Below are 66,558 nucleotides of genomic sequence, written 5' to 3'. Positions count from 1 at the left end.
TTCATCAAGTCGATGGCTCCCACCGGTGCTGGAGGTTTGAATCGGTGGGTTCAGAAGATTTTGGACAACACAACGCCCGAAACTCGTTCGTGGAAAGAACTGGCCCTAAAGTACGGGTGGAAGGCCAAATATCATGGTAACTTCTAATTTACCTTACTTCCATTTTTGTATATGAAGAACATGGTGGAACCCTTTTGACTTTGTTCATGGAATTAAGTCTACTTGCGGGCTCTGTTACTGTCCCTAAGGAGGACGTTCTGGCTTATCCTGCTGATGCAGTGAGGCTATTTTAGGAAGCACTTACTCGAACAGGTATCTCCGGGCCTGTTTCGGGTGCAAATATTTCTTTACAGAGTCCCCGGTGGGAGGATAAACAAACAAAGAGAAGACGCTCCTTCGTGGCCGAAAAAAAAAATAAAAGGGCAAAGACGGATGCCCCCGAATCATCTCCGGTGGCGATGATAACTGGTCCTCCTTCTGGGCCGGTCGTAGACACCGTGATGATTAATGATGATGATGATGAAGTTGTTGATGAAGGAGCTTCTTTACATAGAAGGCAACGATCCTCATCATCTCAATAGGATGCTCAACTTGTTGAGATAGTTGCACCAACTGATATAGTAGAATATGCCAACTAACGCTTTTGGGCCCCAATTGCTGTAACCGGTGCTGCGAGGCTGAGTACCGGGTCCTTGCTATCTTTGGTTGGCGAGCATAAAACAACCAGCACTACACTGGATGCAACTGCTTCTCACTCTTCAACTCCATCAGCTTCATCTCCGCCTTCACCAACACCAACAAATGCTACATCATTTCCATCTTCGTCTACTCTTCCACCAACGGTTGCTACACCATCTCCATCGGCCGCACCTGACCATGAAGAAGGTGTTCCTCTTCCACAGTCCCCAGTTCATGGGTTTTTGGGACAAAATTATGCTTCTACTTCTGAAGATGCCCAAAGAAGAAGGAACATCACTCTTTCGGTCTCTAACGGTGCAACCTGCTATCACGGCCGGTGGAGCTTGCTAATTACCTGAAGCCTTTGGCTTCAGAAGAGACTGGGAAAAGATTCAGACACTCCCGGGAGAGTGTTGTTGAATAATGCTATGCATAATGCCGCAGCGGTACGTTCCTTCCTTCCTCTGTTATTTCTTTTACTTTGAACGAATGTATTCTAAATTTTACCTCTTCTTATTTTATAGGCCAACTTTCTTGCTTCTGAGGGCCTTTAGAGGTTGATTCGTGAGAAGGAAGAACTTACTTCTGAACGGGATCAGCTTTTGGCGGAACGGGACCAGACTGTTCTTCGCCTCTCGGAACTGGAAACTAGAGTTATTGAGGCCGTTGTTTTGGAGGCTCGTTTGCAGCAAAGTGACCAAGAAATGGTAACCCTTAGCCAAACAATTGGGCCGTTGAAGGTTAGATTTGATGAGGCCAAGGCCAAATGGGCAGAAGTCCAGAACGCCGTTCTTGCTGCAACCGACTGCGAGGTTGCCTCCGCTGAAAGAGTGATTAACTTGGAAGCTGCCTTGAACTCCAAGAGTGAAAAGTTTGCTGCCGTGGAGGCGAAATATGCCCAGCTAGAAGAGAAGTACAGGAAACTATCGAGCATAATAGGCTCTTTAGTTCAATTATCCGTGAGCTCGATATCAACCTCCAATCTGCTAGATCTGCCCGGGAAAACCTTTCCGCCGAGGTCACTCAACTCAAAGAAGAAATTAAGCGTCGAGCGTCTTCCCTCATTGTTGAAAAAACCTATTCCATATATAGTATGAGGAGAAAAAACTTGGAAGAGTCCAAAGTTGGTATCATCGATGTTGATGCCGAAAGTGCTAAGGCCCGAGAGCTTGAGTTGGGTGCAAAAAATGGACACCCGACGCAGTCTGATGCTCCAGGTTCTTCCAATTCCGGTTCCGAGTTTTCGAAAACTAAAGAAGGATCGGAAGGCGATGAGGCTGAAGGTCAAACTGGGGAAAATGCTGAGCCATCTGCGGAACCAACTACTCTTTCTGGCAATGTGGATACTTCTCTTCCTTCTGGTCCCGGAGGCACTGCAGTTTAGCTTTTCCTTTCTTTTCTCATTTTGTACTTGTAACTTTTTGGCCCGTTCTTGTGAATAAAGACATACTTTTTGTTCAAATATCGTTTGAGTCTTACTTTCGTTTGAATATCCAGCAAGCTTTTAACTTTTGCCTTTGCTCAAGTATTCCGCGCATGTTGTTCTATTCGCGTTTCACTATATAGTCTCGGATGCCTTTTCTTCGAAGCATTTCGGTTCCGAGTATTATCCCTTTTACGTGAGGGTTTTTATTAATCTTTGCGCAAGTTTCCCTTTTACGTGAGTGTTTCTATGAATATTTGCGCAAGTTTCCCTTTTACGTGAGAGTTTCTATGAATATTTGCGCAAATTTGCTTTTTGCGTCCTTTTCATATGCGACTTCGGGTGTATTTTTCTTCGATGGAATTTTGTATTTAGGGTATTGATTCTTCCGGAACTAACCCTTTAACGTGAGGTTTTTATAATAGAGGGCCCTCTTATGTTTACGGTGCTCTTGAAGAGGACGTCTCATGTTCATTACGGTACTAACATTTGAAGTACTTGTTTAACTTTCAAATGACAAAATCAGCTCATTGCTCAGGCAAGAAACAAGATAAAAGCAAAAGGATTTAATTTTATTCCTTCTATTTTCAGAAATTACATAAGCATTTTGCTCTGCAAAAAAGAAATTGCCATTGCTTGTAGCTATCTTGTACAACTTGTTTCTATGGGGCTGGCTGCGCAGTCCCCCGTCCCAATGATGCATTTGTTTTCCAGATTTTTGTTCCCGGTTGACGTGGCAGTCACTGTTGTTGTATCCTCATATCATCCCCCCCCCCTCCCCCTCCAGTGTTTGAATGCGAAGAATATGAATTGGAACACTGGAAATCTTTTATCTTCGAAGGTCCCACAATGAATTGCTAGGTAATCCTTCACTCGGCAACATATCTTGTTTCCCCTTAGGAATCTATGCTATCGAGCGAAATAATACCTAACAGTCCCCCGGTGGTTTGTGCTCGCGAATGGTCGGGTAACCTCTGTTCGGTAGCAAAATTAAATTCCCGGTGGGAATTTGTTATCAAACCAAAGATTACTAATCGTCCCTGAGTGGAAGCTTCTTCGTTTGCCTTACTATCAAAGGTCTTATTGCTGCTATCTTCGTAGTAAGCTTTCTGTCGCTGCCTCATTAAAAACCTTGCCAGAAAAACCCAATTGAGACAAAAACTGAACGAAGGGAAAAAGAGTGCAGCACATACTTTCAATTTGAGTGTTGTTCATCAGCAATAACATCTTTTGAGGTATGCCACGTTTCAGCTGTTAGGCAGCTTGTCCTTATTCTGGTTCTCCAACTCGTATGAACCTTTCCTAGTGGAAGCTGAAATCTGGTAGGGACCTCTCCACATTAGACCTAGCTTTCCCGCGTTGAGCTCTCGGGTATTTTGTGTTATTTTCCTTAGAACTAAGTCTCCTGCTTTGAAAAAATGGAAATTGGCTCTTCGATTGTAATATGCTCCATCCCCTGCTTTTTAGATGTCATTCTTACATGCGCCAAGTCCCTGCATCCCTCGAACAATTTCAAGTTGACTAGCATTGCTTCGTTATTCGATTCTTTATTTGTCTGAGAATATCTCAAAGTGGGTTCGCCCACTTCAACCGGGATTAAGGCTTCAGCACTGTATACGAGGGAAAAAGGAGTTTCTCCTGTACTTGATTTGGCCATTGTTCGGTAGGCCCATAGAACTCCGGGTAACTCTTAGGGCCATTTGCCTTTTGCTGCTTCCAACCTTTTCTTGAAGTTTTGAATGATCACTTTTTTTGTTGACTTCTCTTGACTATTTGCGCTCGGATGATAAGGCAAAGATGTGATTCTATTTATTTTCAAGTCTTCGAGGAACTTTGTAACTTTTGCACCGATAAACTGTGGCCCGTTGTCGCATGCTATCTCTTTTGGTATTCCGAACTTGTAAATTATTTTTTCCTACAGGAAATAGACCATTTCGTGTTCTCCAATCTTCTGATAAGAACCTGTTTCCACCCATTTAGAAAAATAATCAGTCAAAATTAAAAGAAACCTTACCTTTCCGGGAGTCGGTGGCAGCGATCCGACGATGTCCATCCCCTATTTCATGAACGACCATGGGGACAGAACCGAATGTAAGGGTTCTGTCGGTCGATGTATAAATGATGCTTAGTGTTAGCACTTGTCACATTTTAGTATGAAATCTTTGGCGTCTTGTTCCATGCGAGGCCAGTCATATCCTGCTTGTATCAATTTCAGCACCAAAGACTCTGCGCCTGAGTGATTGCCGCATATCCCTTTGTGAATTTTTCTCATGACATAGTCAGCTTTTGATGCTCCTAAACACCGGGCCAGCGGGCCTTGGAAATATATTCTATACAATTGGCCTTTCTTGAAGCTATAACATGCATCTTTGGTGTGTAACGCTCTAGACGCTTTGGGATCGTCGGATAACTTTCCATGCTCGAGGTAGTTGATTATTTCGTTTCTCCAATCCTAGACCAGACTAGCCGAATTCACTTCATAGTAACCATCTGTATCAAGGACTGAACTCATCAGATGTACCACTATTCCAGACTCTGATCCCTTTATTTCTCTCGATGAACCTAAGTTTGCTAATGCATCCGCTTCTGCGTTATCCTCTCTTGGGATATGAGTGATTGACCACTCACAGAATCGTGCCAAAAGAACCTGGACCTTTATCACGTAATGCTGCATACGTTCTTCTTTGGTATCAAAGATCCCGTAAACCTGATTTACCACCAGCTGTGAGTCACATTTGATTTCGATAACCTTAGAATCAAGTTCCGGGCCAATTCGAGCCCTGCAATCAAAGCTTCATGCTCTGCTTCATTTTTAGTTAAAGGAATTATTCTGATAGCTTACTTTAAGGTTTCCACATGATTAAAATTATTCTGAACCGGACCCTTTTACGTTCGAGGCTTCATCTGTAAATAAGGTCCAAACCCTGATGTCAATTCCGACACCATGACAGCCTCCTTGGTTGCCAAAGGTAGTAGCCCCGAACTAAAATTGGCCACGAAGTCAGCCAATATTTTTGACTTAATTGCAATCCTTGATTTATATTCTTTGTTGAATTCACTCATTTTGACGGGCCATTTGGCCAATCTGCCTAAGAGTTCGGGTTTATGAAGGATGTTCCGCAAAGGGAAAGTAGTCACCATAGCTATTGGGTGGCATTGGAAATAGGGCCTCAGCTTTTGAGTGACGACTATGAGAGCTAAGGCCAGTTTTTCCAAATGTGGGTAGTGAGTTTCTGCTCTCATTAAAATTTTGCTAACATAATAAATAGGAAACTACGTACCTTTATAATAGTAGCAAACTTGTTGTTGTATGTGAAAGAAAGAAAAGTAGACAAAATAAAAGAAAGAAAAATCAAAAAGGGGTGAACTTATGATGTAAGCGCTTACATCGACATTCTTATGATGTATGTGCTTACATCGGCATTCGTATGATATAAGCGCTTGCATCGGCATTCCTATGATGTAAGTGCTTGCCTCGGTATTCTTATGATGTTTGCGCTTACATCGACATTCCTATGATGTAAGCGCTTACCTCGACAGGGCATTCAAATGCCTATAAAAGGGGTATGCATTTTCATTTGTAAATCATCCCTCAACCTCTTCTTTCTCTCTTCAATTAATAAAGAGCTATTTTTTGTGTAACCGTGGAGTAGGCAAAATTGCCGAACCACGTAAATCTTGTCTTGTCTTATCTTGTGCAATTTATTACTTTTCTCTTTCAAATATGTTTCCCTTCTATTAGCCCGACACGTTTTCCAATAATTGGCATCAGATCACAGACAGTGTAATTCTGGTAGAAAAGTATTGTACTGGTGCAGGTACTATTCACAAGAATAGTGCGACAATATTGATCATTGTTACTATTCATAGGCACTATTCACATAAATGTTTTTTGTGAAAAATGGCATCGGAAAAAGGGAAGGTTAAGATTGACAAGTTCAATGGCAAAGATTTTAGATTCTGAAAATGCAAATAGAGGATTATTTGTACCAGAAAAAATTACACTTACCTCTGACCGAGGTAAAACCAGAGACTATGGCCAAAGCAGAATGGGATCTATTAGATCGCCAAGCTCTTGGTGTGATTCGTTTGACGCTAACACGAAATGTGGCGTTTAACATCATTAACGAGAAGACCACTGCAGGCCTGATGAAGGCGTTATCAAATATGAGTTTAATGTAATATTAACTCAGTTGAGTTCTGTTAATAGAACATTCGATGGCGAAGTCAGGGCATTGATTCTACTATCATCTCTACCGGAGAGTTGGTCTGAAAAGTAACTGCAGTTAGCAGTTCATCGGGAAGTACCAAACTCAAATTGGATGATATTAGAGACTTGGTTCTAAGCAAAGATATTCGCCGGAGAGAATCAAGTGATTCAGCGGGATCTTCTTTGAATACCGAAAGTAGGGGAGAGGCAGCCAAAAAGGACAAAGTCATGGTGTGGCAGATCAAAGTCAAGGAGAAGAGGGCAATCCAAAAATCGCAAAGACATTACGTGTTGAAATTGCAATAAAAAGGGTCACTACTGTAGTCAGTGTAGAGAGCCAAAGAAGAAGAAGAATAATCAATACAAGGATGATAATTCAGAAAATGCAATTGCTGAACAAGTCGGTGATGCATTAATTTGTTGTGCAGACAGTCCAGTCGAATCTTGGATCCTGGACTCAGGTGCATCCTTTCACTCTACATCATGCAAAGAATTATTGCATAATTATATTGCTAGAAAATTTGGGAATGTTTATCTAACAGACGGCGAACCTCTGGACATTGTCGGGAAAGGTGAAGCACATATAAAGACTTCACAAGGCACGCTATGGAAATTGCAACAGTGAAGGATATACAACAATATACGGTAACGGATCGTGGAAGATAACCAAAGAAAATTTGGTTATGGCACGAGGCTTCAAGAAGGGAACACTGTATGCAACTACAATATAGAGAGATACTATAACAACAGTTGATCATGGTCATGATACAACATTGTGGCACCGGAGGCTCGGGCATATGAGTGAGAAGGGAATGAAGTTGTTGGCATCCAAAGAAAAGTTGCCAAACCTAAATTATGTTGAATTAGGTTTGTGCGAAAATTGCATTTACGGAAAACAAAAGAGAGTTAGTTTCTCAAAGGTTGGAAGGACGCCAAAGAAAGGGAAGTTGGAACTAGTGCATACAGATGTGTGGAGACCAGCACCTGTAACTTCTCTGTGAGACTCACGCTATTACGTCACCTTAATTGATGATTCCACAAGAAAGGTATGGGTTTATTTTCTGAAAAATAAATCTAATGTGTTTGTTACCTTTAAAAGATGGAAAGCTAAAGTTGAAAATCAGAAAAGTCTAAAGTTAAAATGTCTGAAGTCTGACAATGGAGTAGAGTATGATAGTCAAGAGTTTAAACCATTCTGCTCTGAGAATGGGATCAGAATGATCAAGACAGTTCTTGGAATATCGGAACAAAATGGCGTTGCTGAGAGGATGAACAGAACCCTGAATGAACGAGCCAGAAGTATGAGAATACATTCTGGATTGCCAAAGTATTTTTGGGTTGAGGCTGTTAACACGGCAGCTTACCTCATAAACAGGGGACCCTCTGCACCACTGGATTTTGAAATTCTCGGGGAGGTATGGATAGGAAATGAGGTATACATCTTAAAATTTTTGGGTGTGTTGCTTATGTGCATGTAAACTCTAATGATAGAGATAAGCTTGATCCAAAGGCCAAGAAATATTTCTTTATTGGCTATGGTGATGATAATTTTGGTTATTGATTTTGGGATGATCAGAATAGAAAGATCCTAAGACACAAGAATGTCACATTTAATGAAAATATGATGTACAAAGACAAGCTTGAAGTAGAACCATCCAGCACCAGTAGACAGACATTTGAAATAGTTGAGTTAGAAGAAATCTCACAAAATGAAATGGCTAGAGAGACTACAACTGGATCTGAAATTGAAGATGCCGAACCAGAAGCTGAATCTGGATCAGAATCAGAACCAGAACCAGAGATAGAATTAGATGGAGAACCAGATCTGGAGTCAAGACTTGAATCAAATTCGGGATCAGTTAATCCTGAACCTACATTAAGGAGATCTAAAAGAGTCATGAATGCTCCAGATAGGTTAACTCTCTCTCTTCACTATTTACTTCTGAGTGATGCTGGAGAACTAGAGCATTTTGTTGAAGCAATGTAGGTGATAAGCTTCTGATAAGTGGAAGCTAGCCATGAAAGAAGAGATGAATTCTCTTCAAAATAATAAAACATGGATACTTACAGAGTTACCAAAAGGAAAGAAGGCATTGCAAAACAAGTGGGTGTACAGGGTCAAGAAAGTGCATGATGGTAAGAAGATATACAAAGCACGATTAGTAGTAAAATGCTTTCAGCAGAAGGAAGGAATTGACTACACCAAGATCTTCTCTCTTGTAGTCAAATTAACTACTATCAGGTTGGTGCTAAGTATCGTAGTTGCAGAAAATTTGCATTTGGAGTAGCTAGATGTTAAAACTACTTTCTTGCATGGTGACCTTGAAGAAGACATCTACATGAAGCAACCTAAAGGTTTTCAAGTTTCTTGTAAAGAAAACCTTGTGTGTAAGTTGCAGAAGAGTTTGTATGGTTTGAAACAAGCACCCCGATAATGGTATAGGACATTTAATGGATTCATGCATAATAATGGTTTCACACGATGTGAGATGGACCATTGCTGTTATATCAAAAATCTTGATAAATCCTATATCATTTTACTGTTGTACGTTGATGATATGCTAATTGCAGGATCTAGCATAAATGAGATCAATAGGGTTAAGCAACAACTGGCGGAGAAGTTTAAAATGAAAGACTTAGGACCAGCTAAGCAAATTCTTGGGATGAGGATTAGCAGAAACAGGTCTGAAAGAACCTTAAAATTGTCTCAAGAAAAGTACATACAGAAGGTATTAAGTAGGTTCAGTCTTCATGATGCAAAGACCAGAAGCACTCCACTCGGAAGCCATCTTAATCTGTCGAAGGACCAATCACCTAAGACAGATGAAGAAAGGAAGTACATGTCCAAAGTTCCATATGCTTCAGCAGTAGGAAGTTTGATGTATGCTATGGTTTGCACTAGACCTGACATAGCCCATTCAGTTGGAGTTGTCAGTAGATACATGTCAAATCCAGGAAAGGAGCATTGGGAAAGTGTAAAATGGATATTGCGATATCTCAAAGGCACCTCGGGTATAGCACTCTGTTTTAAAAGGAGCAATATTATCTTACAAGGTTTTGCTGATGCAAATTTAGACGGCGATCTGGATAGTCGAAAAAGTACCACAGGCTACGTGTTCACCTTGGGTGGTAATGCTGTTAGCTGGATGTCTAGACTTCAGAAAAGTGTTGCTCTATCTATCACTGAAGCAGAGTAGATGGCAATCTCAAAAGCTGGAAAAGAGATGATTTGGCTCAAGAATTTTCTTAAAGAGCTAGGTAAAGAGCAGGATAATTGTGAGCTTTTCAGCGATAGCCAGAGTGCAATTCATCTTGCCAAGAATCCAGCGTTTCATGCAAGATCGAAGCATATCCATTTGAGGTATCATCATATCCGAAAGTTGATAAGTGAAGAAACTCTTTCCCTGCAGAAGATACCAAGATCAAAAAATCCGTCAGACATGTTGACCAAAGTTGTCGGTGTTGACAAACTGAGGATGTGCACTGCCTCAGTTAGCCATCAAGACTGATAGCGTGAAGGCGCCACCAGAGAATAGCAAATATTTTTTTAATTTCTTTCTTGATGTAACATAGGTTTGAGGGGGAGATTGATAGTAGCAAACTTGTTGTTGTATGTGAAAGAAAGAAAAGTAGACAAAACAAAAGAAAGAAAAATCAAAAAGAGATGAACTTATGATGTAAGCGCATACATCGGCATTCTTATGATGTATGCGCTTACATCGGCATTCTTATGATGTATGCGCTTACATCGGCATTCGTATGATGTAAACGCTTACATCGACATTCCTATGATGTAAGCGCTTACCTCGGCAGGGCATTCAAATGCTTATAAAAGGGGTATGCATTTTCATTTGTAAATCATCCCTCAACTTCTTCTTTCTCTCTTTAATTAATAAAGAGTTATTCTCTGTATGGCCGTGGAGTAGGCAAAATTACCGAACCACGTAAATATTGTCTTGTCTTGTCTTGTGCAATTTATTTCTTTTCTCTTTCAAATATTTTTCCCTTCTATTAGCCTGACATGTTTCCCAATAACTTCGTCCTCTCGGACTAAAATCGCACTTACCGCAACTTCTAAAACTGTGAGGTAGACCAGTAATGTTTCGCCTTCTTTTGGTTTCGAGATTAATAGAGGGCTTGATAAGTACTTCTTCAGGTCCCTCAAAGCCTGCTGGCACTCCGACGTCTATTCGAAATTGCTCTTCTTTTTTAGCAATGTAAAGAACCGATGACACTTTTCCAACGACCAAGAAATGAACCTGCTCAAAGCTGCTAACCTTCCTGTGAGTCTTTGGACTTCCTTCATGTTTGATAATTGATTTGGGATATCGTCTATGGCCTTGATTTTGTCGGGGTTTATCTCAATTCCCCTTTGTGAGACCAGAAACCCCAAGAACTTACCGGAGCTGACCCTGAACGCGCATTTTTCAAGGTTAAGTTTCATGTTATGCTTCCTTAGGATATCGAATATTTCTTGCAAATGCTTAAGGTGGTCACCTGCATTCAAAGACTTAACGAGAATATCGTCTATATAAACTTCCATGGTTTTTCCTATTTGCTTTTCAAACATATTATTTACGAGCCGTTGATAAGTGGCTCTAGCGTTTTTCAACCCGAAAGGCATTACATTGTAACAATATGTACCAAAATTTGTTATAAATGAGTTTTTTCCTGATCTCTCAGGTTCATCTTTATTTGGTTGTACCCGGAATAAGCATCGAGGAAACTCATTAACTCGTGCCCGGCCGTAGAATCAATCATTTGATCGATATTTGGCAGCAAAAAAGAATCTTTCGGGCACGCCTTATTAAGATTTTTGTAGTCTACACACATACAAAATTTATTGTTCTTCTTAGGAACTACTACTACATTGGCTAGCCAGTCTAGATCTCTTACCTCACAGAATGAACTGATTTTAAGCAAGCATGTTACCTCTTCTTTGACGAATTTATTCCTGGCCTCGACAATAGGGCGTTTCTTCTACCTTGCCGGAGGTATGTTGGGATCCAAACTCAGCTTGTGCACGGCTATTTTCGTCGGGATACCTGTCATATCCTCGTGCGACCATGCAAAACAATTAGCGTTAATTTTAAAAAATTCAATAAAATCAAACCTGAGCTAGGGATCCAGTCATGTTTCCAGGTGAAATTTTCTTTCTAAAACTTCTTCGAACAATGACACTTGCTCTAGCTCCTCTACCGTGGATTTTGTTGCGTCCGTTTCTTTCGGAACTTGGAAATATTTAGGTACCTGATATTGTTCTGATGATTCTGCCCCTGGAATAACCTCTTCTAACTCGGGATTAGGCACTGGTTCCTGTAATTGCTATGTCGTGCGCTCCTTCCCTTTGCTGCTGAAAACTGAGATTGCATTCATCTCCCTTTCTGCCAGTTGGTCACCTCTTATCTGCTTGATTTCTTCGGGCATTGAAAACTTCAGTAATTGGTGATACGTCGAAGGTACGACTTTTATCTCGTGTAGCTATGGCCTTCCCAAGATGATATTGTATCCCATATCACCATCCACTACTTCGAAGAGAGTTGCTTTCATTACTCTTTTAGCGTTCGTGAGCAGCGAGATCTCTCCCCGGGTCGTCACGCTCGCAAGGTTGAATCCATCGAGGAGTTTTGTTGCCGGGATAATGCTTCCAGTGAGTTTAGCTTGTTCCAATTCCCTCAATTGTATGATATTAGCCGAACTTCCTGGATCCACTAGAACACGCTTAATTTTAAAATCTAATACATTTAAAGAGATTACCAGTGCGTCATTGTGTGGTAACAGTAATCCGTCTACGTCCTCCTACGTGCAAGTGATATCGTCCTCTTGGAGTCTTTTGCTGTGAGTTATCAATATTTATTCTTTGCCGCCGAAAAGGTGACCCCATTAATTTCGTTCCCCCCCCCCCCCAAAGATCATGTTGATCGTCTGGCGTGGGGCTTCTTATCCTGCTTTCGAAGATTCCGCGTTGTTGCGACCGTAATTGTTCTTAGCTCGATCACTCAAGAATTCTCATAGATGACCATTCTTTAATAGCATTGCCACCTCCTCCCGAAGATGTCGGCAGTCCCTTGTCCGGTGACCGTTCGTCCTGTGATATTCGCACCATAAATTCGGATCTCATAAGTCTCGAGAATCGTGCTTCTTTAATGTCTCTCATGGCTGGCACCAGTTCTACTACACTAATGTTGAAGTTATATTCTGATAACCTGGGGTAAGAAAGATCTCGAGACCCCGACGTTTGTTTATCTTGAAGTGATCTATTGTTTCGACCACGATTAGTCCCTCCGTCAATTGTGATCTTGTTTGCTGCTTGGAAATTTCTGCCACGGCCTTCGGTATGCTCGTCAGGCAAAAGCCGACCCCTCATAGTCCGCCTATCTGCGTCATAGTCATCCGTTAATTTTTCTCTATTCTTCTCCCATCCTTTGGCCGATAATGTAAAACCGACCTGGTCATCTTTGATCCTTATCTTCGACTCATACCGGTTGTGAACATTTTCCCAGGTTGTTGCTTGAAACTCTAGCAGTCTCTCCTTCAGCTTCCGAGAAGCGTCTGAATTTCTTGGATTCAATCCTTTGGTGAATGCTTCAGTTGCCCATTCATCCGGAATGGCCGGGAGCAACATTCTTTCTTTCTGGAATCAGGTGACAAACTCTCGTAACAATTCCGATTCTCCTTGTGCGATTTTGAATATGTCGGCCTTCCAGGCTTGCACCTTTTTGGCCCTGACGTGAGCTTTAATGAAAGAATCTGCGAGCATCTCAAAGGAATCTATGGAATGCTCGGGCAGTAATGAATACCACGTTAGGGCTCCCCTCGTTAGGGTTTCACCGAATTTATTTAGCAACACAGATTCAATTTCGTGAGGAGCTAGATTATTTTCTTTCACCGCAGTTGTGTAGGTGGTAATATGTTCCTGTGGGTCTGAAGTTCCATCATACTTTGGAACTTCAAGCATTTTGAAACGCTTCGGGATCAATACTGGTGCTGCACTTGTCTTGTAAGGTAATTGAACATACTTCTTCGAATTCGGGACTTTTAATACTAGTGGTGCACTCGGGATTTGATCCATGCGGGCGTTCACTTCCCTCATGAACCGTAAAAGCTCATATTTAAATGAATCGTTCTCGTTATTAAGACATAAACTGCTCCCCCCAGCCCCATCGGAGCCAACTTCACCCCTATGAGTGTTGTTATTGATTCTCTGTGTTGTTTGGTCTGCGGGAACAATGGGAGGAACCAGATAGCGTCTGTTTACATTATTCAAAGCACCTGATAGCGCCTGATTCATTTCTGTCATAACCTGATCCTACCGCGTGAGATGGCCTAGGATGATTGCATGTTGCTCTTGTAGGATCCTCACAGCATCCGCTACTTGCTCCTCATCAGCATCATCGGGAGTTCTTTCCCGAACCTGTAGAGGGTACCAATTGTCATGCACCAGCGTGGCAGCATTCCCCTCATTGCAGGTGTCACTGATTGAGTCCTCGAAATGAGGTTGATCCCCTCGAATTTCGGGGTTGTGTGCATCAATAACAGTGTTATCTGCCATTTTTTCTAAGACAAAAATAGTCAAAACACGTTAGTAAAAGAGGCAAGGATCAATTTAATTGCACGACTGTCTAGGCCCTACGGTAGGCACTAAACTGTTTACCCATAAAATGGTACAGTTGAATTTATACGTGATTTCTAGACAAGTGAACTAATTTGATCCTGAAATAATATAATAATTAAAGAAATACGCAATACTTAGCCTTAGAATGTAGATGAAATAGCAAAGATGATGATTCCGTGAACACGGTTCCCGAACACAATAATGATGAGATCTAAAAGTAAGAAAGTGAAATTGTATAAAGCTTTGTATAGAATATAGTATATGTATTTGCTAGGAAATTCGTGTCCTTTGCAATGGTAATTGAGCTCACTATTTATAGCTATGTCTAGGAAAAAAGGTCCTAGGATCATGCCCTCCTTTAATATCAATTATGAGGGTCATTGATGAAGATATAACGTTGAGTAATGAGTATAAATGTCAAATTCTCTGGAACGGATCGTCACTCTTAATGTTGTAGAATATTCTTTAGTAAATGCTACCTGGCGCAGAGCATTTAATACACTTTTATGAACGTTATCCATTCCGGTGACAAGCCCAGTAGTTGCGTTCGGTCCTCAACCATCTCATCTTGGATTCCACATTTCCTCCTTTTAGTTAGCCACTTGTCATATCATATTTTACCCTATACAATAGTATATATACATAAAAAATTATTTTTACCTAGCTACATAGTGTAATATTTCGACAAAGGAGTGTCAATTGACATCTTTGAATACATGTGACTTTGCCACTGCTTATCATAATTTTTGCTTTTCGGTTGATTAATATTCTATATTTTTTTCCCTTTTTTTTAAAATAGTGTTTAGGTGTTATGGGGTATTGTAAATAAAGAAAATTTAGGAAACAACAAGTAGAAAAATGTCAAATTGGCAGTTGGAAACTAAAAAAGAGGATCAATATGACCGTTGATTAATGTATATTATTTAAATAAATATATAATTCTGTACATATTCGTTGTATGTACTATGTATTTAATGTATAGTTTATGTATATATATTAATGAAATCCAAATATATTTTATGTATATTTGACATATAAAACATATATGTTGTATATGTGAGGAATATATTATTTACTATATATATTATATGTACAAATGGTAATAAAATTTAATATTTATATGCTTATATATACCATTATTATTCCTTATGTATAAATATACGATAAAATAAATTTTAAAACTTAATATTATATAAATAATAGTATTAATTATACAAAAAAACCGATAAACCGCATCAAACCGATAATCCGAGTCAAACCGGAAAAAAAATTCGTTGTGGTTTGGTTTGGTTTTAACTAAAAAAAGTCAAACCGAAACCAAACCAACCCGATAGTACATTTATACATTGTTTAAAAATATTTTATACATAAATATTTATTGTAATGTAATTTATAAGTATTTCTTAAACTTTTTCACAGTTTTATCTTTTAACGTATTATTTCAAGTTTGGATTTAACATTCTTGAATGGTAAATAAATTTTATAGCCCATAAATATAGTAACTCAAACAAGGTTCAATTAATACTAATGCTAACAAAAGAATTTCAATTCAACACTAGGAATGACGATAGTGTTGGATATCTATTTTTAGTTTTACATTGGTTTATAATAAAAATGCATAACTTAGTTTATCTTTTTCTTTAGTGCTTAGTTATGTAATTAATAGTACTTATTAGCTATATTTATTTTAGCAAGACCTATATAGTATTTTTAGATTATGTTAATTTTAATTATGGCTTATTAATAGCAATATTTGCTTTATGTAATTTTATTATCTTTGTAATTGAATATTTTAGTAAAATGCTATGACTTATCTCATATTATTATGTTATTTTCTTTGAAAATACATTATATAGTTGTATCTTACTAGAACTTAAGAAATATTTGGAGGACAAGTTCCATATTTTGTACTATGAAGACTTTACTAGGAAAAAACCCGAAAATCCGAAAAAAACCGAGATTGAAAAACCCGACTTTATTGGTTTGGTTTGGTATATAGATTTAAAAATCCGACACCATTGGTTTGGCTTGGTAATTAAAAAATTCGAACCAACCCGACCTATGCACACCCCTAATTATATGTGTATAATTGATGGTTTATACTTGGTATAATATAGTTGGTACCGTTTTCCATTAATTTGGTAATCCTTTTATATTATTAAAATAATTGGTATAATATGTATATAGAAACAAAATAGTATATAAACTATTTATATATATATATATATATATATATATATATATATATATATATATATATATATATATATATGGGATATGGAAAAAGGCATGATTTATAATGTATATATACCACACACACATTATATTTTTCACGAAATATATGTAGTTTATTTTTTGAACACACACAATTTATATGGTAAACAAATAAATATATAAATGCTATAATATATCCTACATAAGATAGAGAAAACAGAAGATTTTATACATAATAAGTATAGTTTTGCTAGGATTACATTGTATAAAAGAGTCCATGTATGAAAATAAAAAAATCTGTAATGGAATGGCATGGTTTAAACGAAAAAATAGGAAAATATTTTTATTTAAGTATGGAAGAATGGTTTACCACGAAAAAAGAGGAATAGGAAATATAGTAAATATGCTAGGACCGTTTCTCTTCACAAGAGCTTGATTCACACTGGATATAAATATTATACCATAATTGAATCGAAAAGAAATTGATATATGTATAAATACTTTACTGCTACTACTTAGAAATGGCTGCTAGTAATGAAAATCTCCCTATTTCGTGGGTCGGGTTGGTGAGTTTTGTGGGCCAAGCCAGCCCAGTTGCGGTTGTAGATGCAGTGGCGGGCCCAGAAGTATATAAATTTAGTCGTAAAATAGTAGTTGTCAAGTGGGTTCAAATAAAATATTTATGCAAAATTTAAACAGTTTTAATCCTAATTTATATATATACACAATATTATTTTTTTGTGAAGCGGGTTGAGTTGAACCCGCTAGCCACCACTTAGGTCCGCCAGCAGATGATCTTAGAATTATGAACACTTTTGTGTCCATGTCAACCGATAGCTAAAATTGATGGAGTGAGAATTGATGCTTTCATTCTTAACCAATAATCAACAACAACATAACTATGAATGAGACTGCTTTGGCGTCCAAATACAATCAACGGAAGCCGCACAAGACTTACGTTAGGAAAGTTGGGAACAAAAGTTGTCAAAGTTGAGGGTCCCCAATTATTCTGCCAAGGATCATTTATAGCATTTCAATAATTATTTCGTCACTGCTCTGCTCACGCCATACCTTGATCATGCTATAAAGGCTCCAATTTCCCTTCCCATTGATCATCTAATTTCACCCCCACATTTCTACCAGCAACTATATATGGCTACTTCGTAAGTTTATCAGCCTCTTTTAATATTCTTTTAGGCTTCTGTTATGTCGTCCCAATTGTATACATAGTACGTATACTAATACAAGTAGTTGTATGTGTACACATAAAAAGTTAGTAATTTTGCACTTCTTCTTTTGGTTGATGGGGTTTAATTGGTTTCTACAGAAGTGTACAAGAGGTTCTTCCTCCATTTCTTGATTCTACCTCTGAACCCCCGACTCTGTTTGACGGAACTACCAGGTTACCCTTTTTCTGACTATCTCTGTTCCTTCTTTTTTTTTTCGTTATTTGTTTTATTTGATAGATTGTGAATGGTAAAGTTGACATGGGAGCAGCCACTAATGCTTGCGTTGGTAGGCTGTCTATATCACACCCCTATGGGTGCGGCTCTTCCCGGGCCCTGTTTGTGAATGCAGGATACTTTGTGCATTGGGCTGACTCTTTTTTTTTTGATAGATTTTGAACTGTGGTTCTTCTTTTCTTTTGTTTTGAAGGTTGTATATCAATTATCAGTGCCCTTTTGCTCAGCGTGTATGGATCACCAGAAATGTCAAGGTTCGTTTAATGCTAAATTTCATATCCATATTAATATTTTTAAATTGTTAATTAGCTTGGTAATTGCTCTTATTTTCTTTTTTGGGTCTGACAATCCCTGTATTACTTAGAATCTTGAATTTATCTAAATGAATGTATGATTAACGAGTGAATGGAAGTAAATAAACTTTGACAATTGCAGGGATTGCAAGATAAGATCAAATTAGTTCCAATTGATCTTCAGAATAGGCCTGCTTGGTACAAAGAAAAAATTTACCCGCAAAATAAGGTAAATTCTCATGCTGCAACGTCGTTTGGTAGTGTGTATAAGAATAATATTGAATATGGTGTATTAGTAATGTTGTGATTAGTTAGGCTAGGATTAGTTTTGCTGAGATTATTTCTTATCGACTATTTGGTTTGGTGTATTAAAATCAGTTCTGTCTTTATACATGCTTATCCATGTATTAAAAACTTTGGTATTGCTAATGTCATAGTTTCCTATGTATAAGAATAGTACTGAATAATGTGTATAACTAATATAAGTATGAGTTATACAAGGTTGAAAAACGCTACCAAACAAGGGATTAATAATACTAAAGCTAATACATGTATTATTTTCCCTAATACATCCTACCAAACGACCCCTTGAAGCACAAAGTTCATTATTTCTACAGAGCTTAACTTCTTGCTAGCTGCAATGTTATATCAAAGTGTAAAGCCTTATGGAAAAATGGAAGTGGAATTGCCTAACGTGCGATATATGCCAGTTACAAATGCTAGAAATCTCCTGAATAAGATTAAGCATGCTTGTAACTCGCCAAAAAATAACTTTATTCCTTCAAATTCATGGTTTCTAATACATGAATGAGGGGCCTTTGCTTCTGATTATGTATTTTTGTTTTCTATTTTCCATAGGTGCCGTCTCTGGAGCACGACAACAAAGTGATTGGAGAGAGTCTTGATTTGATTAATTATGTTGACAGCAACTTTGAGGGGCCATCTCTTCTACCTGATGTAAGCTGCAAAATTCATTCTTGGCCTAAACTTGACTTGTTCTTATTTTACAACCCCCCACCCCCAATCCTCGTGGCTTGGCACCAAATAGAGAAGAAAAGGAAGCAGAACTTTTAAATTTGATACAACTTGTAAATTGGTTTAGGATCCCGAAAAACAGAAGTATGCTGAAGAGTTGATAACGTACAGTGATACATTCCTGAAAGAAGTATATACTTCGTTTAAAGGAGATGTTGAGAAGCAGGCTGGTAACATTCTTGAGCATTTGTATTTTGAAGCTTATTACTATTATGTACTATTTTGTAATTTTCTCATGAGAAGTTAACAATAGTTCACACTTACACCAGGACCACAATTTGACTACCTAGAAAAAGCTCTGGACAAATTTGATGATGGGCCTTTCTTCCTTGGACAGTTCAGTCAGGTCAGTAATCCCCCTTTGTTTAGGTGTTTTCCTCTCATAGTATGCAGTATAAGATGGTAGTTTTACTAAAATATGCTATATAAGCTATTCCCCTAAGCCGAGGGTCTATCTGAAACGGCCTCTCCACTTTCACAAGGTAGGAGTAAGGCTGCATACACACTATCCTCCCCAGACCCCGCTTATGAGATTACATTGGCTTTGTTGTTGTATGCTATATAAGCTATTACTACCTTTTAAGAATAACCTAGATGTATGTGTCCGGATTTTTAAATTTCATCACGCTAAACTTGAAACTGTGGTGCATTAGGTTGACATAGCGTATGCTCCCTTTGTTGAAAGGTTCCAAATCTTCTTGCAAGAGGTGTTTAAGTATGATATCACATCTGGGAGGCCAAAACTAGCAAAATGGATAGAGGTATGATTACTCTATTTATGCTAACTTTACTTGCCTTAGAATTGTGTCAGTAAAGGTACCTGGCTGTCCCATAAGCTGCTATATTTCAAGTGTTCAAGATATACACTAGTTAAAGCACGTACAAACTAAAGAAAGGAGAAAAACCAAGAAATGGGTGCTTATGAGGGGTGGGATTAAGGGATTTTCTTTTATGGGTAGAATTTCAATCTTTTTAATGCTGCACTAAATAGATAAGGTTTTGAAGCTCTATCCTGTGGTGGTTCTACTGTTGACTTGCCATTTTCATATATATAATTCTGCTCTATGGTCGCCGAACTAGTTTTGGATTGAGGCATAGTTAACTCATTATTGATTGATTGGTTATGATATGCATTATGATTTCCCTGCAGGAAATGAACAAGGTTGATGGTTACAAGCAGACAAAAGTTGATCCCCAGAAAGTGGTCGACTTATATAAGAGCCGTTTTTTGGTAGTTACTCTCATATGTAAAGAAGTTGATATTTCCGTTGCTTGTGTGTGAATATCCTAAGCTAATCCTTTCCATCTGTTTATTGCAGGCATAAAATTGAAATAAAGGGGTGCTCCATTCATGTCATGCACTTAAAAAAGGATTATGCATTAGTAATACATATATAAATAAAGTGATCAATGTTTGTTGTGTGTAGATTGTGCTTAGCTTGAGACTTGTTGCTTGTGCTGGAGACTAGTATCAGCAGAGATAGATATAGCATCTCAGGAGTTACAATTATGTTTTTGCGTGTGTATTAAACTACTTAATATTGATCATTAATTATCCTGTGTGAACCCCAAGAGTTGATTCTTGGGATTGAGCCCCTAGATTCAAAGCAAAACTGAATAAGTAACACATTGCTATTTCAAAGTCTTTTGAGCCGATGTTTCCATATTCTCCTTCTCAAAAGTGAAGCGTAGTTATCATCAGCTTTTATAATTACTCGTAATGAAATACAGAAAAAGTATTTTTTTTATGTAAATTGTAAATATATATGTATACTTTATCTCAATATATAAAGAAATCAGTACTGAAATCTACGGAATAACTCCATGATAAGTGGAGGAATTAGCCTTCACTTTCTCTGCAAAAGTTTGCCAACTTATCCTATAAATTAGGTAGAAAAATATAATTACTCAAATAAGAAGTCATATTATGAGAACTGTTTCTCAACTTAACTAGAAAGATAGAGGCCAGTAGTTTACATTCCTGGTGCTTGGAAAGAGATCAAAAGTACCCTCTTCTTGCATAGGTTTTTTCCAGGTTCAATGGCTTCAACATAGTTATATTTCGTAGTATTCCATAGAAAGATAGTTTAGCAAAGGAAATATAACGACTAGTACTGCAGTAAGTTTAACTTCATTAATTTCCCAGTTGCTAAACCATCTTCTTGAGAGTATAATATTAGCATAACTCATTTATTTTGCCGGAATGAGGTTCTTCTGATCACGTCACATATGATTTCTCTTTAATAGTTGAAGATTTTGAGCTTGTTTTGGATGCCTCAGAATTTGGTCTTCTATTTGGAACGCTATGGTTGTGTTTCCCCTCATATGTAGTAATAAAGGCTTTGGGATCATCTGTGGTCCTTTCAACAAACTTTCGCATGTTGCATTTAGGACTTGTGCATCTGTAATAACTCCTGTACAAAGCACCAATCAAGACATGGGGCAGCCCGGTGCACTAAGATCCCGCTATGCGCGGGGTCCGGGGAAGGATCGGACCACAAGGGTCTGTCGTCCGCAGCCTTACCCTGCATTTCTGCAAGAGGCTGTTTCTACGGCTCGAACCCGTGACCTCCTGATCACATGGCAGCAACTTTTTCAGTTACGCCAAGGCTTCCCTTCCACAAATCAAGACATGATAGTCGGAAAATATGTCATATTAAGTAGGGAGGGCAGAATTAAGAAAAAATATTTGCACATTGAAATTAAATTATCTAACAAAGTCTCACATAGTCGTCTCAGTATTATGAACCCGATGTTTACCATTCGAAAAGCTACCAAATCCATAAATAACCTTCACCATATGCATGGCTCTGTGAGTTATTATGTTTTCTTCCGACATGTATCGTATTCCCTTGGATTTTGTGTACTATTTTTGTCCTATGTTGCGCGGAAGTTGACGCACTCGTATCGGATCCTCCAAAAATACACTACTTTTTAAGGATCCGACACGCACCCGGAGACATTTTCGGAGAGTCCGAGCAACATAATTTTTGTCCACAAGGATGAGAAAAGGATTTTACCTGGGATATGAACTTCCCTTCACAACCTTCTGGCCATATTTTCGCCAGCGAAAGCCATCCTCAGTAATTTCAGAGTCAGTTGTATTTTGGTTTGGCATATAAGGAAATTCACTTTCCCCTGATGTACCTGCTCCATTGGATTGGCCTTCAATTTTCCTGGGAAGTAAAAACACCACAGTATTCACTAATCAGATTAATTACTTTTGCACTGTAAAGCAAACTGATAAAATGAAAACCACAGTCCCGAATATGTAATGATAAGTTTTCCCAGTACCAAGTCAAAGAAACATTAAATTTTACATAAGGGAAAATTCTCACCTTAAGTTTTGTTGCAAAGAAAGTTCTTTCAAAAATTTCTGAAAGATGAACTAATACACAAATGACTTAGCAACCAGGGGCGGACCTAGAGCATTGAATACGGGTTCCCGGGAACCCAGTAACTCTTGCGTAGACCGTGTATTTATATTAAGAAATTTACTAAAAATTTGTAAATATCTAACTGTGAACCCAGTTATTATTGCATATTAATTTGAAATTACGGTAGGAACCCATAAGGCTCAAATCCTGGATCCGCCTCTGTTAGCAACAATAATGAGTGAAAAGTTTTTGCTACCAAGGCGTCCGTAGATGCACTAATTTCAGATAGCTGATTTAATTGAATTTTCTTGCTACTTACCTTCTTTTAGTTTTTGGTTCATCACAAGTAGCCTCCAACTTTTTACTTCCTTCAGCAGAATCTTCAGAATTTCGGGCAGCAGTGTGCATTCCCGCAGCTGCAATGGAATCATAAAAGCATGGTGCTTTGCTGGAATAAGCTGAATGCATAGACAATCCAACATCATTCTGATTTTCCATCCTACATACGTAAGCTTCACTCGTCTGAGGAAGTAGGTTACTCCATGAAGGGTTATTTGTTCCTTTTGAAGTGTCATTGCATACGGCTGCTCGGCCTTGTCCATCTGACAAGTTGCGCTTCGGAGGCTGAGGCTTTGGGTGGTTGTGCTCACCCCTATAAACAATTTCTGCAATCTGTCCATCAAATGATCTTTCAACCTTCTTTTTCACAGGACACTTTAGATGCGTGCATTTATAGTAACTTCTCGGGTATTCACTTCCTTTAACTTGCTTTTGTCCATATTTTCTCCAATTATATCCATCATAACTAGGACGATCAACATTACTCGTGTTGATCAAAGATTGTTCAACCTCTTCTGTGTTCTCAGATACAATTGTTGAATGCACTATTTTTTTGTCTGATTTTGCCAAGAGACTTTGTTGAGATTCTGTCGTATGATCATGTTGTTGTTTAACTTCATTTGCTGATTGAACATGAGCCTCAGCCTCAGCTATTTCTTGTTGCTGATCAGATGCAAAACTTCCCTATGCATAACATGTGCTAGATTTTGTTATTGTCGCAGAGCTAGAGTATAATGGTACATTTTCACAGCTAGTTTAGCCATGTAAAAAGGAAATTAACCTTATTTTCAAGGAGAGGAATGGTTTTCCTCGGTGCATGTTTGGCCATGGGCTTAAACAGGACCTTTGGTTTCTCTAACAGTTGCAAGATGTTATCAGATCGACTACCAACTGGTGCACCAGACATGCCAACCTGAAGTAACAAGTCTTTCTATAAGATTACAAAATTGCACAGAAAACAATTGAAATATTACTCAAAATGCACCTTTATAGTAAACAAAGAAGAGGTTAGGGGCCATATAAGTGACGGAAACTTAGAAAGAAGAGATTATCAACCTGTGAAGAAAGATCGTCAACTAAAGCATTGTTTGTTGCAGGCTTTAACCTGACAGTCTTTGGTCTTATGGCTGTAATAGCCATTTCAGAATGAACATCCGTCGATGAGATATCTATTGCACCAGCCAAGAGCTCGGAGAAAGATTTGTAAATAGGACATCTAGGCCTTGAAGCGACTGGTCTAGCTATAGCTATTTTTGCTCCTTCATTGACTTCCATCTTTGTCTGTTGTTTTCCATGTAAAAATTGAATAACTGTAAGGTTTGAAAGTTCGCGACACAGCTAGGACAAAGTACATAAACAAAATCATATGGAAATAGTAAAACCAATTGAAAGGATGTTTCAAGTTCTAGAGCCTTGAGTTCTAAAGTTGTCCAGTAATGTGAAGAAAGATATCTACTCGGTCCTTTCGTTTGGACTTGATTGTATAAACATCTCGGAAGCTCTCCAATCTTAGTGAATCTGTCAATAACTTAACTACGTGATTCAACAGCTTGACTACAATTATATAAGTTGTATTCAGGTACTCTAGTTGTGCATTCATCTTACTATCGTAAATTCGGAAGTGTGATAAGGTTTTCTCAGAACTTATTAACAGCTAGATTAACCTAACTCCACACTATCAAAACTAAAGCTCCCGTTTGGCCATAAAATTTGGAAGTTTTTTTTCAAATTTTATTTTCAAATATCTGTTTGTTTATAGATTTTGAACCATTTTTTGGCAGATTTTGAAAACAAAATCTTCAAATCCCAAAAATAATTCTAAAGTAGCTTTTGAAGTTTTCTACTCACAAAACTTCAAATTCTTTATAAGTAAAATGCATTTCCAAACACAATTTCAACTTTCAAAAACTAATTTTCATCTCATTTTTCAAAATTCAACCAAATCTATGTCCAAACGCTAGCTAAAAGTAGCCACTGAAACTTCATAAGAATGCAGAAATTGGTTCCTTGTCTTATCAGTCAATAGATGTTAAGGCCACTTCAAACTATCAAAGGTAAAAGAAGTACTAACAATTTTAATCAACAAAACGTAGTACTAGGAATCTAAGAATAAAAAATATACGAGACTACGTTCTAATACTACTGGTTTGAAAAAGAAGACCCTAATAAATCTAGTCAACAAGTGAATCAATAGCTTATTCATTTTTTTTCATGAAAGAGACTCAATAATCAAGCTCAGTCCTTTTAACTAGCAAAACTTGTATTAACCAAAGGTATTGCGTCCGAGCCCTAGGAATGAAAACAAATCTTGGTAGAGAGTGTTTCCTCTTACGCTATGAAAATCCAGTTACCCGGGTCCCACTGCGAATACCGGATACCCGTTGGGAAACAAACAAAAAAACTAGTAAAAGGATAAGACCCCAAAGAACTGAAGAAGAATCCTTTAATTACCAAGTAATAATTGATGGAGAAAAACCTATGAATTCATCTGGGCTCCCATTGAATCCCATTTACTTTCATAACAAAGCATTTAACATAACCTGCATTTCAAAATTCAAACAATTTCAAGTATGTTCAAGACGCCAATGCTTTTACAAATTTAAGGAAATAAAAGTTAAAATCCAAAGGAGGAACTGTTTATCAAATTGAAATACGAACTAACCCTAAAATGAAAATCTTCAGTTCTACTTTTCCAGCAAACATGGACATTTAAGCGTAGTAAAGTGTGAAAACCTGTCCCTTTTTTTAGACCTATATACAGAATACAAATTAGAAGTTTAGTGGGACTGATTATTGAGAAATAGGTGAAAGAAATCCAAAGATTCTAATTAATGTAGAGAAAAAGAATATTTTCTTACGTTTTTCACTGATTTTCTGCAACTGAAATTGTAATTGAGTTTGGAGGGAGTGAAGAGAGTTAGAAAAATGATAGCATGCTACAGTTTTTAACATCTAAGAATAGTGTCCGGTGTAGTGTATGGTCCAACTGTCCCTGAGGCCAACTAACTGTCTAATGTTAGCTGTTAAACTTTTGACTTTCTGATGAGTGTTTCTGTCTATGTGTGAATTTAGCTGCTTTATTACAACCTATGTTTCTCTTTCCTTTTCTACCTCTACTAGTCTACATTTTGGAAAGTGTGATTTAAAATAATTCATATGAACAAGAAACGAGAAAATAAAATATTTTCAGTACTCCACTCTACCCGGAACCCCCACCCCTACCCCCTCACCACACCACAACCACCCTTCCCCACTACCACCACAACCACCCCCTAAGCCCGGCCACCCCACCCCTATCCTCGGCACCCCAAGACCCATACCGAGCACCCTCCCTACTCTTGCCTATTTTGTTTTTCATAATTTTTGTTTAAATTATATATTTTTCAGATATTATTTTTTGTCGCCTAACCAAGCACCAAAAAAATAAAATAAAAATTTATTTATTTGGCAAGAAAATATATATCTAGGAAAATATCTTTCAACGAACACATTTTCCCTCCTAACAAACAACCGAAGATTAATGATAATTTCCCAAAACAAGACAGGATTATTTGTGCAATTTTTTTCCGTCCTCAAAATTGGAGCAAATTTTGAAGGAACCTAGGAAAGTTAGGTGGAACATACCAGACCGGTAGTTGAACATACCTTTTGTCTCCTCCTTGATGAAAAACAATTGCTCCTATATTCCTAGTTTTAATAAATGTTATTGTTAGAATATAGTACTACTTGTAAGATGAAAATCATCATATAACCAAGATATATCACGTTAAGGTTATCAAGAAAATAAACTACATATGAAAGTATACTTGACTTCATGAATAACGATTAGATTCTTCAATTTTCATACACAAAATTGAAGAATACACAAAAGTCACTATAAATAAAACTTGTAGAATAATGTGCTATATGTGATCATTTGTGTACTCATAATCATTGGCAACACCGGAAAATAATCTGGCATCCAGGTAACCAAAATTCTACTTTACGAAGAATTAGCATAAATAATCGTACACAAAACTAGTTAAACTAAAAATAAATATCAATATATGTATATATATTAGTCGGTTGTTGCTGTATAGATTCAAAATTTTATTTCTTAAGAAAATAAAAAAATTAATTAAGATGATGAGTATTTAAATAATTATTTTTAATAAATATAACAAGTAAAATTAAACAAAAAAAGTAATATTCTTTTAATTATATAACCGAAATCTATATGTCAACACATAGAAGATCTAAATACAAAACACATAATATTTTATTCTATTCAAATAGTAATGATAATTAAAATCTTTTTGTACTATATCCTCAAATTATATTTGTTTAGTAGCTAATATCAATACAATTTTAGATTAAATTAGGACCACCATTTTCATTAGTCATTACCATTTTGGACACTTCAAGCACCTTCTCAAAGCCAAAGCAAACCCAGACCATCACCTCCAATTTCCACCCACAGGCGAGTTTCAATCCCCTGTTCCGACGAAAACCATAATCAGTCAATAATTTGAATTTCTGAAAAACCCTATCAAGGGTGATTAGCGATTGAAGGGAAATCAAAGAGTAAATTTCATTCGTGGTCATTTAATTTTGTGTTGATTACACAAAGTCATTTTTCTTCTTTTTGTTACGTAAAAATCATTCAATTTTGTGTTCATTACCCAAAAGTCACTTTTCTTTTTTTTATTAAACAAAAATCATTTTACTTTGCTCTATCTATCACAAAAGTCACATTGGCTAGATTTTATAATAATTTTACTTGAAAAGTCTATTATGCCCTTGACATTATAAATTTTCTCATTTATGTAATACTTTTTATATTATATACTACTCTCTCCGATCCACAATAAATAACTATTTTATTTTTGGCGCACTCATTAAGAAAATACGAACTCCTAGAAAAAAAGAGATATATTCACTAAATTAACCTTAATTAATTATTACCTTGACACATTGGAATATGTAAATAAGGAAAAAATTTGAGAAAATAAAATTAATTTCTTCTTGATTATGTAAATGGACACTTATTTTTGATCAAAATAAAAAGGTAAAATGATCACTTATTGTGGATCGGAGGGAGTATATAATATAATTTTACATAGGTATTTTACTTATAATTAAAATAACTTTATATTTTTTACTTATTAATTTTATAATATATCCATACATTTAATTTTTTCATGGCAAATCATATTCAAACATGAACATATCTTAAATATAAAAATGTTAAAAATATTTGTTTTCAATATTTATTTGAAATAATAAAAACATATTTGCTTAACAAATGATAGTTTTTTTATAGTTAATAAATTTAAAAAAAAAACTTTCAAAGATATTTGTATTTAATATTAACTTTTTTAAAGCTTTATCTGTTAATATTATTTATTTAAAAGTATTAATTTGATGTGTCATTATGCTAAATATGAGTATTTTATTTATTGGATTAATGGGTATGGCTTGGCTGATAAATCAGTGAGTTTTGATTTATAATTTCTATTAAAAATATCTCATTAAGCATGGTTAAGAACGTGGGCTTGAGATTTGTTCACGGTAATGTTACTGACGAATTTAATAATTCTACTTATTATAAAATAATATTAAATTATTTTAATTATAAGTAAAATATATGGGTAAAAGTATATTATATATCATATAATTATAAAAATGAGAGAATTTATAGTGTGCACAATGAGCTTTAGATAAAAAGCTTGTAAAATCTAGTTAAAATGATTTTTGGGTAACGAAAGCAGCAATCAAAAGCCGATTTAGCAAAGAAGCAGAAGATAATCAAAGAAAAGACCTTCGGTCTTAAGAAGAAAAACAAATCCAAATACGTTCAATCCCTCAAACAATCTGTCCAGCCAAACCTGATGCTGATCCTAAAAAAGCTGATTCCAAGGTCCCCCCTTTATCCTTTTTGCATATTATTATATTGTGTAACTTTTTAGATTGTTACTGACAATTAATAAGTTGACAGAAAAAGAAGGAAGAAGAGAAAGCTAATGAATTGTTTAAGGTTGGGCTATTAGTCAGCCCAAAGTCCCTGTTGGTAATTTCTTCTTTTCCCTTTGTAACCTATTTAACTCTTCTTTTTCTACCCAATTAATGCTATTACTATCAATCTTAATGAGTTATTCTCTCTTTGTTTTATTGTTATTATTAATTTTTTTTTTCTTTTGGGGTCGGAAGATGTAAATGCAAAAGGTTATGCATTTAGAGTTTAAGTTGGTGTAAAGATTTTTTATTTTGAATTTTAACCTGTTATATCAGGTTACTTAATATTTTTTCTAATTTACCAATTAAAGCTATATTAAATATGATTACTTGACTTTATATTAAGTTCTACTATTCTACTTGTGGGATTACACAGGGTATATTGTCGTTGTTGTCGTCTTTATACCGTCAGAACATAAAACTTAAACTCATGCATGTATAGTACTGTGAAACTTCATTCATACAGCTTTTTCTCTATTATTTTCGGAACTTGTCTAGTGTTATTTATCGCATAGATGCCCGGAATAAATTGACTTTGGCAAATTCTAATTCAATTCTACAAGCAGCTTAGCTGATGCTTCCTATCAATTTAGTTTAAAAAGATTCTTTTTTTTTGTTGATTATTGTTATCTTTGTAAGGATCATAAGCTATTTTGGTTTTGCGTCAATTGCTGCTATATTATCCGTAAGTATTTTGTATTCGAAAATATATTCAAAAATAAAAACAATGTAAAACCAGAAATGTAGAAAAACAGAATTAATCTGAGCTCACTGACTTCATAATGTTTCCTTAAGGAACTTAATCCTAGTACCCGAGGTTTAAGATTATTTCCTGCCAGGATAGAACGGGTTACCCTCACTGGTGTAGCGGTATTTCAAACCCCAGTAACCAACGAACTCAAAGATCAGTAGCAAATCACACTTACTGCTTTCTTTCTGTTAAAAACAATGCAGAAGGAAGAAGGAGAAATCAGAATTTTCGTATGGAAAATCTGAGGGAGAGTTTATGTATTTATAACCAAAACGTTGGGTAATACCGAAGAGTTGCAACTCCTCATGTAAGGCTGCAACTCAAAATGGCAGTTTTATAAAATGGTCATTTACGCAAACTATCAAATTCAAATTATAACGGAAAAATTAAATTACCATTACAGGAAACGGTCTAATTTGGATTAAATAATATTGCGTTAATATTAATAAATAAATTTGGTCCAGCCGAAGCCGAGCAAGCACGAGACTTGCCTTTTTTTCAACTCTTTAAGAGTTAGAAGTACAATTGTATATATACCCATCAAAACTCTTTTCCTCTTCCAATATGGGACAATGTCCCTTCGTCAAAGAGAGAAATTCAAAATTTTCATTTTTTCTTCATTTCCCATTCACTCTATTTTTTCAGCTCTAACAAGCTTAAAACCAACATTATCTCTGTTTGTTAAGTTGTAATCTTTAGTTGTGCAAATATAGCTGAAATTTTTTTTGTATTGAAGTAAAGAAAGATGGGTGTTTTATCTTCAGGTGTTGATCCGAAATCTATCTTGTGCGAGTTCTTTAAGGCAGGACAATGTGCTAAGGGTTTTAAATGCAAGTTCTCCCACGATTTAAATGTTCAAAGAAAAGGAGAGAAGATTGACATTTACAGTGATGAAGGTAACCAAGCTGGATCTTACTCTTCGACATTTACAGTGATTCTTTTTTTTTTATATATATGGTAAACTCACCCTTAAAAAAAACCCTTCTAGAGACCAACAATGGATTTTCCCATTTTCTCCCTCGTTGGTGACTCGAATGTCCCAACGTCATGATTATCTTGATTATGATAGTAGCAAATCTGTTGTTGTATGTGAAAGAAAGAAAAGTAGACAAAACAAAAGAAAACAACAACAACAACAACCCAGTATAATCCCACTAGTGAGGTTTGGGGAGGGTAGTGTGTACGCAGACCTTACCCCTACCCTGGGCTAGAGAGGCTGTTTCCAAATGAACCTCGGCATCCCTCCAAGAACCCCCCACCTTGCTCTTGGGGTGACTCGAACTCACAACCTCTTGGTTGGAAGTGGAGGGTGCTTACCACTAGAGCAACCCACTCTTATCAAAAAGTGGTAAACTTATGATATAAGCGCTTACATCGGCATTATTATGATATATGCGCTCAGTGGCGGACGCACGTGGTGGCAAGCGGGTTCAACTGAACCCGCTTCATCAAAAAATAATATTGTATATATGTATAAATTAGGATTAAAGGTGCGTAAATTTTGTATAAATATTTTATTTGAACCCACTTAACAACTACTATTTTACGACTAAAGTTATGTACTTTTAAGATTGAACCCGCTTGCACAAAATCCTGGGTTCACCATTGTATGCGCTTACATCGGCATTCGTATGATGTAAGCGCTTACATCGACACTCCTATGATGTAAGCGCTTACGTCGGCAGGGCATTCAAATGCATATAAATGGGGTATGCATTTTCATTTGCAAATCATCCCTCAACTTCTTCTTTCTCTCTTCAATTAATAAAGAGTTATTCTTTGTGTAGCCGTGGAGTAGGCAAAATATTGCCGAACCACGTAAATTTTCTCGTGTCTTGTACAATTTATTACTTTTCTCTTTCAAATATTTTTTCCTTCTATTACCCCGACACGCTTCCCAACAACTGGTATCAGAGCTCAGACAGTGTAATTCTGGTAGAAAAGTACGGTATTGGTGCAGGTACTATTCACAAGAATAGTGCGACACTATTGATCATCGTTACTATTCATAATCACTATTCACATACAAAAATATTTTGTGAAAAATGGCATCGGAAGAAGGGAAGGTTAAGATTGACAAGTTCAATGGCAAAGATTTTGGATTCTGAAAAATGCAAATAGAGGATTATTTGTACCAGAAAAAATTACACTTACTTCTGACCGAGGTAAAACCTGAGAGTATGGCCAAAACAGATTGGGATCTATTAGATCGCCAAGCTCTTGATGTGATTCGTTTGACACTGACACGAAATGTGGCGTTTAACATCATTAATGAGAAGACCACTGCAGGCCTGATGAAGGAGTTATCAAATATGTACGAGAAGCCATCTGCTTCAAATAAAGTCTATTTCATGCATCGATTGTTCAACTTAAAGATTGCATAAGGTGGATCTGTTATGGAAGATATCAATGAGTTTAATGTAATATTAACTCAGTTGAGTTATGTTAATATAACATTCGATGATGAAGTCAGGGCGTTGATTCTACTATTATCTCTACCGGAGAGTTGGTCTGCAATAGTAACTGCAGTTAGCAGTTCATTGGGAAGTGTCAAACTCAAATTGGATGATATTAGAGACTTGGTTATAAACGAAGATATTCGCCGAAGAGAATCAAGTGATTCCGATTCCCCAGGATCTGCTTTGAATACCGAAAGCAGGGGGAGAAGCAGCCAAAGAGGATAGAGTCATGGTCGTGGCAGATCAAAGTCAAGGAGAAGAGGGCAATCCAAAAATAGCAAAGACATTACGTGTTGGAATTGCGATAAAAAGGGTCACTACAGTAGTCAGTGTAGAGAGCCAAAGAATAAGAAGAACGATCAATACAAGGATGATAATCCAGCAAATGCAATTGCTAAACAAGTCGGTGATGCACTAATTTGTTGTGCAGACAGTCCAGTCGAATCTTGGATTCTGGACTCAGGTGCATCCTTTCACTCTAAATCATGCAAAGAATTATTGCATAATTATATTGCTGGAAAATTTGGGATGGTTTATCTAGCAGACAGCGAACCTTTGGACACTGTCGGGAAAGGTGAAGTTCATATAAAGACTTCACAAGGCACGCTATGGAAATTGCAAAATGTCCGACATGTTCCTGGCCTCAAGAAAAATCTGATATCTATGGGTCAGATTGACAGTGAAGGATATACAACAACATTCGATAATGGATCGTGGAAGATAACCAAAGAAAATTTGGTTGTGGCACGAGGCTTCAAAAAAGGAACACGGTATGCAACTGCAATACATAGAGATACTATAGCAACAATTGATCATGGTCGTGATACAACATTGTGGCATCGGAGGCTCGGGCATATGAGTGAGAAGGGAATGAAGTTGTTGGCATCCAAAGAAAAGTTGTCAAACCTGAAGCATGTTGAATTAGGTTTGTGCGAAGATTGCATTTACAGGAAACAAAAGAGAGATAGTTTCTCAAAGGCGGGAAGGACGCCAAAGAAAGAGAAGCTGGAACTAGTGCATACAGATGTGTGGGGACCAGTTCCTGTAACTTCTCTGGGAGGCTCACGCTATTATGTTATCTTCATTGATGATTCCACAAGAAATGTATGGGTTTATTTTCTAAAAATTAAATCTGATGTGTTTGTTACCTTTAAAAGATGGAAAGCTAAGTTGAAAATCAGACAAGTCTAAAGTTAAAATGTTTGAAGTCTAACAATAGAGAGAAGTATGATAGTTAAGAGTCTGCTCTGAGAATAGGATCAGAATGATCAAGACAGTTCCTTGAACACCGGAACAAAATGGCGTTGCTGAGGGGATGAACAGAACCATGAATGAACGACCCAGATGTATGAGAATACATTCTGGATTGCCGAAGTATTTTTGGGTCGAGGCTGTTAACACGACAGCTTACCTCATAAACAGGAGACCCTCTGTACCGCTGAATTTTGAAATTCCCGAGGAGGTATGGACAGGAAAGGAGGTAACTCTCTCACATCTGAAATTTTTTGGTTGTGTTGCCTATGTGCATGTAAACTCTAATGATAGAGATAAGCTTGATCCTAAAGCCAAGAAATGTTTCCTTATTGGCTATGGTGATGATAATTTTGGTTATCGATTTTGGGATGATCAGAATAGAAAGATCCTAAGACACAGGAATGTCACATTTAATGAAAATGTGATGTACAAAGACAAGCTTGAAGTAGAACCAACCAGCACCAGCAGACACACATCTGAAACAGTTGAGTTAGAAGAAATCTCAGAAAATGAAATGGCTAGAGAGACTACAACTGGATATGAAATTGAAGATGCCGAACCAGAAGCCGAATCTGGATCAGAATTAGTAACCAAAACCAGAGATAGAATCAGATGGAGAACCAGATCTGGAGTCAGGACTTGAATCAAATTCGGGATCAGTTAATCCTGGACCTACATTAAGGAGATCTAAAAGAGTCATGAATGCTCCAGATAGGTTAAAACTGTCTCTCTCTCTCTCTCTTCACCATTTACTTCTGACTGATGCTGGAGAACTAGAGCATTTTGTTGAAGCAATGCATGTGATAAATTTCTGATAAGTGGAAGCTAACCATGAAAGAAGAGATGAATTCTCTTCAAAAGAATAAAACATGGATACTTATAGAGTTACCAAGAGGAAAGAAGGCATTGCAAAACAAGTGGGTGTACAGTGTCAAGAAAGAGCATGATGGTAAGAATATATACAAAGCACGATTAGTAGTAAAATGCTTTCACCAGAAGGAAGGGATTGACTACACCGAGATCTTCTCTCCTATTGTCAGATCTGGAGTCTGGACTTGAATCAAATTCGGGATCAGTTAATCCTTAACCTAATGAGATCTAAAAGAGTCACGAATGCTTCAAATAGGTTAACTCTCTCTCTCTCTCCACTATTTACTTCTGACTGATGTTGGAGAATCAGAGCATTTTGTTGAAGCAATGCAGGTGATAAGCTCTGATAAGTGGAAGCTAGCCATGAAAGAAGAGGTGAATTCTCTTCAAAAGAATAAAATATAGATACTTACAGAGTTACCAAAAGGAAAGAAGGCATTGCAAAACAAGTGAATATACAGAGTCAAGGAAGAGCATGATGGTAAGAAGAGATACAAAGCACGATTAGTAGTAAAAGGCTTTCAACAGAAGGAAGGGATTGACTACACCGAGATCTTCTCTCCTGTAGTCAAATTAACTACTATTAGGTTGGTGCTAAATATCGTAGCTGCAGAAAATTTGCATTTGGAGCAGCTAGATGTTAAAACTGCTTTCTTGCATGGTGACCTTGAAGAAGACATCTACATGAAGCAACCTGAAGGTTTTCAAGTTTCTGGTAAAGAAAAACTTGTGTGTAAGTTGAAGAAGAGTTTGTATGGTTTGAAACAAGCACCCCGACAATGGTACAAGAAATTTGATGGATTCATACATAATAATGGTTTCACACGATGTGAGATAGACCATTGCTATTATATCAAAAATCTTGATAAGTCCTATATCATTTTACTGTTGTACGTTGATGATATGCTAATTGCAGGATCTAGCATAAATGAGATCAACAGTGTTAAGCAACAATTGGCGGAGGAGTTTGAAATGAAAGACTTAGAACCAGCTAAGTAAATGCTTGGGATGAGGATTAGCAGAAACAGGTATGAAGGAACCTTAAAATTGTCTCAAGAAAAGTACATACAGAAGGTACTAAGCAGGTTCAGTATTCATGATGCAAAGACTAGAAGCATTCTACTCAAAAGCCATCTTAATCTGTCGAAGGACCAATCACCTAAGACAAATGAAGAAATGAAGTACATGTCCAAAGTTCCATATGCTTCAGCAGCAGGAAGTTTGATGTATACTATGGTTTGCACTAGACCTGACATAGCTCATGCAGTTGGAGTTGTCGGTAGATACATGTCAGATCCAGGAAATGAGCATTGGGAAGGTGTAAAATGAATATTGCGATATCTCAAAGGCACATCAGGTATGGCACTTTGGTTTAAAATGAACAATATTATCTTACAAGGTTTTTCTGATGCAAATTTAGGCGGCAATCTGGATTGTCAAAAAAGTACCACAGGCTACGTGTTCACCTTGGGTGGTACTGTTGTTAGCTGGATGTCTAGACTTCAGAAAAGTGTTGTTCTATCTACCACAGAAGCAGAGTGCATGGCAATCTCAGAAGCTGGAAAATAGATGATTTGGCTCAATAATTTTCTTAAAGAGCTAGGTAAAGAGCAGGACAATTGTGAATTTTTCAGCGATAGCCAGAGTGCAATTCATCTTGCCAAGAATCCAGCGTTTCATGCAAGATCGAAACATATCCAGTTGAGGTATCATCATATCCGAGAGTTGATAAGTGAAGAAACTCTTTCCCTCCAGAAGATACCAGGATCGAAGAACCCGTCAGACATGTTGGCCAAAGTTGTCGGTATTGACAAACTGAGGTTGTGCACTACCTCAGTTAGCCTTCAAGACTGATAGCGTGAAAGCGCCACCAGAGAATAGAAAATCTTTTTTAAATTTCTTTCTTGATGTAACATAGGTTTGAGAGGGAAATTGATAGTAGCAAACCTGTTGTTGTATGTGAAAGGAAAAAAAGTAGACAAAACAAAAGAAAGAAAAGTAAAAAAGAGATGAACTTATGATGTAAGCGCTTACATCGGCATTCTTATGATGTATGCACTTACATCAGTATTCGTATGATGTAAGCGCTTACATCGGCATTCCTATGATGTTAGCGCTTACGTCGGCAGGGCATTCAAATGCCTATAAAAGGGATATGCATTTTCATTTGCAAATCACCCCTCAACTTCTTCTTTCTCTCTTCAATTAATAAAGAGTTATTCTTTGTGTGGCCGTGGAGTAGGCAAAAAATTGACGAACCACGTAAATCTTCTCTTGTCTTGTGAAATTTATTGTTTTTCTCTTTCAAATATTATTCCCTTCTATTAGCCTGACACGCTTCCCAACAGATTACTGTTTTAATTATTTTGTCAAATTTTTTTGTCAAAAAAAGAAAAAGAGAAGGGGACAATGGAGGACTGGGATCAGGAGACTTTGGAGAAGGTTGTGGCATCAAAAATGTTGTGACAAACCTGCTGACATAGTAAGTACTTCCCCATTGCTTTTCATGTCAATATGCATTGGGCTCTAACTTTGCCAGAGTCATATTCAGCACATGATTTAACCTTCTTGGTTCAGTTCTCTGTAATTTATTCAGTTATTCCTTTTTATTTGGATTTAATGCGATATTTTAGCTTGTAGCTATTGCGTGTGTTAATGGTTTAACTATTTGCAGGTATGTAAATACTTTTTGGAAGCTGTGGAAAAGAAGCAATATGGTTGGTTTTGGGTCTGTCCAAATGGTGGTAAAGATTGCCACTATAGGCATGCTAGCTCTTCCTCCTGGATATATTCTAAAATCACAGATGAAGGCTCTCCTAGAAGAAGAGGAAACTGAAAAAATGCCTGTTGAGGAAGAGATTGAAGATCAGGTTATTGTTGTATCTAAGTAGTCATTTTCTACTACTGATATCTAATAGCACTTTTATGATTAACATTTTCATGAATGAACTTACTTCAGTGACTCATGTTTTCTACTTTGCTTGCAGCGTGCGAAATTAACTTCTTCAACTCCTTTGACCCCTGAGTTGTTCATGAAATGGAAAAAGAAGAAGATGGAAGAACGAGAAGCCAATTTGGCTAAACTGAGGGCAGATAGAGCCAAAAATGATCGCATGAGGTATTATATGTTGCACTCGTCATTCTAGTTGACTTTGAGCTTATCATATGTGCATGATTAGCATTCCAATACGGATACATTTAGGGATCGTTTGGTTGGAAGACAAGTTATGCTAGGATTAGTTATCCTGGATTAGTTATCCTGGTATTATTTCTTATTGACGGTTTGATATGTTGTAATAATCCTGGGATTGTCAATTTTACTGCTTTATTCTGAGATTACTATTCCACCTTCTGGCAGGTATAAGTTATCCGGTACTATTTTGAATCCTGGAATAACTTGTCCCAAGATTAGTAACCAAACAAGGGATAAGGCGATACTAAATTTTTATCCCAGGATTATTTTTACTTATCCATCATACCAAACGACCCCTTAATTGTTAAATAAACATGTATTCGCTTTTCTGACAGTGGTCGTGAGCGCTGTTCATGTCGGATTCTAGCTGGTTTGTTGATGATGTTGGGGCCTGTGACAAGTATGAAAGGGAAGAAGAGTCTGATGAGCCAAAGGTGAATAATATATTTTCCTATATTTTGTCTTTCTTTTTTAATATGATGCAGGGATCGTTTGGAGGAATCATGGCCTTTACTGATCCACCCGTGACTGTCATAGATACTATCTAGCATAGGATACGATGAAATGAGTGGAACTTTGCAGTTATTATCTGTATGTGTAGGGTAAATGCGCAATTATTTGTGTTCAGCTAAAGTTATTAGGCCAAACTCTTTCTCTGGATAATTGATGGACAATTTGTTTTCCTCCTGCTTTCGAGATTACTGCTTGTTTTGCATTCTACAACATGTTCATTATTTTCTTAGTACTTTGTTGATCTTTTTCAGATGGATCAAGATTCTGCTAGAGGCAAGCCAAGCACGTTAACAATGCAGTGGTAGCTAGCCTTTCAAAGACATCATTGCAAATCAATGAACCTGCTGCTGGTCATGCTTGATCCTGGGAGCAAATTAAAGTGTCCCAAAGTCTATATATGCACATAACTCTTAGGTGCATGCTCGTTCATTCTCTACATAATGCTGAATACCAGACTTATTACCACATTCAAAAGGCCGAGGGAAATGCAAACATGTGTGTGTCACGACGCTATTCATAGTAAATCACTATGTTACGTTGTTGTTAGGCTTGCTGGTAATGCAACGCGTTGGACTGTTGATTCTAGTTTTTTGTTTTTTTTGTTTGGGGGGGGGGGGGGTGGTGGTGGTTGCGGATAGTGTTTTGCTACCTTAGAACAGGTTATTATCGCTGCTTACTAATTAAGGCTTCGAGAAAAGCTTATTACACTTTTTGTTAGTTGGAATGGAGCTACATTTTTTGTACCTCGCGCTACCACCTGGTAGAGTTTGTTTTTAATTGCATATTCGTTAGTGTGTGCCGTTTTCCTAAATGAGAGTTTTATGCATTAAGCTAGATTAAAAAAGAGGCACGCTTTCAGTTAAATATTAACGTGTAAAACCTTGATATTAACCACCACAACAACAACACTAACATCATTCATTACCATAAAGTAGTACCTATTGATATTTTAACCTCTTTCAACTCGTGTTTGAGACATGTGAGTATATATTCTATTTAGCTTGGGTGTTAGGAAAAGTTTACTTTTTTAATGAGGAATTTTTAGAAATGATTATTGTTTAGTGGCTATTAACTTATTATAGCTATCATATACATAATTACTTTCCGTAGCTACCTTTCAGTTGTTATGGTAATGTATTCGATATATTCGAGCTACTGTATTCATGAATACATTAGCAAAAATCGGCTAAAAAATAGGGCAGTCCAGCTGTCAGCCGCTGTATTCACATGTATTCATACCATGTATTCATGAATACAACGTAATAATAGGTCTCTGAAGTTGTTAAATAACGGAAAGCTGCTAATTTAACGGGATACACTCCTAATATAACTCACCTAAATCAATTATAACACACAACATTATCAATCCAATTAATGAGAAGATTTATCATACGCTAAACACCAAAAAACAGAGCATTCTTCAGAGTTTCAGTCCCTTCTTTTTCTGATATAGTTTGAGTTTTTTTTTTCCTGATATTGTTCGAGGTTCTACTCGGAATTGATACAAGTATCTACAGAAATATTTTGAAATTTGATTTTTTGTATATGAACACATCATGTATTTATGCCGGATACAACCTATAATAGTAACCTACTGCCTGCATATTTCATAATAAACCTAGTGTTTGTATTCTGTTGTATCTAACAGTTGTGTTCAATGTATTCAAGTTTATTTTTGTATTCACAATATTTTATTTATTCCTAATACATGGTATTACTGCTTTATTGAGTATATTTCATTGGTTGTATTCATTGATTTTCTATTTGTATTGAGAGTATTTTACTGTATATTGTTGCTTTAAATACAGATGGATACAATTAGGTTTAAAACACAGATGAATACAGTTAGATTGAATGCATAACTAATTGATGAATAACATCAAAATGATAGAACTAACAATGTATTTAAAAATATTGTTGTAAGAACTCAAATACATATAAATACATCTAAATACAAGAAGAGAAACCCGTTGTAGAAACTAAAAACCAATATATGCGGACTCGAATACATATAAATACATCTACAATTAGGGTCATTGTGTATTTTTGTTCTCCTTTCGGCTTCAATGGTTGCTGATGAACCTGCAAATACAGGTTCCTCTTGAGTGATTTGTAAATCGAAAGATGGCCCTTCGAAATTGAGTGCTTTAGTGGGTATTCTGCAGAAAACCTAACAATGGTGAATATTTAAAAAAAACTATTGAAGAGAAAAAGAAGAAACTTTAACTGGCCAAAAACTCAAAAACTTTAGTGGTGAGTGATGAAAATCTGTGTTGATGATTTATGACTTGCACAATTTCATAGTTCTTGACATAAGCAAAAAAATCATGAATCAGAAGGGAAAATATTTGGTGTCATGCCTCCACGTCCTGTGGAATTGGGAAAGAACAATTTTGAAAAGGATGTTAAGAAAACTTGCGGAAATCATGGAAAAGCTCATTGTTTTCATGGCTGAAGAGTAGTGATAACCATGAAAATCATGGAAAAACTCATCGTCTGTCGGAGGAAACCAGTTTTCTGACTCATATAGGAAAGAATGAGAGAGAGATCGTGGAGGGAGAGAGATCGTGGAGAGAGAAATAAGATACTATGCGTGATTTTGGGAGAGAATAAACTGAAAGAATGAGAGAGAGAGAGAGAGAGAGAGAGAGAGAGAGAGAGAGAGAGAGAGAGAGAGAGAGAGAGAATATTAGACAACGTATTTAATGGCTTAACAGTAGAAAGTGACCATAAAATACATATTTTGCTATAAAAACTAAAAGGTAGCTATAAAAAATAAAATTTTAATATTTTATTTATTTATAATAAATAGGGTGTAAAGCTTTGATACATGAGGTAAAATTTTCTTTTTTAAAAAAAATTTGGAACTTGTAGTCGAGTTGATTGGCAAGGCCTGTTTTTTATTTGAGATTCAAGTGGATGCTCGAATTGCTTTTCCGAAATGAATTACATGACTCTCCCTAACTGCATTTAGATAAAAAGAATATTAGCTTTTAGAGGGTGGATTCTTTCTCTAAGTTTATTTAGAATCGCGATTGCTATCATAGTTAATAAGATTGGGATTTCTTGAAAAAACCATCGAATTGCGAGGACGATCCTCCTGGTAAGCTAACTGTATCCCACACTCACTCATGTGTTCGATTAGCCACCATTATTTGACTTAAAAAGACAACATCTTGGCAAGAAAGTACACAATGACATTTGGTGAGTGAAGTATTATTTGGAAATAGAAGAACTTGAACTCTAAGACTTATTAAAATTTTCATATTGGAGATGAGTCATCTACTCCAATCTTTGAAATAATCACCTCGATGATCAGTGCTGGTGGGCTAGACAAATTATCCGATGAATTAGTCAAAGGGGACAATTTGGCTAGTTCAAAATTAACAAGAAATCACATAATGTTGATTTAAGCTAGCTTTCACTCAAGTCATCTTGAGGCATATTGAAACACCACCGTATAGGAATATGAATTTCACTAAGGAATATTAAAATATTAGGAAATAAGCATCCGAATAAATTAAAAAAAATTAATATATAATATATTTATAGAGTAAAAATAAATGTTGGCCTAACTGCACATTGTATTTTTCCACAAAGGGGTGTCAATTCAGCCCCTCTGCCTAAATTGTGCTTGTGGTTGGCAGGCAAGAAGGGATTGGCAACAAAACAATGTTGGCCATGTTGAGAATTGAATGGATGATCTCTTGACAAGTGTCACAAAATAGCATTTCATTGTTTACCACACAAGTAGTGGCAGGTATTGATTCAAATCTAAACAAATGACATGTCAGAGGGGATTAAGAAAAAACACAATCTTTATCTGTAAGTAGGAAATGACACCCCATTTTGAAAGCACAAAGGCTACCTTAAAACTAGTGGACACCAAACGACACATACGTAGCGTCACAGAAAATTAATTGTGGGTCCCATCTTACTTTCATTGCTCCCGATTCCTCGCCAGTTTTTGAATTAATCGCTGCTTACATGTCTGACTCGGGGTAACATCGGCGGTGTCGTCTACAATATGAAATTCACAAAAACATATAATATATTTTCATATTTAAATATTAAACTTCTATTTTTATTTTAATGAGATTATTATAAAAGAAAATTTATCTTTAACTGATTTTAGACTACAATTTTTTTTTAAAAATCTTTTTTTAAAAAAATAAAAAATCCTCATATAAATTGGGATGAAGAAAGAAATGTTTTATAATTATGGTGCCAAATAAATTAATAGTACTGGAAAGGTGATAAGACAGGACATACACATATGCAATTTACCGATATAACTCTTGATAGGAGAGTATGGAGGTCGAGAATTAGGGTAGAAGTAGGGTGTCGAATGGGAAGATTGGGTCGATTTAGGGCGAGTCAATAAATGGGTGAGTATTGATGCGCCCAAAATTACTTGGACGGAGATGAATTGGGTTAAAATTTGTATCATATACCAGCCCGTCTAACTTTTAGCAAACTTTAATTAATATATCTTATTTTCTTATGAATTATATAATTACTAAATAAGACTTTTTTTCTTTTGTTATGGTCGTATATAACATATCAAACAAAAAAGAATTATTTTAAAGATATTTTGGCAAGTTATTCATTGATCAATTTGGACTAAAAATCAGTCCAACTTTAAATAGATTGAGATGAGATGATGATGATGATGATGATGATGATGATGATGATGATGATGATGATGATGATGATGATGATGATGATGATGATGATGATGATGATGATGATGATGATGATGATGATGATGATGATGATGATGATGATGATGATGATGATGATGATGATGATGATGATGATGATGATGATGATGATGATGATGATGATGATGATGATGATGATGATGATGATGATGATGATGATGATGATGATGATGATGATGATGATGATGATGATGATGATGATGATGATGATGATGATGATGATGATGATGATGATGATGATGATGATGATGATGATGATGATGATGATGATGATGATGATGATGATGATGATGATGATGATGATGATGATGATGATGATGATGATGATGATGATGATGATGATGATGATGATGATGATGATGATGATGATGATGATGATGATGATGATGATGTTATTACGCTTCTTGTTATTGTTTTTTTTTTATGGCTTTCTCTATTTCTTTTTAATTATGCTGGGACTATGCTTTTTCTGAGCCGGGGATAAATTTATCGAAAATATTCTCTCAATCTCTACAAAACAGAAGTAAGATCTGTTTACACATTACATTCTTTAGAACTCACTAGTAAGATTATACTAAGCTTGTTATTGTTAGTGTCAAACAAATAGGTAACGCAGAGTACTAAATGAAGCTTAGACAAGAGTGAGTTGCTCTAGTGGTGAGCATCATCCACTTTCAATCAAGAGGTTGTGAGAAGAGCAAGGTAGAGAGTTCTTAGAGGGAGGAAGCCGATGATCTATCAGAAACAGCATCTCTACCATAGGGTAGGTGTAAGATCTGCGTATAAACTACCGTTTTCAAATTCCATTAGTAAGATTATATTGGATCGTTGTTATTGTTGTAAAATACTAAATGAAGCTTGAAAAGGTGCCAAAAATAGTGTGTGCCTTTTGAAGTCTATTTCAAGTCTCCAATTAAATCGGCAAATACAACTAGTCCTGGATCTAGCGATTAATTGACCGGCTTCAATTGATTTGCCCAGGAGACAGTAGTCCCCACTCCCCACCCACTCAGTACTCTCTATATTTCCTCCACAAAAATTCTTTTGAAGCGTTTGAAACCATGAACTCAAACTCTCCTTTCATGGCTAACAACAATTCAACGCCTACCGACTCTTCTGGCAAAAAGGTTCGGAAACCTTACACCATAACTAAGTCTAGAGAAAGCTGGACTGAAGAAGAACACGACAAGTTCCTTGAAGCTCTTCAACTGTTATGTCTCTTCTCCCTTTTTCAGCTGTTTTAATTGTGAACAAATGTGTTTTTTTATACATGTAATTGAGTTAGTTGTTGGTTTCTGAATTTTATATACACTTGTAACAATTTTGTAAAATAAACTACTTATTCTAAGATATAGTGCTCATTGTAATGAAATATTAATGGATGCAGCGGTACTCTGCATCTATTAGTAATTTATAATTTTGGATCAGTGTCTATGTTCCTTCCTTGAGCCGAGTTTCTATCAGAAATAACTTTTCTACCTTCTCACCGTAGGGTTAAGGACCTCACGGTAGGGGTAAGTACTACCTACACACTACTTTCCCTGGACTCCAATCGTGGGATTACGCTGAATTTGTTATTGTTGTTAGTATTATTGTTGGATCAGTCTCTATGTTGGCAGTAGCAGAGGTTTGTGCTCAATTGAAGATTTTCCTGGGTAGATGTTTGGATGTTATTCCGGTGTTGCAAAAAGCTTAACTTGTTAGAAAGAGCACATTTTTATTTATTTAATTTTGTCCTCAACATGAGCCAAGTAATTTTTTCATCTTTTTTCTTTTCTTTTCTGCTATACGGGTAGAAACTAGAAAGCCGTATAATTGATTTATTCTAGTATTGGTTTTGAATTTTATTTTGGAAGTTCCATTTTTGTAGTACTAATTTGGATTTTTTATGGTCAGTTAGCTCCTTTGTGTTGCCTTTGTGACATGTGTGTTCTGAATCTTAAAGCTGCATTAGAAAAAAAATGTTTTTTTCTGAAGCTTTGGTGTTTCTTCTAAATTTGGGTTATTCAGGTTTGACCGTGATTGGAAGAAAATTGAGGATTTTGTAGGCTCAAAGACAGTAATTCAGGTGCTCACTTCTGTTTCATCTTTTTGATGAAGTTCATAGAGAAAACTAGTTAGTTTTATTCTGTTTGTATATATTTGTTCTGCTGAGAAATCGTGGTGGAATATGCTGGCAATTTGTTGTGATTGACTTATTCCTAATCTTGTACACCCGGGCAATTACAGATTCTCTTTGGATCTGCTATCATGAAATGCTAGTCAGTCGTTTGAATATACTTAATGTGTATTGTATGTTGCCTTGTGCATTTGCAAAGCTTTCGCTTTTGGAGTAATTGTTGGTGTATGACATGCGTTCACAGGTTCCTGGTGTAAAATGTAGTCCTTACTTAATTTAATCCTGTTAGATCCTCTATTCCATGGGAATTTATTTGCGCATGTGCTAATGTGCGAAATTTAAGTCTTTTTTAGGCCCTTTCTTTTGTTCGATTTAGAGAACTTTTTATAATCTTTTTTTTTTGGATAAGGTAAAGTTTTATTAGTAAAGGTACCTACAACTACCAGGAAAAGATAATTTTTCATGAATTGCTTTCATTTATACAAGACATTTTCCTAATGTTCTTGGTTGCAGATTCGCAGTCATGCTCAAAAGTACTTCTTGAAGGTCCAGAAGAATGGTGCAACAGCACACGTGCCACCACCTCGGCCCAAGCGTAAAGCAGCTCATCCTTATCCCCAGAAGGCACCAAAAAATGGTTGGTTTGCATTTACAAAGTTGTCCTATGGCTCATTTTGTATATCTGTATCTCATATAGTCTCTTGTTTTTTTTCCTTCTGGAACTACTTTGAGTAGTTTTAGTACCATTGCAAGCCTCTATGGGTTACCCTTCTTCAATGAATTCCCTTCCACCTGGATATCCATCATGGGATGACACTTCTGTACTCTTAAATTCTCCATCTGGTGGAGCTATGCCATCACATGATGAATACCATCTTCAAAGAATTCAGGGTGTGTACCTGACTATAAACTTGGTATTTGCGTCTGCATATTTTATAAATCTTCTTCTTGGTTGAGGGATTTTTCTGCACTTATTTCAATGTACACATTACTGATTCAGCTGATATTGGATCAAAGGGAGCTACATTGATTAGTAACAGCAGCATCAGTGGCATTAGAAGTTTCAGCAGAACAGCGCCGAGTTCTGAACAACCAGAGCAGAGCAAACTAGGTTCTGTTCCTCATGGTAAGGTTCTCTAGCATATAATTTTGAACTTAGCCCTACAACTCATTGATTGAGGAGAACACTGTATGGTTTCCATACATATCGGCTCTTCCGTCATGTTAGGTTTCTCAATTCAACATCTGCATTATATAGCTTTTTCTTTCTTAGCTTTTATTTGGTACCACATATCATTTCAGTAGTATGCACAGCTAATCTTGTCATATTTTATTTTCTTGCTCATGCCCGAAACTTTACTTGATCTTTGATTTGTCGCCCACTCAACCCAGAAAAAAACTATTTTCTATCCGCATACCAAATCCTAGTTCCAAAGGTAACTTGCAACTTTGATCCCACCGCTTAGTGCAATTCCAAAATTTTGGTCCTTGGCTCATCCAACTTTTGAAATAAACTTTTCATCATGCAAATTTCATACTTAAGAGTGAAATAATAGAAGGAATAATTTTCAAGAAAAGGAAAAGTTCCTTGAAGGCTGCTTGCACAAAGCTTGCCAAAGGGGGACAAACTTTCTTGGTTAAAATGATATTTCTATTTTCTTTTGTCAGTTCGCTCTTGATATTGAGAAAAACATCATTGAACTTTCTAAATTAAAGGATAACTTTAGACACTAAGAAGCAAAGTTATGTAATTTATCTTATAAGAGATTAGGTAGTTTACGGGTAGCTAGAAATATAAGTTAACGTGTCTTCTCTTGTTCATATAAAGTTCTGAATGCCAACGTCAGGACAAAGTTCATTATATCAGTATAATTTCCACATTGATGTTTATTTTCTCTATGTTAAGTTTTGAACGCCAATGAAATGTCAAATTCATTATAACAGTAGAATTTCCACTTTGTTTTGAATCTGTATAAATATTGGTTCTACCTCTTGCATCCAATTTTTGCATTTGAGAAGCTTTCTCTCTTTATTTTTTGTTGAGGTAAATGATGAAGGAAATTGTATTTGAGAAGCTTTCATCATTTTCAGATCATGAAATCATTGTATCCACTTTTATATTGCTTTGATTATGTGAGAAACCAATGATTTTGAATGTCCCTGTAGTCTATTGGAAAAGGAAAAGGATGGGGTGGTGTTATGGAGCTTTTGTGCTAATGATTTTTTTTCTTCCTGATATATTTTACCCCTTTCTTTCCATTTCTCTCTTTTGCATCTTCATCATGGAGGGAATTTTTGTTTTTCTAGGTCGATAGCGGCCGTACTTCTTTTGGTTTTAAATGTTTACTCTGGATCAAATGGAACTGTATAAAGTGTATATTGGTACTTCCATTACAGGCATACCCGACTTTGCAGAAGTCTATAGCTTTATTGGGAGTGTCTTTGACCCAGACACTAAAGGTCATGTACAGAAGCTGAAGGAGATGGACCCTATTAATTTTGAAACTGTGAGTTTTGGATGCATGGTAAATTAAGCATTTTACATTTGCTTCTGCTTCCTAAGAACTCTTCAGCTTTCTTGCAGCTAACTGTAACTTACTGAGTCAGGTTTATTTCAGTGTTTATGCTAGGCTAAGTTTGTAATGTTATTTTTTTCTGTGTTACTTGATTCCATTTTCTGTATTCCCTAGTTATTATTTGGTAGAACTCGTTAATTTAACTCACCTTCAAGCAATAGAGGGAACAAATGCCAAAGGGTAAGATCGTCAGAGAATTTAGTTAGGATCAACTTCATTTTTTTCAATATAAACCCTTTTCTAAAGGAGCTGAGAGAAGTAAAAAAAATGTTGATCTCTCTGAAGAATACATGTAAATTCTCGTTAGGAAAGTTTTTACGTCAATTATGTTCAACCAGATATTCGTTTCAAAATCTAGAGGCATATGTCAAGACACTGCATTTATCTGCACTCGCAGGGATTTGAAAGTTTCAGCTGGGGAGTTTTAGATGGGGGTCATGTAAATTTCATCTGGGTCTCCTTTCCCCTCTCACCTTCCCTATTTCAATATCTTCTATCTTGCCTTGAAGAAATCTATATTGGTGGATTTGCAAATCATGTTCATCTGTTTCCTCTGGACTTGCAGGTTTTGTTGTTGATGCGAAATCTTACAATGAACTTGTCTAGCCCTGACTTTGAGCCAATTGTGAGTGTGCTCCTTCACTATGTGCTGAATAGCTACTTTTTATGCTGGATTTATTGTTTCCTCTAAAGGCAAGCTTTTACATGAAGATGAGACGCTTTATTGCTTTTTCATAAAGCGGAAATGAACAGGTCTACCCTGTTCAATATTGAATTCAGTGTTTAATACTTTAATTTGTGATTGGAAAGGCAAGACAAGAATAGAGTATATCTCAGCCAGTTGTCTCCTTTGGTCTTGCTTAGGTGTTAACCATATTACTTGTCCAATAAGGCGGCTATCATGCCTCAGTTCACTTCCTGGTTTACAAGTCCCAAACCTGAATATATCATTCACTGTTACATTATATTGATTTGTTCACAGCCTTCTTAATGCTAGTAAAAGCGCTTGAAATTCATTGGGTCCTGGGTTGTTGAGTCCCTATATGCATTTCACAGCCTTATTAACTTAGGCAAAAGCATTGGTCTTATAAGGAAATTGCTGTCATTATCTTTCAGCTTGTATCCAATACTAAATTTATGCGTCAGCACCAGTTACCTTGGCTGTGAGAGAACTTTCAAATTTTCCCTTCACATGATTCTACAGCAATCTGGCTTTGCACCATTGTCCACTAGTTTTCAACATTGAATTATTAGGCTGCCTCCTATTAAATTAGAGAGGCTAAAGATTTTTATCTTCCCATAAACAAAGTTTGATTTGGATTCTGACTTTTGCGCAAGTATCTTATTGCTGTTCTACAGCTATTTAGCAACTGAAAGAAGTAGTGGAGGTAGTACAAATGGATGGAAAGCTTTTGATAAATGAATCGCAGCGTATTGCGTAGTACTTGTAAATTCTTTCTCTATAATCTAGTTTTGTAGCCGAAACAATCCTATAGCGATATTGGGGTTGAGGGCCAGCTCACTTGGTGAACATGCTTACCTCCAAGATGTAGGTGGAGGCTTCAAAGCGTAGAAGCACTATACCCTCCCCCCTTTTCCCCATTGCCCTCCTCCTCCCCCTCTGTATCAATGAAAGAATGTGCTTCATTTAAAAAGAAATGTTGTACCATGGTGCATTTGGAATACTTCGAGAAATATATTTCATCTATTCCAGAAAATTTCCTATTGGAGATATTCCTCAATCGTTTTCTTTTTCAACTCTCAAGGAAGTGATGATGCTTTTGATTCCAGGGTACAGTAAGCTTAGTAAGAATTCTGCTTTTCTTTTTAGTCGTACTCCCAGAGAAACTATACTTGAACTCTTAGCATTTTTGGTTTATGTACTAATCCTCGTTCAAATAGAAACTGAGCGCAAGTTCCATGCACCTCTCTATGTTTTGAAAATCAGTATGCTCTGTCCACATACTTCAAAAGAGAAAAGGCTCAAAAGGATATTGTTTTCAACCTGATGTTCAACAAGAGAGATTGATGATGAAAGATTACTGTAGAAAGATGGATAACGATGACTTCAGGGAGAACCAGTGGCCTTGACATCTGAGGTCCATGAGATTGTAAATGATTCACAAATTTGTTAAATTTTGCAATCTAGTTAGGCCAAAGGATATACCTCTTTTCATCTCCTCAATCGGCATCATTTGGCTGAATACCAGGAGCCGTAGAAAACTGATTTGGTCCCTAACTTTTTTCTAGAGGTTCCTTCACAGAATCTATTTCAAGTTTGTGATTACTTTAACGTGAATGGCGGAGCATAGTCATGGACCTTTTTTCTGAATGAATTGTGCAGTTTACACCATTTACATTCTCTACCTTATAAATCTTTCATAATGCACTCTTTCTCTTGCCATTTTTGTGCAGAAAAATGTGTTGTCAACATATGATCTCGGTACAAAAGTCGTGGGCCTTCCTACAGGTGGTGCTGTGAAGAACCACAGTGATTTATCATGTCAGACAATATGATAAAAACTACAGTAGTTATTGTTCGTATCTTTTCCTATCTCACTTTTCAAAAATTTCTTTTTCTTCCTATGTCATACTAAGAGAGTTAATCCTCTTTTATCAGTATATTTGTCGGTGAGACTTTCTCCAACAACGGTGAGTCTTTGCGCTCTTGCTTTGTAAGTGCTGAAAAAATTGTTCATCACTGGAAAGAGTCTCAGAGTCGTGGCATGGATAAGAGCATCTTCCTCTGCTTTCTCACTTATGCACAGTGGTCACGGAGAATGTTCCTTTTAGAAGTTGAGCTTCTCCTAGCGAGAAGCGTGCCCAAGCCTTGATAGCACATGTTTTTTCCATGAAATGTATATTCCCTCAATTTTGTGCAGCTTAATATTTGGAGGTGGTGTAAAACTTGTAGCTTTTAGAGCAATAATAAGGAGGAAAAAGTTCTTGTACTTCATTGCATGTTGAAGTATGCATTTAGGACATACACTCAGGCCTTGTTTTAGTTGTGGCCTTGTTGCAGATTAAAGTTAAATAGCGGTTCTGTCTTCCTATTTGTTGTGTTTTGTATTGGTAGTCTGTTTCAACTGCTAGTAATGCTTTGATATACTTGATTTGTGTCCATCAGATTCTCTGTGGACGTTGTGCAACAAGGATAATTGATGCGTTATATGTGCATAGTCTTGTTTGGTTTCTCGATCTGAATATCTATCACCTGGTGTCTAATTTTCCCCCTTAGAAATGAAGAACAAAAGAACTGGTAACTTAGAAAAGTATTTTCAGTTAGGAGAAAATTTTGTCTAACCCTTTAATCCTATTGCGTGAGAGATGGGTCAAATGACTTATGGATAGAATTGAACCTGAGCTATGAAGTCTCAACACTACCTTGACTAGGTAACTACCAAGTCAAAGCTTCATCAATAATCACTGCCAACACATGAAGCTCAAGGGAATTGGTTATGAATTAGTCAATTCCACAGGAGCACCATGAAATTGGCATAGAAAGCAATAAAGGATAGGGAATTAGGTTTAGAATATGGGATATAACACAAACTTAGCTATGTACTAATTAACCGTTGAAATAAACATTGTATACGGTTAAAATCGAGCACACCCAATTTTTCTATTTGACCGGGACCAGGGAGCTGCATCGAAGGTCGGTCCCGTAGTGGATCAGACCAAGGTACGAGGACAAGGTACCGAGTTCGGGATTCGAGGTACTTGTCGAGATCGAGGACAACAGTGATCGAGACCAAATGAGACAGGTATCGAGCAAGATCGAAGATAACATAATAACGGAAAGGCGAAATATCCGTGACTGGTCGAAGATCATGGCGGAAATCTCGTAACAGATCAAATTAGGAATGGTTAATTAGCTAATCACGGGATTTCCTTCTGTAATTAGAGTTATACCATAAGTAGAATTCATCTATTATAGAAAGGGGAGTATTAACCATTTGTAAGATATATTGTTCTCGCATAAAAAGGCCAATATAACGCTCTCTCTTTAGCTTATACTCTCTTGTTCATCAGCTTGCTTTATTTTTAACTGTTTTTGTATCAATCAGTTCGAGGGCACCCTAGCTCGAGGGTTGAACTCCGTTTCAACATTGGTTCGCTTTACTTTATATAGTTCATTTCTGTTATTAATCTTCACATTTATCAATTGGTATTAGGTGAAATCACGTGTCCTTAAAACCACATTATAAGTTTAATTGTTATCCAATTTTAAGGGTAAACAGTTTGGTACCCACCGTGGGACTAAGGATAATAGTGATTGCTTAATACTGATTCCGATAACACACACTACTTTACATTTGTTCTTGTAAGAATCTTTGTTTTCAGGGTAAACATGTCAAACTCACAAGCAGCGCTTACGCATGGTGACAACGGCCTCGGATTTCACGGGGAAAATGACAATATAGCCGCCCCAAGGATCGAGGTGCCTCAGGCTGACCTCGAGGGAACACCAACTGCAAATCCCGTCGATGTCAGTTCACATGTCGCCCTAAATGTAAATTTGGGCGTTGATCCCGAAGGTAGCGTACGCAAGGAATTTCGATCAGGTGGTCGAGGTACGTAGGGCGGAGAAGATGGTGGAGTTAGCCTCCAATTGATATTCGAATTGTTACAGGCTCAACAAATCGCTATAGCACAATTACAAAATTAGCACCGAACACCGAGTAGGATCGAACCAGAAGTCGTCCATAGGACCGAGCCTGTGCCGGAAAGGTCAAACGCCAATGAATCGAGGACTAACTCCGCCATTATGAAAATGCTCGAGGAGCTCACTAAACGGATTGAATCGGGAGAAAAGAAAATCGAGGCAAATAACAAGAAAGTAGAGACATACAATTCCCGGGTTGACCAAATACCGGGGGGCACCGCTGATTCTAAAGGGTATGGATTCAAAGAAATTCGTACAAAAGCCTTTCCCTCCAAGTGCGCCACCGAAACCCATTCCGAAGAAATTCCGAATGCCAGAAATTCCTAAGTACAATGGGACCACAGACCCTAACGAGCATGTCACTTCTTATACATGCGCAATAAAAGGGAATGACTTGGAAGACGATGAGATCGAATCTGTTCTACTGAAGAAATTTGGAGAAACTTTAACGAAAGGAGCAATGATATGGTACCACAATTTGCCGCCTAATTCCATCGATTCCTTCGCCATGCTTGCAGACTCCTTCGGAAAGGCACATGCCGGAGCAATAAAGGTTGTGACTAGGAAGTCATACCTCTTCAAGGTGAAACAAAAAGACAACAAAATGTTGAGGGAATTCGTATCTCGGTTCCAGATGGAACGCATGGAACTACCACCGGTCACAGACAATTGGGTTGTTCAAGACTTTACTCAGGGTTTGAACGAACGAAGTTCGGTGGCATCATGACAACTAAAGCAGAATTTAATTGAATATCCAGCGGTAACCTAGGCTGATGTACATAATTGGTACCAGTCAAAGATCAGGGTCGAGGATGATCAATTGGGGACCCCTTCCGGTTCCGTTTATCCAAACAGGCCCATTAGCAGAACTCAAAGGGATATCGACAGAGAACCCCGGTCGAACAGAGATCGGTATCAACCATACAACGTAGATCATAGAAACAGCGGACCAAGACGCAATCCCATCCGAAATGATCGAAGGAATGATCAAGGACAGAGCTCTCGAGGGTTTATGAGCAAAAGTGGCTTCGATAAACATGCCGATCCCACAGAAGCACCACGATTATCAGAATACAACTTCAGCATCGACGCATCAGGTATTGTGTCAGCCATTGGGAGAATCAAAAATACTAGATGGCACAGGCCTCTACAAATCGATCCATCCCAAAGAAACCCCAATCAAATATGCAAATACCATGGTATACATGGTCATAGAACCGAAGACTGTAGACAACTAAGGGATGAGGTGGCCCGTCTATTCAACGAGGGTCACCTTCGAGAATTCTTGAGCAACCGAGCTAAAAAGCATTTCAGAGACAGGGATACAAATAGGAAAAATGAGCAGGAAGAACCACAACACGTGATTCACATGATCGTTGGTGGGGTCGATATTCCACAACCGTGTTCAAACGCACTAAAGTATCAATCACCAGGGAAAAACGAACTCGAGACTATGTGCCAAAAGGCACTTTATCATTCAATGATGAGGAAGCAGAATGGGTCTCTCAACCCCACAATGATGCTTTGGTAATCTCTATCCTTATGAATAAAATTCAGGTTAAACGTGTTTTAATTGATCCAGGAAGCTCGGCCAATATTATTCGATCGAGAGTCGTGGAGCAGCTCGGCCTACAAGATCAGATCGTACCCGCAGCTCGGATTCTCAATGGCTTCAACATGGCGAGTGAAACAACTAAAGGTGAAATCATCCTACCAATAAATGTAGATGGAATTATTCAAGAAACAAAGTTCCATGTGATCGAGGGCGATATGAGATACAACGCACTGCTCAGAAGACCCTGGATTCACAACATGAGGGTGGTCCCGTCAACCCTTCACCAAATGCTGAAGTTCCCAACACTGTATGGAGTAAAAACGGTGTATGGGGAACAACATGCTGCCAAAGAAATGTTCACGGTCGACGAAGTAACACCGGTATCGGCGCTTTCATCAACAAAGGGATCGGAGTCCAAAGGAAAACAGGAAGCTAAATAACAACCACAACCACCAGCCTCGACTCAGTTAGGGAAGCAGGGAACGGATGAGGACGATGACTACTGGATCCCTCGATCCTTCATAATCCCCGAGGATTCCGTCGCCACCAAATCGACAGTCGAGGAACTGGAACAAGTCATACTGATCGAGCATCTACCCGATTGAAAGGTATACCTGGGTACTGGGTTAACCCCCGAGCTCAGGGAAAAACTCATTAAATTTCTTATCAATAATATGGATTGTTTTGCTTGGTCCCACCTAGATATGACAGGGATCCCGCCGGAGATCACTACACATCGATTGAGCTTGGACCCGAAGTTCCGCCCGGTAAAACAAAAGAGAAGGCCCCAGTCCGAGGTAAAACATGCATTCATCAAGGACGAGGTAACCAAACTTCTCAAAATAGGATCCAATCGGGAGGTAAAATATCCCGAATGGTTAGCAAACGTAATCGTAGTCCTTAAAAGGGAAATAAACTTAGAATGTGCGTAAACAATAAAGATTTAAACAAAGCATGTCCTAAAGACTCTTTTCCTCTATCGAATATCGATCACATGATCGATGCCATGGCCGGCCACGAGATCCTTAGTTTTCTCGATGCCTATTCCGGGTATAATCAAATACAAATGAACCCGAAGGATCAGGAAAAGACTTCGTTCATCACTAAGTACGGTACCTATTGTTATAATGTAATGCCGTTTGGACTAAAAAATGCTGGTGCCACTTATCAAAGCTTAGTAAATCGAATGTTCGAAGAACAAATAAGTAAATTAACGGAGGTTTATATTGACGATATGTTAGTTAAGTCCCAGCGAGCAGAGGGCTATTTGGCACATTTGCAGGAGACCTTCATCTCGGAAAAGTTCCTCGGCTTTATGGTATCAAATCGGGGGATCAAAATCAACCCCGATAAGATCAAGGCAATCGAAGACATCACAGTCGTGGACAATGTTAAGGTCGTACAAAGATTAACAGGGCGCATAGCCGCCCTAGGCCAATTCATCTCGAGGTCTTCAGATAGAAGTCACAGGTTTTCTCACTGCTAAAAAAGAAGAACAGTTTTGCATGGAACCCGGAATGCCAACGAGCATTGGAAGAATTAAAGTGGTACCTCTCAAACCCGCCACTGCTTCATACCCCGAAAGCGGACGAGCGATTCTACTTGTACTTAGCAGTCTCACAAATCGTGGTAAGTGGGGTCCTAGTTCGAGAAGAGCAAGGTATGTAATTTCCTATTTACTATGTTAGTCGAACTTTAGGTGAGGCCGAGACCCGGTACTCACACTTAGAAAAATTAGCGCTTGCCCTAATAAGCGCCTCTAAGAAATTAAAACCATATTTTCAGTGTCACCCGATCTATGTGGTGACTACTTATCCCCTTCGCAATATTTTGCATAAGCCCGAACTTTCGGGCCGATTGGCCAAATGGGTCGTCGAGATTAATGGGTACGATATCGAGTATCGACCCCGAATGACCATCAAGTCTCAAATCTTAGCGGACTTCGTGGAAGACTTTACGCCAGCCCTCGTACCCGAGGTCGAAAAGGAACTATTATTAAAGTCGGGTACATCATCGGGGGTGTGGACAATTTTCATAGATGGCGCTTCGAACGTGAAGGGGTCCGGGCTAGGCATCGTTTTGAAGCCGCCCACGGGTAATACAATTAGACAAACTATCAAAACTTCCAAGTTAACTAACAAGTCCGAGTATGAGGCCATGATTGCAGGTCTCGAGCTAGCTAAAGGTTTGGGAGAAGAGGTCATCGAGGCCAAATGTGACTCCCTGCTTGTGGTAAACCAACTCAACAGAACCTTCGAGGTTCGAGAAGATCGAATGCAGAGGTACATGGATAAATTACAGGTGACTCTACATCGGTTTAAAGAATGGACCCTACAGTATGTGCCTCAAGAACAAAACAGCGAGGCCGATGCCCTTGCAAATTTGGGGTCATCAGTCGAAGACGACGAGATTAGCTCGGGGACTATCGTATAACTTTCAAGGTCAGTAATCGAAGAAGGCCATGCCGAAATCAACTCCACAAGTATGATTTGGGATTAGAGGAACAAATATATCGAGTACCTAAAGAACGGGAAGCTTCCATCGGATCCTAAGGAATCGAGGACTCTATGTACGAAGGCCGCACGATTCACATTGGCCGAAGATGGAACACTATATAGAAGGATGTTCGATGGACCATTGGTAATATGTTTGGGACCAGGAGATACCGACTATGTCCTACAAGAAATCCATGAGGGCACCTGCGGAAATCATTCTGGTGCCGAATCATTGGTTCACAAAGTCATCAGAGCAGGATACTATTGGGCCGATATGGAAAAGGATAAAAAAGAGTTTGTTCGAAAGTGCGACAAATTTCAAAGGTATGCGCCGATGATTCACCGACCCGAAGAGCAACTCCACTCAGTCTTATCCCCATGGCCATTCATGAAATGGGGAATGGATATCATCGTCCCTCTACCATCGGCCCCAGGTAAAGCTAAATTTATTTTGTTTATGACTGACTATTTCTCTAAGTGGCTTGAAGCACAGGCTTTCGAGAAAATTAGAGAGAAAGAAGTCATAGATTTCATTTGGGGCCATATTATATGCCGACTCGGGATGCCTGCCGAGATCGTATGCGATAATGGAAAGTAATTCGTCGGCAGCAAAGTGACAAAGTTTCTCGAAGATCATAAATTAAAAAGGATCCTGTCAATGCCATATCATCCTAGTAGGAACGGACAGGCCGAATCGACAAACAAGACCATCATTCAAAATCTAAAGAAAAGATTGAACGACGCTAAGGGAAAATGGAGAGAAATATTTGTCACGACCCAAACCGATGGGCCGCGACGGGCACCCGGTACCTTACTCAACTGAGTACCAACGTAACGTATCTTTCTTATTACATTATCATATACACGTGACATACGGGCCTGATAGGCCAACATCATCATTTATAAACTCAAAATATAGGCCGACAAGGCAGTACAATTTTTCACGTACACGATATATGTCTACAAGCCTCTAAGAGTAAATAATTATCATAAAGGTCAGGACAGAGCCCCGCCATACCAAACCATATACATATAAATCATACTGACCAAACAAGCAACTCCGGAGCAAATGGAGTAAACCAATATCTTCTGCTAAGCTGATCGCCTACTTGGAGGACTCTCGACCTGTCTATCGAGACCTGCGGGCATGAAACGCAGTGTCCCCAGGCAAAAGGGACGTCAGTACAAATAATGTACCGAGTATGTAAGGAATGAAAATCAGTAAATAATAGACATGAGAGAAATATGGAGTAAAAGACTCGACATGTACGTCTGCATAGCTCTGTGAATCATTTCATTTTTATAATGTCATGCATATGCATATAAATGTCATACCATGCATTGGTATATGCGTTCATAACATCATCAAGCCTCTGAGGGCATCCCATCATATCATTTCGGCCACTTTGGGCAAATCATCAACGTATACCAACTGATCAGATGGTGGTGCGTATATAACGTCATAACTTTTTCCCATATCCCATATACATATAATATACATATATACGCGTATATAACTCTATCTAGTCGTGGGTCAATATATATGTATAAATGTATGGAAAGCATAAGAAATACGTTAATAATATTTTCTCGGAATGTCATAAAAATAATATGCCTGTCGGATAAATTTTATCAAATACATATTTTTCTGAGACCCATAAACAGAAGATATAATAATAATTCACATGGGGAATCAAGAATATAGACATCCCTAATATTTCTATGAATAGAGTCGTTTATGAAAACTGTGCGTTTGCTCGTTTCTTTGTATCGTATGGATCATGCCAAAAGAAATAAGGGATAGTCTTAACATACCTGAAGTAGGAAAAAATCTGTATGACATTCTTGGAAAAGGTTGCACCATACTGCCTTTAAAATTGCAAAATCTTTGTTTCCCTACCGCTACTGAATTAATAGTACTTCAAGCTTTACTGACATAGATTATTATTAGCTTGCTTTCCCTTTGAGTTCTTGAAATTTTTCCTCCAATTAGCTTAGTGTATGTTTGTCCAGTTAGTGGAAATGGCGTAGAAGCAGCGATGGAAATGACATGACTAGATTAAAGGCTACTATTGTATGTAATAAAGGATCTTTTGGAAATTATAGAAAGCCTACTGCTGTATGTAATAAAGGATGTTTTGGAAATTATAGAAAGCATGATGGTTAACAGAGAGTAAAATTCTAGGTGAAATCCAAAAAGCTTTTAATTACATGTCTTATCTTGGAATTGATTGCCACCTAATCTAATATGACTTAAGAGTCATTTGTTTGTTTTAGTGGCTTGCTGCCACGTGGGGGTGGGGAGGGTTTTTTTTATTTTTATTTTATTCATTAATTAATTAACTAATTAGGTAATATCCCGCTACCCGATAATTAATCAATTACCCGCATAATTAAGAATTATTTTAAATTACTTAAAATTTTACTTATTTTTAATAAACTTTATACATCATACTATCATGGTCATATGGTTCCTTGTATGGTACTAGTCCATAAATATCGGATATTATCGCTCGGCCCGCATTTTACCACAATATGCCAAACTTGGATGAAAATTCATTTTCTTTGACTTGCTTCCCCTCTCACCTTAACGAATTTACTCATCACTTGTTTGAAATAGCATGATTCTTATAATCTCAAAATAATTTCATTCTTGAACTTACGTCTATTAACTGAAGACGAAACATTAACATATGAAAATGCGGGATGTAACATCATCCTTCCCCCCCCCCTCCCCAACATTCGTCCTCGAATGTTGATTGATGCACTTATCATTTTCATAACCTATGGCTCTTACGAATACTTTAGTACTCTCCTTGCCATCTAGGCAACTGTCCGGTGAATAAATCCAAAGGCCAGGGGATTCCCCCCTTTAGGCCTCTTTCTCACACCACGACTTGTGGTCAGAATCCTTCCAATCTGGTAACTGTTGCTACCTTCTATCATGCAGCATGTACGACTTTGACCTTGTAAGTGTGCCTATGCGACTCTTCTCTCCTTCTTCTTCCATATTTTAGCTAATCTCTAGGCCTCACTTTGTAAATATATACAGAGCTTGATAAAACGTCCCTCTAGGCATCTATAAGTATAAATCTAAGTCCTTAAATACTTCCTCATTACTTGTTCATCTTAAGAACGACGGCCTAATCTCACCTCATACTTTGTGACTTTTGTCCATCCACTGTTGATTCACCTTAATGTTGATCTATCATTTACTACTGATAACTTGATCTCTTATGTAACACCGCCGCTAGGGCTCGCGTCTCATCGGGGGTATCTGGAGTGATTAGACTGATCCACCTAGGGGTGATACCATGCTTCCATAACCGTAGTTCATAGCATCCCAATGTGATACACCTTACGTGGTTATTTTAATCCTGTACAATTCATGAATCCCTTCTTTTTGTTTCTTCAAATCACTACTCAATTATAGGCCCAATGTCATCCTTTATCTATCACAATTACACTCTTATTCTACTATTAGGGCAACATTTCATCTCTTTCAAATGCTATTAGTCTTAGACTCCTTTGAGTTCATTCAGGCTATACTTAACTTGCTATAACATAGAGAAACCATCACCTCTCTTGTTTCCATGGGCTTAATTCCGAGTACTTATCCATTTTCGTCACCTTCTCACTTGCCCTTTCTTATCCTTAAACCTTGTCATTCTATCATACTTCAGCTTGCGACCGATTTCCTTATGTTTTTCTGTAACATCAAGCGAGACATCATATCATCCCTAACTCTTCTTTATTCTCTTGACTAGGCCTCTCGATACCTAGAAACCATAGGCTGGAAGGTATTGGAAGGTATACCATCATTCCTGCATACTGAATCCTCGCGCTTCTAGCATTCTATCCGAAGGATGGACTATTCACAACCTTCTATATTTGAGTATCTCGTACGTTGTTCACCTTTATCTTCCTTACCTTAAAGTATCGCATCACATCTTCTATCTCGTTCATGACCTCCCTTCCACACAGGTATAATTCGCATCCATGACTTGAAGCTCTATTACAATACTTACACCTCTAGCATACACAATCCGGTAAGGGCTTCTCACTGACTTCTTATGAGGCTCGTACTTTTCTAATTGGATTTATCGTAGAGACGTTACAGAATATGGTTGTTGTGCTATCTCTTTTGTATCTCTGATATTAAAAGCGATTTTGCCATGTTCTCAATCATGTTTATAATTTCTGGGTCCAATAACCGGACTCCTGATTTACTTCGTTGATGTAACTCTTTAGTTTTCTCTTCCTTCTGATCAGCCTTTATGTAGGCTTAAGCCATCTTCCGATCTGCGGCTCCTGGTATGGGTCATTACCTTAGCCTTTCATGGGCGTTAGGGAATATTCATGATACAATCTTCTAACAACTCAATCCTTTGTCTATGCCCTGGACTCAATTCTTTCTTTTAACTTATACCGGAGTTTCCGATGGTTGTATGATTGTCAACACATATGCTGCTTGGATAATACCTCGAAATCTTAAGTGCGTTCATAATGTAACTAACTCTGGATCATTGATCGCATAATTCCTTTTTCGTTCATTCTCAGCTTTCTTTGAGCATAAGCTAATACTTTTCCTGGTCTTTCTGTCTCCTTGTTGCGTGCATACTTAGATTATCTGAGTTCTCACGCATGCCAAAATTTTTGTGCAACTCATATGGTCTCGAATATTACTTTTGGTTTTACGCCCCGCTCATTAGCCATGGTAGGTGCCACTTTCTTTTGGAGTGCATACAAGTTTGTAGTGAGATTGTTGTTATAAGACTATTTCCTCTTTAGGTCACTTGTGCTTAGGTTGAAGCCTTCTTTCTTATTTCCACAACTAGTATTTCGTTGTAGTACTTAGGGAAGACCCTCTGACTGTTGTAAAGCTGCTTTTGTCATATCTGCGAGACTGAATTCCCCATGTTAGGGTTCACTCTGCTTATCTTGCACGATCTATTGATTTGTCTATATCCTCTTGTCTAGCCATAACTAGGCTCTTCCTGAATCAACTACTAACTAATCGTTGGCCCACTCTCATATCAATATTCCGCGTAATCTTTCTTGGGTTATTTCCTTTGTCTTAACTTACGTCTCGTACTGGATCCTTATTTATCAATAACATCTCGAGCAGGAACCCTCACTTTCTATTCTTGACGTCGTGTTTACATGATGTTCTTGAATCGTAGCCTATCTGTAGGCTTTGAATAAGAGCAATCTCATCCCTTTTTCATTTTTGTCGCATTCTTCCTTTACCATACCATAATTACTAGAACCACTTAATTCTGACTTGATGCCACATTACTCTATATTCCCCTCTCAAGGGGAGCACTAAGATTTAGTGCTACAATGATCTATGTATAGATGTTTTATCCTCTCATCTTTGGCATCTTTTCACATCATCGATGATCCTTACTCGCCTCGCGGTAATCCTTCAGTACCAAGGATAACGAAATTCCTCACTCGCGAGGGTGACACTTAGTGTAACTGGCATATATAGTCTTTTAAGCTTAACTTTACTTACCTTGCTTGCTTTAGGGAAGCGTCTTCCTGAATGACCATTTTCTGAATTTCTCATGAATCGTCTTTTGTTGTCCATTCTATTATTGCCAGAACGAAATATGAAATTCTCATGATGCTGACTAATATCCAATCACTCAGTCCCTAATTCATGTTTAGTTTATCTTGTTCACCAGCTCATACTGATTCCTATTATTCTGGGGTCTAACTTTTCCTTCCGGTAGTTGCGTTGGAGTCACCAACTTATTTCTCAAAATGAGGATATGACTTTATGGCCTACACTCTTTTTTTGTCTCAAGGCCTGTCACCTCTCGTCTTATCCTTCACTTGACAATAGACTCTGTAATAATGTCATCTTTTTGATCTACCGTTGTCATCCATGTACCACATTTTACTCATACTGCTTTATTAACTCTCTTCTTATTTTCCTGCTAACATTCCTGTCTATCACTTTATTCTAAAACTCGAATAAAATATTCTTTTGCTTTTAGCTCCCCTTTGTTCCATCCACTGGCTCTTCGGGTTGCCTAGCATTATCTCTCTACTAGGGACGGGAGTCATACTAAGATAATATTTATCCTTTCCAAGCTTTCAGTGCCTATCTTTGTAGCACTCATATCTAGCTATACTATTTTAGAGTGCGCCATTTGGGTGTCTCACAAGGAGACCTGTTAGCACATTTGCAATATCCTTCGGAAATGTCAACTAATGTAAACAATCAATTCACCATTTTGGGTTACTATAACCCTAGCCGGATTCTGATATCCCGTCCTTTTCTTAATCTACACTTGTTAGCCCCCAATAATGTATAACTGAGATGGGTGTGGCCAATTATACATACCTCTATTACTGTTGAGGGTAACTCACAATGCTTATATTTTTCTGCCGGAACTGTAATACTGATAATCTTCATTAACTGGGTGCCTCGTACCCTTCTTCACCTTGCTTCTTTTACTTGCTGAAACTTGTGTTTATCTTCTTAATCTCTCATTGTCTTTCACCATAAAGGTGGATAAATATTCTTGCCTTAAGATTCCTTATCAAGAGGCTTACACGTCTTAGTATACACATGATCTGCTGAATACCTCATATTTATCCGTCATAAGCATGATGCAAAAATTGAGTTCCTCTCACTCAACTCTTCCACAGCTATATCTCTTGCCAACCATTTTTCTGGATGTAGGCATCGTTGTATTACGAAAAAGATAGAGTTTGGAAAATTGAGTTCTTACAATTGAGCTCTACCACATAATCTAGAGTAAGAAGAAAGAGTGACAGTCCTAAATGTCATGTAGCCTCCTGCTTATAAGTGTGGTGTACGACATACCCATAAACAAGACTCTACTAGACACGGCTTGTAGACTCCCTAGGACAGAACTGCTCTGATACCACTTTTATCATGACCCAAACCGATGGGCCGCGACGGGCACTAGGTACCTTACTCAACCGAGTACCAACATAACGTATCTTTTCATGTCATACTATCATAGAAAACTGAGCCCGAAGGTCTGATAGGCCAACATCATTATTTATAAACTCAAAACATAGGCCGACAAGGCCGTACAATTTTTCACGTGCACGACATATGTCTACAGGCCTCTAAGAGTACATAATTATCATAAAAGTCGGGACAGAGCCCCGCCATACCAAACCATACACATCTAAAGCATACTGACCAAACAAGCAACTCCAGAGCAAATGGAGTGCACCGATATCTTCTGCTGAGCTGATCGCCTACTTGGAGGACTCTCGACCTGTCTATCGAGACCTGCAGGCATGAAACGTAGCGCCCCCGGGCAAAAGGGACGTCAGTACAAATAATGTACCGAGTATGTAAGGAATAAAAATCAGTAAATAATAGACATGAGAGAAACATGGAGTAAAATATTCGACATGTACGTGTGCATAGCTCTGTGAGTCATTTCATTTTTATAATGTCATGCATATGCGTATAAATGTCATACCATGCATAGGTATATGTGTTTATAGTATCATCAAGCCTCTGCGGGCATCCCATCATATCATTTCGGCCACTGTGGGCAACTCATCAACGTATACCAGCTGATCAGGTGGTGGTGCATATATAACGCCATACCTTTTCCCATATCCCATATACATATAATATACATATATACGTGTATATAACGCCATCTAATCGTGGGTCAATGTATATGTATAAATGCATGAAATGTATAAGAAATACGTTAATAATATTTTTTCGAAATGTCATAAAAATAATATGTCTGTCGGATAAATTTTATCAAATACATATTTTTCTGAGACCCATGAACAGAAGATATAATAATAATTCACATGTGGAATCAAGAATATAGACACCCCTAATATTTTTATGAATAGAGCCATTTATGAAAACTTTGCGTTTGCTCGTTTCTTTGTATCGTATTGATCATGCTAAAAGAAATAAGGGATAGCCTTAACATACTTGGAGTAGGGAAACATCTGTATGATATTCTTGAAAAAGGTTACACCGTACTACCCTTAAAATTACAAAATCTTTGATTCCCTACCGCTACTGAATTAATGGTACTTCAAGCTTTACTAACATAGATTCTTATTAGCTTGATTTCCCTTTGAGTTCTTGAAATTTTTCCTCCAAGTAGCTTAGTGTATGTTTGTCCAGTTAGTGGAAATGGCGTAGAAACAGAGATGGAAATGGCATGACTAGATTAAGGGCTATTATTATATGTAATAAAGGATCTTTTGGAAATTATAGAAATTCTATTGTTGTATGTAATAAAGGATCTTTTGGAAATTATAGAAAGCATTATGGTTAACAGAGAGTAAAATGCTAGGTGAAATCCAAAAAGCTTTTAATTACATGGCTTATCTTGGAATTTATTTCCACCTAATCTAATATGACTTAAGAGTCATTTGTTTGTTTTAGTGGCTTGCTGCCATGTGGGGGTGGGTAGGTTTTTTTTGATTTTATCCAATAATTAATTAACTAATTAGGTAATATCCCGCTAATCTGCAATTAACCAATTACCCGCATAATTAAAAATTATTTCAAATTACTTAAAATTCTACTTATTTTTAATAAACTTTAGACATCTTAAGAACGACGACCTAATCTCACCTCATACTTTGTGACTTTTGTCCATCCACTATTGATTCACCTTAATGTTGATCCATCATTTACCAATGATAACTTGATCTCTTATGTAACACCGCCGCTAGGGCTCGCGTCTCATCGGGGGCATCTGGAGTGATTAGACTGATCCACCTAGGGGTGATACCATTCTTCCATAACCGTAATTCATAGCATCCCAATGTGATATACCTTACGTGGGTATTTTAATCCTGTACAATTCATGAACCCCTTCTTTTTGTTTCTTCAAATCATTACTCAATTATAGGCCCAACGTCATCCTTTATCTATCACAATTATACTCTTATTCTACTATCAGGGCAGCATTTCATCTCTTTCAAATGCTATTAGTCTTAGACTCCTTTGAGTTCATTCAGGCTATACTAAACTTGCAATAACATAGAGAAACCATCACCTCTCTTGTTTCCATAGGCTTAATTCCAAGTACTTATCCATTTTTGTCACCTTCTCACTTGCCCTTTCTTATCCTTAAATCTTTTCATTCTATCATACTTCAGCTTGCGACCGATTTCCTTATGTTTTTTTGGAACATCAAGCGAGACATCACATCGTCCCTAACTCTTCTTTATTCTCTTGACTAGGCCTCTCGATACCTAGAAACCATAGGCTGGAAGGTATTGGATGGTATACCATCATTCCTGCATACTGAATCCTCGCGCTTCTAGCATTCTATCCGAAGGATGGACTATTCACAACCTTCTGTATTTGAGTATCTCGTACGTTGTTCACCTTTATCTTCCTTACCTTAAAGTTTCGCATCACGTCTTCTATCTCGTTCGTGACCTCCCTTCCACACATGTATAATTCGCATCCATGACTTGAAGCTCTATTACAATACTTGCACCTTTAGCATACACAATCCGGTGGGGGCTTCTCACTGACTTCTTATGAGGCTCGTACTTTTCTAACTGGATTTATTGTAGAGCCGTTACAGAATATGGTTTTTGTGCTATCTATTTTGTATCTCTGATATTAAGAGTGATTTTGCTATGTTCTCTATCATGATGTCTATAATTTCTGGGTCTAATAATCGGACTCCTGATTTACTTCGTTGATGTAACTCTTTAGTTTTCTCTTCCTTTTGATCAACCTTTATGTAAGCTTAAGCCATCTTCCGATCTGCGGCTCCTGGTATGGGTCATTACCTTAGCCTTTCATGGGCATTAGGGAATATTCATGATACAATCTTCTAACAACTCAATCCTTTGTCTATGCCCTGGACTCAATTCTTTCTTTTAACTTATACCGGAGTCTCCGATGGTTGTATGATTGTCAACACATATGCTGCTTGGATAATACCTCGAAATCTTAAGTGTGTTCATAATGTAACTAACTCTGGATCATTGATCGCATAATTCCTTTTTCGTTCATTCTCAGCTTTCTTTGAGCATAAGCTAATACTTTTCCTGGTCTTTCTGCCTCCTTGTTGCGTGTATACTTAGATTATCTGAGTTCTCACGCATGCCAAAATTTTTGTGCAACTCATATGGTCTCGAATATTACTTTTGGTTTTACTCTCCGCTCATTAGCCATGGTGGGTGCCACTTTCTTTTGGAGTGCATACAATTTTGTAGTGAGATTGTTGTTACAAGACTATTTCCTCTTTAGGTCACTTGTGCTTAGGTTGAAGCCTTCTTTCTTATTTCCTCAACTAGTATTTCGTTGTAGTACTTAGGGAAGACCCTCTGACTCTTGTAAAGCTGCTTTTGTCATATCTGCGAGACTGAATTCCCCATGTTGGGGTTCACTCTGCTTATCTTGCACGATCTATTGATTTGTCTGTATCCTCTTGTCTAGCCATAACTAGGCTCTTCCTGAATCAACTACTAACTAATCGTTGGCCCACTCTCATATCAATATTCCACGTAATCTTTCTTGGGTTATTTCCTTTGTCTTAACTTACGTCTCATACTGGATCCTTATTTATCAATAACATCTCGAGCAGGAACCCTTACTTCCTATTTTTGACGTCGTGTTTGCATGATGTTCTTGAATCGTACCCTATCTGTAGTCTTTGAATAAGTGCAATCTCATCCCTTTTTCATTTTTGTCGCATTCTTCCTTTACCATACCATAATTACTAGAACCACTTAATTCT

At 37.4% G+C, this 66,558-nt stretch overlaps 3 protein-coding genes and 1 pseudogene across 5 annotated transcripts; 3 read left to right on the top strand and 1 right to left on the bottom strand.

Moving 5' to 3' along the window:
- The first annotated feature begins 17,099 nt into the window (after window positions 1–17,099).
- Window positions 17,100–20,573, top strand: LOC107770509 (glutathione S-transferase L3). Of its 2 annotated transcripts, none has more exons than XM_016589828.2 (10): window positions 17,100–17,303; window positions 17,468–17,542; window positions 17,797–17,857; window positions 18,039–18,125; window positions 18,755–18,853; window positions 18,999–19,101; window positions 19,201–19,277; window positions 19,585–19,692; window positions 20,082–20,162; window positions 20,251–20,573. In XM_016589828.2, exons 1-10 carry the CDS (start codon window positions 17,293–17,295, stop codon window positions 20,254–20,256), a joined length of 708 nt encoding a protein of 235 aa, XP_016445314.1. In that variant the 5' UTR covers window positions 17,100–17,292; the 3' UTR covers window positions 20,257–20,573. The 2 variants fall into 2 exon arrangements, with proteins under 2 accessions (XP_016445314.1, XP_016445315.1); XM_016589829.2 differs by having other exon boundaries at window positions 17,182–17,303; window positions 17,471–17,542.
- A 354-nt stretch (window positions 20,574–20,927) lies between these two features.
- LOC107770508 (WRKY transcription factor 44) lies at window positions 20,928–25,687 on the bottom strand. 2 transcript variants are annotated; one of them, XM_016589826.2, is made up of 8 exons: window positions 25,506–25,687; window positions 25,310–25,398; window positions 25,099–25,187; window positions 23,704–23,928; window positions 23,429–23,560; window positions 22,628–23,331; window positions 21,952–22,107; window positions 20,928–21,345 (listed from the first exon to the last, which is right to left on the bottom strand). In XM_016589826.2, exons 4-8 carry the CDS (start codon window positions 23,920–23,922, stop codon window positions 21,150–21,152), a joined length of 1,407 nt encoding a protein of 468 aa, XP_016445312.1. In that variant the 5' UTR covers window positions 23,923–23,928; window positions 25,099–25,187; window positions 25,310–25,398; window positions 25,506–25,687; the 3' UTR covers window positions 20,928–21,149. The 2 variants fall into 2 exon arrangements, with proteins under 2 accessions (XP_016445312.1, XP_016445313.1); XM_016589827.2 differs by lacking the exon at window positions 25,310–25,398 and having other exon boundaries at window positions 25,506–25,555.
- Window positions 25,688–28,163: 2,476 nt separating this feature from the next.
- On the top strand, window positions 28,164–38,829 carry LOC107772329 (zinc finger CCCH domain-containing protein 11-like; annotated as a pseudogene).
- A 4,527-nt stretch (window positions 38,830–43,356) lies between these two features.
- Window positions 43,357–50,246, top strand: LOC107773606 (protein REVEILLE 8). The gene is made up of 9 exons (XM_075248509.1): window positions 43,357–43,615; window positions 44,416–44,473; window positions 45,038–45,161; window positions 45,260–45,415; window positions 45,525–45,650; window positions 46,922–47,031; window positions 47,666–47,725; window positions 49,516–49,637; window positions 49,721–50,246. Exons 1-8 carry the CDS (start codon window positions 43,467–43,469, stop codon window positions 49,615–49,617), a joined length of 885 nt encoding a protein of 294 aa, XP_075104610.1. The 5' UTR covers window positions 43,357–43,466; the 3' UTR covers window positions 49,618–49,637; window positions 49,721–50,246.
- Window positions 50,247–66,558: the final 16,312 nt, after the last annotated feature.

The sequence above is a fragment of the Nicotiana tabacum genome, chromosome 24 (assembly GCF_000715075.1).
Source record: "Nicotiana tabacum cultivar K326 chromosome 24, ASM71507v2, whole genome shotgun sequence".
NCBI lineage: Eukaryota > Viridiplantae > Streptophyta > Magnoliopsida > Solanales > Solanaceae > Nicotiana > Nicotiana tabacum.
Note: the sequence above shows the minus strand (reverse complement) of the source record. Positions and strands in the feature narration are given on the sequence as shown.

Excerpts from the sequence above, each read along its gene's own strand:
- LOC107770509 (XM_016589828.2), top strand. Across the intron at positions 17,858-18,038 it reads GGATCACCAGAAATGTCAAG|GGATTGCAAGATAAGATCAA; the intron begins GTTCGTTTAATG and ends TGACAATTGCAG. Across the intron at positions 18,126-18,754 it reads AAATTTACCCGCAAAATAAG|GTGCCGTCTCTGGAGCACGA; the intron begins GTAAATTCTCAT and ends TATTTTCCATAG.
- LOC107770508 (XM_016589826.2), bottom strand. The coding sequence starts at position 23,922 with ATGGAAGTCAATGAAGGAGCAAAAATAGCTATAGCTAGACCAGTCGCT. Across the intron at positions 23,561-23,703 it reads TTGACGATCTTTCTTCACAG|GTTGGCATGTCTGGTGCACC; the intron begins GTTGATAATCTC and ends TTGTTACTTCAG. Across the intron at positions 23,332-23,428 it reads TTCCTCTCCTTGAAAATAAG|GGAAGTTTTGCATCTGATCA; the intron begins GTTAATTTCCTT and ends TGTTATGCATAG.
- LOC107773606 (XM_075248509.1), top strand. The coding sequence starts at position 43,467 with ATGAACTCAAACTCTCCTTTCATGGCTAACAACAATTCAACGCCTACC. Across the intron at positions 47,032-47,665 it reads ACCCTATTAATTTTGAAACT|GTTTTGTTGTTGATGCGAAA; the intron begins GTGAGTTTTGGA and ends CTGGACTTGCAG. Across the intron at positions 47,726-49,515 it reads GCCCTGACTTTGAGCCAATT|AAAAATGTGTTGTCAACATA; the intron begins GTGAGTGTGCTC and ends ATTTTTGTGCAG.